At 36.6% G+C, this 72,089-nt stretch overlaps 1 long non-coding RNA gene across 2 annotated transcripts; it reads left to right on the top strand.

Annotated features, from left to right (window-relative positions):
• Positions 1-34,476: 34,476 nt before the first annotated feature.
• LOC148789893 (uncharacterized) lies at positions 34,477-70,349 on the top strand. Of its 2 annotated transcripts, XR_016079693.1 has the most exons (4): positions 34,477-35,428; positions 35,683-35,739; positions 54,567-55,407; positions 68,524-70,349. It is a non-coding gene; the product is annotated as an uncharacterized LOC148789893 (long non-coding RNA). The 2 variants fall into 2 exon arrangements; XR_016079692.1 differs by lacking the exon at positions 68,524-70,349 and having other exon boundaries at positions 34,485-35,428; positions 54,567-55,458.
• The last annotated feature ends 1,740 nt before the right edge of the window (positions 70,350-72,089 follow it).

Here is a 72,089-nt window from a genome sequence, read left to right as displayed (position 1 = left end):
TGCTCCATCAAAAACTGAAACCTTACCTACTAAAATCAAAACAATGCAAATAAACAACGACCAATCCAAACAAATTCATTTAAACAACGTAAAAAAAGCATAGAGATATAACTTGACATAAACCACATCAACCAACAAATACAGAGCTCATTACCCCCCCTAAAGTCACCATTTTCTCTTATAAACTTTATATCTCCCTAAATAAGCTAAATCCACTCACTCAGACTTATAAGTGCCAAACAAAACCTATAGGATCCGATTCAAACTAATCCACTCTGACGATGTAAACGTCCTTGTGCTAAACCAACTAACTTACGCTTCTAAGGATCAAAAAAGATGTTTTGTTATTTCATTGCCAAAAATTTCAAAACACTAACAATTTCATAGCTAGAAAAATCTTCAAAAACCCAAACGAATAACACATAAAGTTATTAGGGCCAAACTACGAACAACAATCACTCTCAGCATCTTACAACAATCCACCCAATAGAGTCTGTTAGAACAGAGCTCTAACAAAAGCCAAACTGCCAACCCAAATTGGAACCCACACAACCATTTCATATCGGCCGAAACGATCATTTCGTAACTGATAAAGCCATTAGGAAGAAATAATCCACTTTATTTAAAAAATCCAACCGAAACTATCGATAGCATCCCAGAATGATGCCATCAAAGAAAATCGTTGCTGAAATCAGTCCAAACAATCTAATACTATCCAAACCGACCTAATTTATCAAGTCAAAAATTAAAATAGAGTCAACCCACTCGAAATACGATGCGCACAATTTTAGATTATTCCCTTTCTAACAAACCAACCCTAATGCAAATGAATCAAACTCAACATAGAGAAAAACCATCTGGTAGAAATCGAATATAGTTTAAGCTTAATCAAACATATTCTTCCAACTCCTATGAAACTGATTTTGTCCATACCTAAGTAGAAGCAATTATAGATTATCCAAAACTAACCAAACTGTGGCAAACCAATAAAAAATCAATCAAATCAAAACTGACAGAAATGAACCATGCATACCCAAATAAAGTAGGAAATCAAGTCGTCTCCTCTCTAAAATATAAGTAGACCAAGTCGTAGAAAAACAAAACAAATAAATGTTGATCAATCCATACAGTCCTGTCTAAACAATCTAAAACAAAACAAAGAAGAAACTTGTCTTAATCAATTTAAGCCACAAGAATAGAGCTTATTACAACTCTAATCACACTATTCTTAATTAAACAAACCCATTATAACTTATACCACAGGCTGCATAATCTCCCAAATCTAAGTTAAACAAAACCAACATATTTAGAGAAGTTGGGAAATCAACTTCGCTCCATCAAAAACTGAAACCTTACCTAATAAATTTAAAACAATGCAAATAAACAACGACCAATCCAAACAAACCCATTTAAAGAACGTAAAAAAGCATAGATCAATAACTTGACATAAATCACATCAACCAACAAGTACCGAGCTCATTACACCCCCTAAAGGCAACATTTTCTCTTTTACCCTTTTTATCTCCCTAAATAAGCTAAATCCACTCACTCAGACTTATAAGTGCCAAACAGAACCTATAGGATCCGATTCAAGCTAATCCACTCTGGCGATGTAAACGTCCTTGTGCTAAACCAACTAACTTAAGCTTCTAAGAATCAAAAAAGATCTGTTGCTATTTCATTGCCAAATATTTCAAAGCACTAACAATTTCATAACGAGAAAAGTCTTTGAAAACCCTAACGAATAACACATTAAACTATTAGGGCCAAACTACAAACAATGATCACACTCAGCATTTTACAACAATCCACCCAATAGAGTTTGTTAGAACAAAGCTCTAACAAAAGCCAACCTGGCCAACCCAAATTGGAACCCACACAACCATTTCATGTCGGCCGAAATGATCATTCTGAAACTGACAAAGCCAAAGCTTAGGAAAAAATAATCCACTTTATTTAAAAAATCCAACCAAAGCTATCGATAGCATCCCAGAATGATGCCATCAAAGAAAATCGTTGCTGAAATCAGTCAAAACAATCCAATATTATCCAAACCGACCTAATTTATCAAATCAAAAACTAAAATAGAGTCAACCCACTTGAAATAAGATGCGCACAATTTTAGATTATTCCCTTTCTAACCAACCAACCCTGATGCAAATCAATTAAATTCAACATAGAAAAACCATCTAGTAGAGATCGAATATAGCTAAGCTTAATCAAACCTATTCTTCCAACTCCTATGAAGCTGAGTCTATCCATACCTAAGTAGAAGCAATTACAGATTATCCAAACCTAACTAAGCCGTGGCAAACTAATCAAAAATCAATCAAATCAAAACTGACAGAAATGAACCATGCATACCCAAATAAAGTAGGAAATCAAGTCAACTCCTCTCTAAAATATAAGTAGACCAACTCGTAGGTAAACAAAACAAATAAATGTTGATCAATCCATACAATCCTGTCTAATCTACTCTAACGATGTAAACGTCCTTGTGCTAAAACAACTAACTTAAGCTTCTAAGTATCAAAAAAGATGTTTTGATATTTCATTGTCAAATATTTCAAAGCACTAACAATTTCATAGCCAGAGAAATCTTCGAAAATCCTAACGAATTACACATTAAGCTATTAGGACCAAACTACGAACAACAATCACTCTTAGCATTTTACAACTATCCACCCAATAGAGTCTATTAGAACAGAGCTCTAACAAAAGCCAACCTGGCCAACCCAAATTGGAACCCACACAACCATTTCATCTCGGCCGAAACGATCATTCCGTAACTGATAAAGCAAAATCATACGAAAAAATAATTCACTTTATTTAAAAAATCCAACCAAAACTATCGATAGCAAACCGGAATGATGTCATCAAAGAAAATCGTTGCTGAAATCAGTCCAAACAATCCAATACATCCAAACCGACCTAATTTATCAAGTTAAAAAATAAAATAGAGTCAACCCACACGAAATAAGATACGGACAATTTTAGATTATTCCCTTTCTAACCAACCAACCCTGATGCAAATGAATTAAACGCAACATAGAGAAAACAATTTAATAGAAATCGAATATAGTTAAGCTTAATCAAACCTATTTTTCCAACTCCTATGAAACTGAGTCTATCCATTCCTAAGTAGAAGCAATTACAGATTATCCAAATCTAACCAAACCGTGGAAACCAATCAAATCAAAACTGACAGAAACGATCCAGGCATACCCAAATAAAGTAGGAAATCAAGTCAACTCTTCTCTAAAATATAAGTAGACCCAGTCGTAGGTAAACAAAACAAATAAACGTTGATCAATCCATACAGTCCCGTCTAAACAATCAAAAACAAAACAAAAAAGAAACTTGTCTTAATCAATTTAAGCCACAAGAATAGAGCTTATTACAACTCTAATCACACTATTCTTAATTAAACAAATCCATTATACCTTATACCACAGGCTGCATAATCTCCCAAATCTAAGTTAAACAAAACCAACATAATTAGAGAAGTTGGGAAATCAACTCCGCTCCATCAAAAACTGAAACCTTACCTACTAAGATCAAAACAAAGCAAACAAACAACGACCAATCCAAACAAACCCATTTAAATAATGTAAAAAAGCATAGAGAAATAACTTGACATAAATCACATCAACCAACAAGTACCGAGCTCATTACCCCCGCCCCTCTAAAGGCACCATTTTCTCTAATAAGCTAAATCCATTCACTCAGAATTATAAGTGCCAAACAGAACCTATAGGATCCGATTCAAGCTAATCCACTCTGACGATGTAAACGTCCTTGTGCTAAACCAACTAACTTAAGCTTCTAAGGATCAAAAAAGATGTTTTGGTATTTCATTGCCAAATATTTCAAAGCACTAACAATTTCATAGCCAGAAAAGTCTTCGAAAACACTAACGAATAACACATTAAGTTATTAGGGCCAAACTACGAACAACGATCACTCTCATCATCTTACAACAATCCACCCAATAGAGTCTGTTAGAACAGAACTCTAACAAAAGCCAACCTGGCCAACCCAAATTGGAACCCACACAACCATTTCATGTCGGCCGTAACGATCATTCTGTAACTGATAAAGTAAAATCATAGGAAGAAATAATCCACTTTATTTAAAAAATCCAACTAAAACTATCAAAAGCATCCCAGAATGATGCCATCAAAGAAAATTGTTGCTGAAATCAGTCCAAACAATCCAATATTATCCAAACTGACCTAATTTATCAAGTCAAAAACTAAAATAGAGTCAACCCACACGAAATAAGATGTAGACAATTTTAGATTATTCCCTTTCTAACCAACCAACTCTGATGCAAATGAATCAAACTCATAAAGATAAAACCATCTGATAGAAATCGAATATAGTTAAGCTTAATCAAACCTATTCTTCCAACTCCTATGAAACTGAGTCTATCCATACCTAAGTAGAAGCAATTACAGATTATCCAAAACTTACCAAGTCGTGGCAAACCAATCAAAATTCAATCATATCAAAACTGACAGAAACGAACCAGGCATACCCAAACAAAGTAGGAAATCAAATCAACTCCTCTCTAAAATATAAGTAGACCAAGTCGTAGGTAAATAAAAAAAAATAAACGCTGATCAATCCAAACATCCCTGTCTAAACAATCTAAAACAAAACAAAAAAGGAACTTGTCTTAATCAATTTAACCCATGAGAATAGAGCTTATTACAATTCTAGTCACACTTGTTGTATTTTGTCATGGCACATGTAACGAGATGGTTGTAGGAAGAACCGAAAGCGCCATTGGATGGTTGTTGCAATTGTTGACTGAAAAGATGGGAGGAAGAGAGAGTTCCACCAGGCATGCCAGAAATTTGTTGACACAAATTTTATGTTTTTCAATTAACACAAAATTTGGAGACTAATTACAAAAACAAATTTTGTAATAAAGGAAAATACAATGGATATGAACTCTCTTTGATTTCTGTTCGATAACGTGAGCAACCTCTGATTAACATGGTCGAATTTGGTGAAGACGAGGGCCGTCAGCATGTTTTTCGTACTTCTTGAAGTGTTGATGTAGATTTCCTTAATTTTGGTGTTTTTAGAGATTTGATGTAGATTTCTTCACTTCGAACTTCGCGCTTGATCGGTTGTGAAGGATGCTTCTTTAAGAATGGTCCTTTTGTGGTGGCTTGATCTTCTTGGGAGAGCATGAATCCAAATGTGTTGTAGAGAATGAAAAAGCTTTTTCCTTCTTTCTTCTCTCTTGATCTTGTAGTTATTGGAGTTTGCAGGAACTTGTGGTTGTTTGCAATCTTCAGTGTTGGTGTCTAAGAGCTTCTTGCAATGTGTTTTTGGAAAAAAGGAAAAAGACCCTTTCTCTTCTTAGTTAAGGCTATTTACAACCAAGGATTAGGACTGCCACCTCAACCCATTTTGCTAACCAATACCATGTGAGTGGGGTGTTGAGTTAGGGTTAACTCCATGCACCATGATGTAGGAGTTAGTGGTCTTGCCAATGGGACCACCCTAGTACAATAGGAGATGGGCCAAATTGGACTTAATATACTTGGATCCTTAGGCCACCAAGACATATTTATGTAGACTTGAGCCTTGGGCCCATGGAGGCCCATATTAATTCAAAGGTTGTCATGTAAATTAAGCCCATTTATTTGGCTTAAAAATTCAGATATCTACAATGTTCTTTTTGGCAAACACCCCGTTTCAATAACTTAGTAGTAAAGAAAATTGTTGATTCAATCCCAAGTTGGATTGAGTTAGATCAATTGGAAATAGCTAATTTACACAAAGAAAAATAATGTGTAAAAAACATTTATGGGAGATTTTCCTTTGCGATGCATGATTTGATATTTTTAGGGAAAAATCACTTCCCATGTTATTTTTGATAATTTTATTCCTTCTAGCACTATCATTGATGATTCCTAGTCACAATTATCAACATTTAGGGCTGCAATTTGAGACATTATGTTTCTATTTCTAGTCAATTTTCTTCTTTAGTCCTTGTAATGGAGAAAGAGATTTTATATTTTATTTTTTTTATAAGATTAAAAAAACTTTAATAATTTGTTTATTTAAATAATAACTTAAATCTTAAATTTTGATAATATAACCTTCATAAAAACTATAGAAAAATACTAAATTATTTATATGTTAACAATTTGAGACAACGACCATTGTTGGTGCCTACTAATGAAAACGATACTCCTGTGGACTGTCCAAAATTTTCTGAAAGGGTTTAAGGTGAGGAGCCCTACCCCACCCCTCATCATGAAGATCACCATATCGTAGAACTGCCAGGAGGAGACTTGGTAGTGCAACATCTAAAAGCCATCCGTGGGGTCTCCAGTCCAAATATCACCTTTTATCTCTAAGACTAAGGCTTCAGAGTCAAAATCTATCAAGATTATAGAATCATTGGGTCTAGTTAAAAGCGACGTGATTTCGGTAGATGGAAAATCTGGTGACCTTTGGCTAATTTGATAAACTTTCGTCAACTTGGAGATCATCTCGTCCTCTAATAATGTCGTCGTAACTTCAATTTCTTCTTTTCCTCTAACAGAGGTCTGGCATATTGATGAACCTTCTATGATGAATAAAGAATACTTTTGGAAACATCTTAAAATGATTGCTAGCTCAATCTCTTCCCCTTGGTGTTTGTTTGGTCAGAGAACTCAAATGTCATTTGCACTGCGAAAGATATAAAGATGAAGCTGCCACTTGCTCTTTGGAATACACTAGACTAGACTACTCATGGATATTGTTAATTAACTATGCTAGACCAGCCTAAACTTGGTCTAACAAGAGGGAACCACCCTAGCTTATCAGAGAAAGACTAAATAGAGCCATGGCTTCAAACTATTGGAGAGTTTTTCTTTCCCAAATGCTATGATGAAACATCTCCCCTCTGTGGGAAGAAAACACACTCCCATCTTATTAATTTTGACAAGAATTATCAAGAGGACTTAAAACTTCTTCACCTAGAAGCTTATTGGTTGAAAGAAGGTTTTCTCAAAGAAATAGAACACAACTAGGGCTCTATTCCTTAGGGTCCTTTACATTCCAAGTGCAACAAGGAATGCAAATTTCAGTTCACAAATTGGGGGAGATCCACCACAAGAAATTGGGTGTAGAAATTGAAAACCATTACTGAAAGAGTTGAATAGTTAGTCCTTAATTCTCCTACTAAGAATACCTTTGAAGAAGAGAAAAGATTGGTGGCTAAATATAAAGATTGTTTACCCAATGCGAAACTTTATTAGAGACAGAGAGCGAAGGGTGCCCAAAATTAGCTGGCTTAGGTGTAAAGATGGAGAGTGGAGCTTAGATCCTGGTGATCCAGAATTCACTGGTGAATTTTATAAAGAGATCTTATCCTCTTATTATCTTCTTACTTCAGATATGGATAACATTTTCCTTCCCCATGTGGTTACACGGGGGGAAAATAAATTAGTTTCAATGGTTCCAAGCTACGAGGAAGTAAAAAAAAAAAAGAGCATATTTAATATAGTTCCATTAAAAGCCTTAAGACCTAATGACTTATTAGCTACTTTTTACCAAAAATCTTAGGAGGTAATTGGTAATGAGTTGGTGGATTTTATCCAACCTGTGTTCAAATAGAAGAAGATGTCTTATGTTGTCAGTGCTATATATATTTCTTTAATTCATAAGAAAGAAGCTCTGAAAATAGTAAATGATTTTTGTCCGGTTGGATTATGCAATATTACTCATTTTCTAGTCAGAAACAATTAATATTCATTAGATTTGAAGGGCTAAAAGTCCCTTTTACCCTTAAAGAGAGCAAAGAGGAAACGTCCTCGACCAAAACCCTATATTCACCAAATGCACTAGAAAACATATGGGTTCTATGGTACCAATGTGTCGATAATGGCTCCATGAAACCAACACTTCTATATTTAGCTAACTCCCTAATGTAATCAACAACAAACAATCCTGCCACACTTATCAGCACCAATTTTTCTCGGTCCCTTTACCTTACCTTTTTCGTACCTTCCTCTTAGACCCCAGAAACCTGGAAACATAATCAGATCAACTTGAGACTTTTCAAAACTCAAAATAATCTTGAGATCAATATCAACGTCCGATCAGACATCATCCCTAGATTTGGAAACCTATAACTTAGTTACACATTTGCTTTCATGACTAAACTGCAAAGATCTACCATTCATTACACCAACTTCCTTTCTAATGGCCCCGATCTATGCGATATTCAAACTCCAACTCCTCAAAATCAAATCCAATACACCCATCATCTCAAGATCACCAGGAATCAATTAACCAACAAATCCCACCACAAATCTACGAAGATCAACCACAAAAACACCAACATCCCATTTTGATGGCCCTAAATGATTTCCAAGATCGACCATATCTTTCTCAAATCAGAACTATCCACTTGACTCCTCACCCTAATCCATGCCTACCACCAAATTATTGCTCAAAATTCTCCCGTTTGACCCCCCCCCCCCCATCAAGCCTAGATTCTATTTTAGCAAATCTCATTAATTAGAGCTTATCATCCATCGTCCCAATTTCATGATTAATCAGACCTTATTCAAAGACCAATAAAACCCCAACACATCAAATTTCATGACCAAACACCTCCATTTGACTTTTGAGAAAATAAGATTCCATTTTGGGCTTTCTCGTTGATTGGAAAACCGTAAGTTAAGACCATAATCTGAACTAAATCAATCAATATACACCTCTATTCAAAGAATCATCACTTTCATCAAATTCAAGATGATAAAAATTGCCTACCCACCAAATTTCATCTCAAAATTCCCCTGTTTGACCCTTCATCAAATAAAGATTCTATTTCAACAAATATTGTTGATCCGAACTTGTCAACCATAGATCTTAATCATCGTGACCCTATTTGTCCGCTTAGACCTCACCACTGTGTTTAAAGATGCAAAAAACTCCAACATGCCAAGTTTCATGATCAGATTTAGACCTGTTCATGGACCGGGTAGCTTAGCGGCCCCACCCAGCCTAGTCCACACCCCAGTCAGGCTTGGACATGTAATTAGGCCCGCGAACCTGACCACGAGCCCAAAACACCAAGCATGATTATATGTCGAGCCGGGCTTGGGATTTGTCAAAAAAGCCCAACCTAACTCATTTATATAACATAAAATATACAATATTTATTATAATATATTATTCATTTAATATATACATATTTTATTTTTTCTTTATAATTTCTCTCTCTTTATTCAGCCGCTTTAGTAGTGGCATGAGCTATATACTTCGAGCTTGGGCCCAAGCCCGGGCTTTAGGCTTTTTATGAGGGCCAGGCTTGGGCCCAAGTTATAGGCCCGATGGTCGGGCCAGGCTCGAGCTCGGGCCTTAAAAAAATCTGTTAATGCAGATTGAAAGCCCAACCCGACCTGACCCATGAACAGGTCTAATCAGATTCATCCGTTTGACCATTAAACTATAAAGATACCATTTTGACATACCAAATTAAATTGCTGCATTATTCATTCCAACTTAAAGCCTTAAAAGGGTGATCTGATGTCAGACCCATTCTTGACTCATTAGAACACTTGGACCAATGAATTTGAGCCTAATAGACCCAAAAAACCCAAAGATACCCCCACTTAAAACAAAAATAAAAAAGACAAAATCACATTAAAAAGTTTATCAATTTTACATTTTCTACCACTAACAGCCCCAAATACGAGACTGTCGTGATAGGCACGCCCCAAGCTCCCATTGGATGCACAAAACCTATAAAAACCACCCCCAAATCAAAGACAATCTTTCACCAAAGAGGAAAAGTTTACTGATCACCATTTTCTTTGAAAAATTCTTGCATATTCTCTTGTAAAAGTTTTCTTGAAGCCCAAACTTTGTGATTGGATGAATTTTAAACCTCTTCCTCTCATTTCCTCTATAAATACAAACCCAACTCAAGCTTTGAGAAAGGAGGAAACCGAAGGGAGACCCCTAGAGAGAAAGAGAGAGAGAGAGAGAGAGAGAGAGAGAGAGAAAGAAAGAAAAGGGGGAGAAACTAGAAAGAAAGAGATCTAAAAGAGAAGAAGATGAGAAAAGAGCATTTTTCCCAACCTCTATAATCCCAAAGTCCTTGGAAGATCAAACTTCAAATCCATCCATTTGCTTTTAGCTACAAGACTTGAAACTGAAAAGCGTACCATCCATTCAAGTATCTCATTCAGGATTCTTTGAACTTCTTCTCATTGCTAGAAAACTCTAGTCAAGGTACATATGAAAGGTAAGTCTTTCATTTTAGCTTTTAAATATGATTTCATAATCTCTATTTTTTTTTAGTTTTTCTAGATTGCTTGAGGTTTTAAAATGTTGGAAAACTATCATTTGCAATTTCTTCCTGACTAAGAATAGAGGTAGGGAGGCGAGGGCCTTAGGGAAATCAATGCCTAAGACCGATAACATCTCCTCAAAATCGGTCTTAGGAGAAGTTGAAAGCATGTTCCTCTAGATTTAAGAAATTCCTACAACCATTTCTTTTTTCTTTTTCTTCATTTGGAAATTGAGCTTAAACAACTCTCATATTGGGTTGCTACAACAGTTTGGAGAGAGGGGTGCCTAATACTTTCCCTCTCCCAATTCTTGGGGACCCGAAATCTCTCAATTTTGTGCCTTTTCCCATGGAGAACGGAGTCACTATTGAAGGCAAATCAATTTTTTTCGAATCTGAAAATGAGAGCCCATTTCCTCTAAAAATATGTGGCAACTCCATCTTTTTGAGCCAGCCATGAGCTTCCCAGAGCTCACAACACTCATTGTTGTAGACCAGTGTGTGCTCCGAGAAGATCATGGCCACCTCAAACAAAAAGAACCGCCACCCATTTTTTAGAGGAAATGGGCCATTATTTTCAGCTTTGGAAGTTTATTTTGTTTCTTTGATAGTGACTCCATTCTCTGGGAAAAGCATTTAACTAAGAAATTTTAGATTTTAAGGATTGGGAGAGGGAAGGTTTTAGACACCCCTCTCTAAGCTATTGTATCAACCCAATACAGGAGTTATTTAGGCTCAATTTATGACAAGATAACTAACAAAATGATTATTAGAATATTTTAAATCTGGAGAAAAGCATTCCCACCTTCTCCTAAAATTGATTTTGGGGTGAAGTTATTAGGTCTTTGGTACTAATTTCCCTAAGACTCTCGCCTCTTTGTCCATTTATCTTAGTCCAAAAGAAGTTGTGAACACTAGTTCTCCAAGATCCTAAAACTTTTAGAAATCATCACCTAAAAATTACAAATTTGAGCTAAAGATGCAATGAGAGGCTTACCTCTCATGTGTAATCTTGTTACTGAGGTTTCAACAATTAGAATAAGTTGGAGTGGAGCTTGGATGAAATGATGAGTTGGGAGTGCTTCTGGTTGCTAATCTTCAATCAAGAAACCGGGGAAGCAAATTTAAAATTTAAGGCTCGAGTTGGGTCTTTATTTATATAGAAAATGAAGGAAAATAGGTCTTACTCTTGCTAGGTGTGTCAACAGTATTCGAAAATCCGGTTTCGAATTCAAGATTTGACATAATCAAATTGAATTCGGATAATTTGAATATCTAATTGGTCGAATTCAAGTATCCTATTCATACCGAATAACTAATCATATTCGAATTCGGATATGATCTGATTCGATTCAATAAATATCTAAATTCGACCAATTAATTAATTCTTATATATTATATATAAAACGTTTAATTATTTTATATAATTTATATATATAAATAATTTATATATGTATATACTTTATATAAATAAAATTTGTATTAATTACCGAAAATAATTAAATGGTCCAGTTAAAATCAAATCAAATTCGAATATTGATTTTCAATATTTGTCATATATCAAATCAAATTCAAATATCAAATTTTCTAATCTAATTCAAATTCGGATATTTCTTTATTCATTTCGAATTTGATCTATTTACACCCCTAACTCTCACCCAATCACAAAGCGTAAGCTTTAAGAGAGTTTTTTCATGAAAATGGCCAAAGATTTTGTTAGAAAAAGGTGCTCAATCAAGCTTTCCTCTTTGGTGAAATGATTCTCCTTGATTTGGGGTTGATTTTCTCATATGTTTTGTACATCCATTGAGGTTTTGGGGCATGTATATAATTGTCATTTTGTATTTAAGGCAGTTTAGCAGCATAAAATGTAAATTTGGCACTTTAATTATAACAATTTTGTCTTTTCTTATCTTTAAGTGGAGGTATCTTTGGGTTTTTGAGTTTTTTAAGCCTAATTGGCTTAATTTTATTAGTCCAACTGTTTTAATAAGTCAATTAATGGGCTGATATCAACCTCAAACCTGTTGAGTTCTTAGGTTGGGACAACAGATATATTGATTTAATCTAATATATTGAAATGGAATCTATTTAGTTTAACAGTTAAATGGACGAATTAGGCTATTAAATTTGAAGTACAAGGGGTTTTTTGGGTTTTTGAATATTGTGGTGAAGTTTGATTGGTCAAATAATGTTGGGATGATGGAGATCCACGGCTACATGCTCCAATCAACGAGATTTGTTGAAATATTATATTAACTTGATGGTAGATTAAACGGGGGAATTTTAATATGAAATTTGGTGGGTGAACATTTTTGTACATCTTAAATACGATGAAAGTGATGGATCTTTGATTGGAGATGTGGATTAAAGGATTTGGTTCAAATCAAGGATTTGGCTTATGGCTCATAAGCTGATAGATCTTTGTGTTGGGGTTGTTTTAGTTTTAAAAGCAGTGGTAAGTTCTGTTTGGTCAAATAAGACTTGGATGATAGGGATCTATGGTTGTTACACTATATTCAATGAGATTTGCTAAAATGAAATATTGGGTTGATGAAGGTCAAAAGATGGAATTTTTTTATGAAATTTGGTGGGTAGGAATTTTTAACATCCAAAATCTAATGGAAAGGACAGATATATGGTTAGAGATGTGGATTGAAGGATTTGGTTCATATTAAGGTTTTAGCTTATGGTTTGTCAACTAGTGAGAAGGGTTGAGTTGAAATCTTTCTCGTTTTGGAAGGAATTTGGGGATCTAGACAAGAGAGGGTTTTAGATTTAATGAGAATTGCTTGGTTGTTTGGGGCTACATTTTCTTATGTAATTTAATCGTAACCATCATATTGGAATCTTTATTAATCGGACGGTTAAATAAGGGAATCTTGAGTTGAAATTTGGCATGTGTGCAAGGATTAAGATAAGAAGTTAGGTGAATGATTCAGATTTGAGAAAGAATTTGTTGATTGAACATCACATAGATAGAGACCATCAGAGAGGAGGCTATTTTGATGAACTGTGGATTTTTGTAGTTTGGTCATAAAATGCATCATGCGATTAACCTTTAGTTTCTTAAGTCTAGGGGTCGTGTCTAATTGGATGTTTGATGTTGATCTCAATGTTCTCATTTGTTGTATGGGTTCCATCAAAAGTAGAAATTTTGGGTTTTGACAAAGTCTCAAATTAATCTGGTAGTGTTTTCAAGTTTTAGGTTTTAAAGTTAGGTATAAAGAGGTAGAGTGAAGGAAGCAAGCAAAAATTAGGTATTGACAACCAACATATCATACCCTCGAATAACGTTAAAATGTTCCTTTGTGATCTACAGATCCCATAACCAATGGCCTGAATGCTTGTCTGATTTCTTATGCCTCCAATGACGATATTTCAGAGTCCAAATAGGCGAGGTTAATATGCTTCAAGTAAGATTTGAATGGTGATTCAGTGATGGCATCATAGGAAGAGGAATATGCATTAAAAGAGGACTATGATATTTTCATACAAGCAACATCAATAAGAGCAAAAGCAATATCAATAGACAAAAGATAAGAACGCAGAGAATTGGGAAGAAGAAGATGAATAATATCCTAGAATGAAGCTTGACACTTTCATACTTAGGTGCAATTTAATGTTATAACATGACGCTTCCCTTCCATTGTATATGCTTGTTTTGTTGACAAAAATACTTTTGTCAATAAGTAGAGGGGCTATCTTTGGACTAGAAAAAAAAAAAGACAAGGCCCATTTCACCAGCGTAGAAACAAATTTTGTTTATGTAGATACATGGATTTAGAACCTATGGAGACTATGTTGTAAATACCCAAATAAGTGACTACAACACAATCACATTGTACTGTAAACCCAAAACCCCACACTCAATCTAAAGTAGCCCCTACTTATTGATGGAAGTATTGTGTTTAAACTGTGTAAAGAAGGAACAACTTTTGAATGTAGTAATGGATTTGAGCTAATTCCTAGTTGTAATTTCCATATATGTAAGGTAATAAGTTCCACAACTTTTCTTAGTTAGAAAAATGATGGATCCATACATCATGAGCAATTGAAGCGCAAGGAATTTTTTCCATTGTTGCTTAGATGAAAATTAATTTGAAGTTTGCCTACTTCTTAATTACATCCCAACTCATTAGAGAATTATGATGGAATAATGAGATTTTGACAACAAAAAAAAAATTCTTTGAGAAGAAGGTAAAATCATTGTAGTGATAGTGATAATATCTGAGTTTCTTATATTGCAACAAAGAGAGAGAGAGAGAGAGAGAGTTTGAATTATTGGAAATAGAGAATTCAAAAGGGAATCGCAAGTTATGATGGAGGCAGAAAATACATATTCGTTTGGGTCTGAAATAGACGTAATTCCCTCTTATCTTTAGTATGGGCATTGATATTCATGTTTTGAAGTTTGTGCTTAGTAATACATTTTGTTTAGATTTAAAACTCTTTTGTATGTATTCGTATATGTAGTTATGTTCTCTAGTCAACGAAATTATTCTGTTTCAAAAATTCAAAGAATTTGTTGGGCAAAAATGACCGGTGATTTTGATATTCATAGTTGTGACAAGGGAGGTCTTTGTCTAATTTAAAAGGGTAAAATACAAAAACCTCCCTTGAAGTTTCTGACAATCATAAAAATCTCCCCTATAGTTTCATTTTAGCAAAAATATCCCCTTTATTTTTGAAAAATTCATCAAATACCTCGCTTCTGTCAATGACCAAGACGGAAAACGTTAAAGAGATGATCATTTTTTTTTCAAAATACCTATTTTACCTTTTCACGAATTAATGTGCATCTGGAACACTGTTCATCTTCTTCCTCACCACGCACAATGATGATAGAATGGCGGCGCACTCCCCCCTCCAACCTTCCCTCTTCTTGAATTTTTCTCTGATTCTCTCTCTCTCTCCACCATCACTCCCCTCTCTCTCCACCATCACTCCCCTCTCTCTATCATTCTTCAATATTCATCAATGGCATCTCTATGTCTCCTCTTGCTCTCCTTATTCTTCTTTTTTTTATCTGAGGCTTCCCCACGAGCCACCTTGTTTCCTCCTCATCACGAAAAATGGTGCAACCTATTGATATTTGACAACGTCCTGCTACCAGTAGTGGAGATGGTTCGAGGAGATGATATGGGACTATCGCTAAAACTCAATGGTTTCTTGGATGAAATAAGTTCTGGTGGAGTAGTCATCCTTGAACTAGTGTTTAATGGAGATCGAGGTGCTGGCCAAATGGGTCAAGCTAATATTCCCAAATATTCTCAAGATCCTTTATAAGGAATCGGTGGACCAATGACTAGGGCAAGAACAAAGAGGATGAAAGAGGCTTTACAAGCCTTAATCATGAAAGTGCATGACAAAGAGGCTATTTTAGAAGATTCTAAGACTGTTCTGGAAGTGTCCAAAGCTTCACCAAGGATAATCACCTATCTTTATGTGTAAGACGATGAGCAAGGCTTTGATCTTGAAGAACAAGCTGGGAATCCATGACATAAGATGTATTGATGAGCTTGGCGCATGGGCATGATAAGAAAAGGCCCAGTTCGCATGCTAAGATGTATTGATGGGCTTGATGGGCTTATTGGGCTTGTTTTGTCTTGTTTTGGTTTACTTTGACTTTTCTATGCTTAGTTGTCATTAGTTGTAGTCTTTTAGAAGGATTTCTATTTCAAAGCATATTCGCTTTCCTAAATTAAAGGGATCATCATTAGTTAGGAGTTTCCTTATAAGATTAGGAGTTTCTTTATAAGATAATGATGTTTACATGCCTATATAAAGGCCACAACTATGTAACACGAAAATTAATCAATAATATAGAGGTATTTTCAGCAAGCTTAGCTTTGCCTTCTTGTGTTCTTGGTAGAATACAATATCTTGACTTACCAAGGGAGTGATCAACCTTTGTGGCAACTTCAAGATTGGGGTCTTTAAGGACTTAGTTTCCTTAAGGTTCTAATATGATCAACTACAGCTTGTTTTCTAGCTTCTAGGTGCGTATAACAACTTGATTCAAGATGTTCCTAGAGCAGGTCGTCTAGTGGGTTCTTATTAGTGTTCGTCGATTGTAAATGTCGCAACCGGCTATTTGTTTCCTGCCAAAACCTAGTAGGGACACTTATTCCATGAGGCCCAATCCGAGCTTGAGAAACCCCATTGTGCTCCTGTACTCCAGAAGTTCTACCAGAGGAGCCACTCTCAGTATCAAATGCAGTGAGATCGGAGGGAACTGATGACCCATTTTTTGAATTGGCATCCATTGCAAATGGTTCGTGTAAGCCAAAGCAATGGTAAGGAGATCAACAGAAGGTTTGAATCGGCAAAGAGAAATGAAGGAATAGAGAGCGACCTGAAGAACTACGGAAATGGCGAGAGCGAGATCGAACACTATTACTGTCTTCAATTTTTCTTACGTTCTTTCCCTGAGGACTCGTACAAGAAAAGCAACTCATCTGTATAATACAAACTTTGCAAGGGAAAAAAGGGGGATGCAAGGACCCTAGACCAAATTCTTAAAAAAACAAATTTTTGCCAGACAAATCAAAAGAGAAAATTCAAGACCGAGAATGCACCTATGTTCTCCTCCCAGAAAAAGAAATCAACTCAAGGTCTTAAAGGACCGGATTTAGTTGGAAATAGAATATTGGAATGAAAACAAAAGGAGAGTTAGAGAAAGATTGCCGAGAAAAGAATGAACTATGAATTTAATTTAACAAACCCCCATGTAATTTTGGAAAAAAAACTGCGGTTACAAACCTCAACAGGAGGTTTGTGGAATTGGCATCCATTGCATGCTGAATAGTCTTTACAAAGTCGACAATGCTTGAATCCCGATGTAATCTACCATCAAACGATGCCCTCCTACCTTCATCAATCATTGATTGTTGATGTAGCGCGATCCGGTCACTCCTAGTTGGCGCTCACGTGGCTCCTGGAAGATACCTGAGAAGAAGAAAATTCCCAGAGGGAGTTACTCGGCGGGAACACTCCGATGATTAAGTTAGTACTTGATAGGAGAAGCAAGGAGAAAGATGAAGGCTAAGAGTGAAGCTAGCGCGCATACCGAAGATGAATATCCCCCCCCCCCCTTGATGCTAAACTCCTTATAGCATAAATCTGTTACCTCTCCCCATCGGCCTCTGATAGGGCGGGTATAACCGCCACTGCCAACCTGCTGTAGCCGTTATTGGAAGGGCTGAGGTGGCACGCGTGGGGCCGTCACTGCTGGGCACGTGTCTGTCAGGTGTAGGACACCTTCTAAAGGTGGCAGGCACGACGCTGCTTGACGAGGGACACGACTGCTGTCACCATATTTGTCGGGTACAGCAGTCGGGCAGGAGATCTTCCTGCCTTCCCTCATGCGGCTCGCCGAGCTGCCACAAACTAGGGTGCTTCAGGGCAGATGGGTCCCTACCTCGAAGCACCGAGGTGCTCCCTCCCAGGTAGGTAAAAGCTTGGCGTCCCTTAGGGGAGAGCCCGGGCTCTCCGAGCTAGGTAGGGGACTGACCCACCGAGGTATTAGACCTCGGCGAGTTGACTGTCTTTGACTTGGCGTTTCCTTCCCGTCGAGTCGAGATCGTGCTGCTAGGCTGGACTATTCACCAAGCCAGGTCATGTGCACGTGTTCTGGGTTCATAGGGTTCAGCCAAATCGTCCTCCATCAATTGCCCCCCACTCCCCGTATTGGGGACGGGGCCCCCAATGCGAGGAGTTCACGGTTCGTCAGGCGGATTTGGCTCGATTACTCACACTGCCATGCTAGGCGGTTCAATGGCTGGACCGACTGGGCATTCGGTTCTTTACGGGAAAAAACCCACGTCTTGTGCAACTCACGCACGGACGTCAAGCACTTTATGCTGCGCGGACGCCAAAAAACGCGCTAAATTAAATTCGCGTTGGGAGTACCGCAGCCGGTTTCTTTGAGGTCCGTTGGATTGATCCAATCTTGACTGTTGGTCGCCGGGCCCCGCGTCTATAAATAGCGGGGTTCTGGCATTCTCTTCGCTGCTAAGTATTTTTCGCCTTGAGCTCGCACCTAAGGTCTCCAGCTCAGGTCTTTCAGCTCGTTTTCGCCTATTTCAGGTGAGTCTCTGAGTCTTTCCTTTCTTTTCTTTCTTCTTTCCTCAGTCCGTTCCTCCTTATGTCTAGCGAGAATAGCTTTTCGAATGAGCCCGGGGTGGGCACTTCGGGTCATGGTGACCCTTCCCTGGCCCGACCTGCCCGCGAAGCACGGGCAGCTTCGGGTAAGTTGGCGTCCACCTCCCATCGAGGTCGGGTGCCGGACCAGTTCGGTCCCTCTACCCTGACACCGGAGAGGCTTCGAGACCTCGTCTAGCAGTTCAACCTTCCTTCTGAGTACAGCTATAGCCTTCCCACCGGTAATTTCCCCTGGGAGCACGGTCTGGATGAGGTCGTGATTTTCAGGGAACAGCTCATCGGCGGGCTTCGTCTCCCTCTTCACCCCCTTATCCCTGAGGTGTTAGGGCGTTTTAATATCATGCTGGATCAGCTCCACCCCAACTCCATTCGGAATTTAGTGGGGACCATTTCCCTCTGCCACGAAAAGCAGTTTTCTTTGGACGCGGACATACTCTGCTCCATACTGCTGATAAAAAAGAGCGCCTCTAGCGCTCCCCTCGAGCACAGGCAGGTCTACTACTTATCTCCTCGCCCAGACTTTAAGCTACTGCATAAGTTCCCGAGCAAGGTCCCGTCTTGGAAGCGGGACTACTTTGTGGTCCGGGCCAGCACAAGGTGGCCCTTCCTTACCAGTTGGAGGGTGGCTACCCAGGCGACCAGCATCACCCTCAACCAGCAGACGTGGGAGGCCTTCCACTCGTGGGCTCAGGCTGAGCTCGATCATCGGGAATACATCACCGAAGAGAAGCTCGCTCAAGCCGGTTTGAGCTCGGGTAGGTTTATTTCTGTCTTTTGGCGCTATGTTTTTATCTGCTTGCCGTTTTTGGATTTACTGACGCCAACTTTGTTGTAGGCCCCATGGACGAAGAAGAGAGAATCACGACTACCAGGCTCCTTAACCAAACGAAGAGGAGGAAGAAGCTGACTGCCAAGAAGGCCGCCAAAAGGGCTCGTGTGGAGTCATCGAGGGCTCCCTCCCCCGAACCCGATCATTCCCGGGCTCCTGCCCCTGAGACTGGGTTCAATAGTGCCCCTCTAGTGATAGATCTGGAGGGTGACTTTCCACCCCAAAGACCTGAGGCTGCGAGGGGGTTGGAAAATGAGCCAGTCGGGATTACTACTGAGGCTCCGAGCTCTGCTGGGGCGGCCACTGAGGCTACAGAGGAAACCCCTGAAGAAACCCCGAGTAAGGCCGATGAGCCTCCCAAGTAGTCAGGCGCTCCTTGTATTCTAGGCCTGCGAGCTCGATTTCCCTCTCTTTTGTATTGAATGTATTTATGTAGTGTAATGGAGCTTATATAATGAAGAACATTTTTTGCCAAATACTTGCGCAATTTTCTTTTACTTGTCGAACTGGTTGTCTTACTCTGAACTGTTAGGCTACTAGGCCGATTACCCGGAGTGTGGGTTCCTCAACTATCGTGGTCCTGAACTGTATTCTGACACTTAGTAGGGGTAGCCTTGCGTACACCGAGGTGAGTGACATAGTAGGGTACATGCCCGACCTGTCTGCACCCGGGTCAAGTTGGCATTGGTTATCTCTTACGGGTTTAACTTGTTGCATGCCAGGGCGGGCTATCCGTCACAGGGTTCCTGGCCGAACTGCTTGTGCCTTAGGTATTGCAAGCATTTAGCCTATGCTGATGAGACAACTAGATATTGTATGATGTCGAGGTCTTTTCATTAGCTCGGCGTTCTAGCCCCTGTCGAAGTGCTTTCTGGACGAGGGCCCTGCCCCCCAAGTGCCCACCACACAACTCCTCATGAGTGTCATGGAGTACGAGCTCGGCTTCGGTAGGTCGCAAGCAACGCAGGTATGGGAGCGTGTAGGATCTCTGGTACAGCCGTTCGTCTATCATGACGTATTTGGCTGCCTGGTGCTGCACCCTTCTGGTTGCATTGCGATCTGCAGGGAGGGTTCCGTGTAGCAGGAAGCTCGCGAGCGGGTCAATCCAGCTCGGCTCTGCTTGAATGACAGGAGCGACCTCCTCTACCCCTCGAGAATGCTAAGCCGAGGCAAGTCCTCTATGTACACGGTTCTCATGGTGATGTCGCTGGCGCTGGCTAATCTGGATAGGGCGTCGGCCTCAGCGTTCTCCAACCTTGAGATTTGCCTTATAAAGTGTGACTGGAAGTTGAGCAGCACCTCTCTGACTTTGGCTAAGTAGGCGATCATGGTTGGCTCGCGAGCTTCCTACTCACCGGTGACCTGGTTGACCACGAGTTGGGAGTTGCTGCAGATAACGATGTGCTTGGCTTTTACTTCTCTGGCTAGAGCTAGTTCTGCTATCAACGCTTTGTACTCCGCTTCGTTGTTGGATGCCGCAAACTCAAAGCGTAGCGCATACTCCAATTTAGTGTCACTTGGGCCGTGCAGAACCATTCCGGCTCGACTGCCTTGTTGGTTCAAGGAGCTATCCATGTGAAGGATCCAGGGCTCCTCATCCCAGCTCGCGTTTGGCCGAACTTCGACCGTTCTGGGAGCTTCGGGCTCACCCGAGCTGGGAGCCTCTTGCTCAATAGGCCTGGGAACTTGGGAGCCGAGCGTGCACTCGGCGATGAAATCTGCTAAGGCTTGGGCCTTAATTGCAGTTCGTGGCTTGTACTAGAGGTCGTATTCGCTGAGTTCGACGGCCCACTTTGTCAACCGATCAGAGACCTCGGGCTTGAGTAAGACTTGCCTCGGAGGTTTGTCAGTGAGGACAATAACAGTGTGAGACTAGAAGTACGGGCGGAGCTTTCGAGCTACAATTACCAGTGCGTACGCTAGCTTTTCTATCTCTGGGTATCTGGTCTGCGCTCCCTGCAATACTTTACTAGCGTAATAGATGGGTCGTTGAACCCGATCTACTTCTTTTATTAGTACCGAACTGACCACTTCGTCGCTTGCCGAGAGGTACAGTTCTAGAATATCACCCTCCTTGGGCCGAGTTAAGATCGGCACACTAGCGAGGTATTTCTTGAGCTCGTCAAACGCGAGCTAACAGTCTTGGGTCCATTCGAACCCTTTGCTTTTGATTGCATTAAAGAACGGCAGACAGCGGTCCGCCGATTTGGACATGAAGCGGCTCAGGGCGGCTATGCGGCCATTTAACCTCTGAACCTCCTTCAACTTCTGGGGTGGTCTCATATCTAAGATGGCCTTAATCTTATCTGGGTTGGCCTCAATGCCGCGCCGGTTAATGATGTATCCTAGGAACTTGCCCGAGGTCACGCCGAAAACACACTTGTTTGGGTTCAGTCTCATATTAAACTTGCGCAAAATTTCAAAAACAGAATGCAAGTCTTGTATTAATTCGTGTGAAAATTGAGTTTTGACGACCATGTCGTCTACATAGCATTCTACCTTTCTACCAATTAACAGTGCAAACAACTTATTTACAAGTCTTTGAAAGGTTGCCCCTACGTTTTTCAACCCGAAGGGCATAACCTTGTAACAGTATAGACCGAACTCTATGATGAAGGCAGTCTTTTCTTCGTCCGCCGGGTCCATCTTGATTTGGTTATAGCCCGAATAGGTGTCTAAGAAACTCAGCAACTCGTGCCCTGAGGTCACATCCACCAAACGGTCAATTCTGGGGAGCGGGAAGCAGTCTTTCGGGCAGGCTCGGTTTAGGTCGGTGTAGTCGACGTACATGCGCCACTTGCCGTTAGCCTTCTTTACCAGAACGGGGTTGGCTACCCAGCTCGAGTAATGGACTTCTCTTATGAAGTTAGCTGCGTGGAGCTTCTCGACCTCCTCGTTGACCGCTTTCCGCCGCTCCGGGGCTAGGTTGCGTTTCTTCTGTCTAACGGGCCTAACAGAATCAGTATTCAGCTTGTAAGTTATAAGGTTGGGGTCTATACTGGGCATCTCTGCCGTGGACCATGCAAAAATATCTAAATTTTGAAGTAAGAAACTTACCAGTTCGGATCGTAGAGGTTCCTGGACGGAAGCACCGATCTGAAGCGTCCGAGCTGGGTCTGCTGCCGAGGTCGGGACTGCGACTGTCTCTTCCGTGGACGTGGCTCGTTCTTCGCCTTGCTCCGTAGGCCGCTCCAGTTTGAGGTTGTCGGCCACCTTGGTCTTTCCCTTCAGGGCAGCAACATAGTGCTTGCGAGACTCGAGCTGGTCGCCCCGCGCTACCCCCACACCGAAGTCTATAGGGAACTTCATCGCCAAATGGTAAGTGGAGACCACCGCCCGTAGGATATGTGTGATCGGGCCGACCTATTATGGCATTGTATGGGGAGAGGGTCGCGACCACCAGGAAGTCGTGGCTAAGTTTGACTACGTAGAGCCATGTGCCAACTTCCACAAGTACCATTATTTTCCCAAGGGGCCGGACTTCTTCTCCGCTGAAGCCTACCAAAGGAGTGTCTGCAGATTTCAGGTCACTTTTCTGCAACTGAAGCTGGTCGAGCGCAACTTTGAAGAGGATATCTGCTGAGCTGCCCGAGTCGACGAGTACGCGCCTGACCTCGAAGTCGTTGATCCTCAGCTTTATCACAAGTGCGTCATCATGGGGGTAGTGGACCCCTCGTGCGTCATCTTCTGTGAAGAAAATTGGCTCTTTTGTCCTCGGCCGCTTCGGAGGATTTCGTTCTTCCTGGGCGGCTTCACAAACTGACGTCCGAGCTGCTGCTAAAGTGCAACCCGCGATGATCGATCCTCCCACTATAACGTGGATTGTGCCCCGGACCGGCCTCTCTTCCGGAGGCTGCCTCTGTGACTGCTCGGTCGGCCTGTTGCGGGACACGGGAGCATCCTTACCATGCTCCCCTTGCCGACCTGTTTTATTATTATTACTGTTGTTTTGTACAAAGTTCCTTAAATATCCGCGACGGATGAGTTCTTCAATCTCGTCGTGAAGATTTTTACAATTTTTTGTACTATGACCGTGATCTTTGTGAAAACTACAATATGAATTCTTGTTTCTCTCGTTGGGATTTCCCCTCAAACGGGGTGGCCATTTCACATACGGAGCGTCCTTGATCGCCATCAGGATTTCGGCCCGCTTCGTGTTCTGTGGGGTGTAATCAGTTCGGTCCGCTGCAGGAGCTCGGAACAACTAACCTGGCTTTGCCCCCCGAGCTGCATCCTTTTTTTTTCGGCTGTCCCCTTGACTGGAAGGCTCTCCTTCCCTCTTCCTCTTTCCGAGCGCGCTTTCTCCCTTCTGGTTGATCTCTTCCTCGGTGGCTATAAACCTGTCTGCGAGCTTAAGGAATTCACTTATGGTCGTTGGTTGGTTGACGACCATGTGCCACTTGAACTCCTTATGCATCACGCCTTCCTTGGCAGCTGCAAGGCGCACGGCGGGGTCCAGGCGCGGTATCTACATACAAGCATCGTTGAACCGCTTGATGTAACTTTGGATGGACTCTCCCTCTCTCTGCACTATGCTGAGGAGACTTTCTTCAGTTCGTGGGCATCGCTTGCTAGTAACGAAGTGGGATGCGAAGGCTTGCGCGAACTGCACCCAACTTCTTATCAATCCAAGTGCCAAGTTCCGGTACCATGTACGGGCTTCTCCTCTAAAAGTGGTGGAAAAGGCCACGCACATGCATGACTCACTAGCTCTCGTCAGGTGCATCTACGACTGAAAAGTGTTCACGTGATCATTTGGGTCGAACAAGCCATCGTACTTGTCAAGAGGGGGGAGCTTGAAGTCTTTAGGCATTGGGACTGCTAGGAGCTTGGGAGATAGGGGAGACTGGACTGAAAGGAGGGGTGCCTTGGCTTCGCCCGAGCTTACCTCTTCTTTGCCCCTGAGCTCGGGCAGGTCATGGGTGGCCTTCTCCACCACTTTTAGAGGTGGTGGCGTCACTGCTTCTTAGCGGGCTCGGCGTTGGTGCTGCTCACCTCCGTGCTGTCAGGAATGGTGTGTGTAGGAAGTAGCTCAGGCTGTTGGTGCTGGCTGCGGACAAAGGGATCCTGCTTGGAGCCTGCAGCCAAGATCTCGAACCGGTTCTCTAGGAATGGGGTATCAGGCTTCGAGGGCTGAGGAGACGTGGACCTGGCAAGCTGGGGTCCTCCCGACCTGACTGCCCGCGGTGAGGCCGGAGTGGCTGGTCTTCCTTGTCTGCTGCGGGAGGAGGCCTGGCTCCTAGGAGGGTTCTGGGGGACCTCTCCTTGGCGAGAAAGGTGCTCCTCCTGGCGGCGAGACCTGGCTTGCTACGAGGCCGGGTGCCGAGGAGGGAGCTGCGGCTGCTGATGCTGAGGTTGGGGCAGCTGAGGGAATTGCTGCTGATACTGGTACTGGGAGACCTGGTGTAGCACGTGCTGTTGATAGATCTGAAACTGTTGAAACTGTTGCATTTGAGCTTGCATGGTCCGCATGCACTGCACCAAATCTTCTAGCTGGTTCGGGCTGGCCGCTAGGGGCACAGCCAAGGGTTCAGTGAAGGTTATTCTGACTGTGGTAGGGAGTGGAGCAATGACGGGTGCCCCTGCAAGAGGCACGTTCAAACTAGGGATCCCGTCCGCTGAGAGGGGGACGGTGAACTGTCCGATGCAGACAGTAGGAAGCTGGGGCTGTTCCCTGGAGTTATTCATCTCCGTGCTTCGTCTGATATTACTTGAGGACGCCATGAGCGTTGAGTTTTTGGAGAGTAAAAAGATGTGAAAGTTTAGAGAAAGGCTTTCCAAAGCGATTGACACAGACGGCGCCAAATGATGTAGCGCGATCCGATCACTCCTAGCTGGCGCTCATGTGGCTCCTGGAAGATACCTGAGAAGAAGAAAATTCCCGGAGGGAGTTACCCGGCGGGAACATTCCGATGATTAAGTTAGTACTTGATAGGAGAAGCAAGGAGAAAGATGAAGGCTAAGAGTGAAGATAGCGTGCGTACCGAAGATGAATATCCCTCCCCCTTGATGCTAAACTCCTTATAGCAGAAATCTGTTACCTCTCCCCATCGGCCTCTAACAGGGCGGGTATAACCGCCACTGTCAACCTACCGCAGCCGTTATTGGCAGGGCTGAGGTGGCATGCGCGGGCCGTCACTGCTGGGTACGTATCTGTCAGGTGTAGGATACCTTCTAAAGGTGGCAGGCACGACGCTGCCTAACGAGGGACACAGCTGCTGTCACCAGATTTGTCGGGTACGGCGGTCAGGCAGGAGATCTTCCTGCCTTCCCTAACCAACATTGCTGATCAATGGGTTTTGAGTTCTCCATCTAATCTATTCCTCCAGGATCATCAATCTTCCCTCTCAATGGCATTGTCCTCCTCCGCTCTGGTGTAGCCTTTCTCGTACTACTCAAATTGGGCATCGGAGCGACCTTCATCTTATTAATCGGAAGTGAAAATGATTCCCCATGAAACGAAACTGATAAACTCCATGTAGAAGTGAACAACATTTTTGAAGCTACTGAAACTTCAGCAGCATTGCTCGTCCTCGTTGAATCAGGCAAGTGGCGTGGTGGGTCGAGGAGCGATTGGACACCTTACTCGGCAGTCTGAGACCATTTGATCAAAGACGACAATGGTGTTGAAGCAGTTGTCGAGGTAGTGGGCCTCGAAACAAGAGGAGGTGGGCATCGTCTAGAAGAAGAGGAGGAAATATAAGAGGTGGAAGTGGAAGGGGACATGTACCTAGAAGTGATTTCTTTGGATTTCGGTCACCGAGAACCAACAATGCCATTGTCCTTTTCAAAAAGGTAATAGGGGAAGCCTTTTTGGATTTCGATGAATCTATTCTTGTTGTGAGGAGGTAAGCGGAGTGCCTTGATGGAGAGGTCTATTGCAATCTTCTGGAGGGGGGAGTGCACCGCTATTCTACTGCAATGCATGTGAGGAAGAAGATGAATAGTGTTCGAGCGGATCATAGAGAGATGGGTAAAATAGGTATTTTGAAAAAAATGATAATCTCTTTAACGTTTTCCTTCTTTGGTCATTGATGTAAGGGATGTATTTGTTGATTTTTTTCAAAAATATAGAGGTTTTTGTTAAAATGAAACTGTAGAGGAGGTTTTTATGATTGCCAGAAACTTCAGGGGAGATTTTTGTATTTTACCCAATTTAAAAAGTGAAAGAATGTTTCAATATTTAAGAGAAACATTGGAAGAGTTTTAATTCTTTTACCCTGTGTTTTGAAATGAAAGATATTAATGATGTGGCAAAATATGATTGGATGGTCCAATAAATTTCTTATACTAAGGGTTAGAGGATATGAGCCTATAGAACTCAGGATCGGTTTGGACTGATCGACCTAATTTGTAACGATTGGCATGGTATCACCCCTTAACCCAGTTACTGGTTAGCTTGTTTCTATTATTCCTCTTATTCGAAAAGAAGGCTCCTTTTGACGATAGATAAAAAAAGCCTATTTCACTATTTCATAGAATCTCAAATGGGGAAAAATGTTAAGCTCCATTTGGATTGTGGGATGGCAAGGGGAATTATGAAATATTTTGGAAAATTCCTCTCTTCCTATGTTTATCTTGTGGGATGTCATGAGGTGGGATGGGAAATATCAATTTTTGGTATGTGGAGTCCCACCATTTTTTTTTTTTTTTGGGGGGGGGGGGGGGGACAAGTGGGGAATGTAGGATTAATTTAGGAGAAGAAAAACACCTTTCTTGTAGTATTTGAAAGAGTTAATACTAGAACCATGACCCATAAATAAATTATTAATTATTTAATTTAATTAAAATAGATAATTTATCAATGAAAAATAATTTCATGATTTAAAATTACCAATTAAATCATGGGTATTAATAAAATGTAATATTAATAACAACTTATAAACTAATAAAATGTAACGTGTTAATTCATTAACTAATAATGGATTTTAAACAATTAATATCTATAAAATAATAAATGATTAAAAAGTATTATTAACTAATTAATAATTAATTCTTAATTAATAATTGGGTAAAATATAAAAAACATATCCTGAAGTTTTTTGACAATCATAAAAACCTCCCCGGGGTTTCACTTTAATAAAATCCTTCCCTGAACTTTTGGAAAACCAAACACATACCTCCCTTTTGTCACTGACCAGATGGAAAATTGTCAAGTTACAAAATTGCCCCTAACTAATTATGAGGACATAAGCATTATATTTTTAAAATGTCAAAAATGTCCTTTCACTTGATTCACTCAACTTTAGATAAACATTTGTTACACCAGCCACAACTGATGATAAAGGAAAGAAATAGAGCATCAAATATAGTTGGCGATAAAGAATGGAGTAATGAGAAAGAACAACCTACAGCTGAGGACATGGGAAATTACCCAACAATAGCACAATAGTCTTTTGCTAAGGCCAGAGAGAATGGAAAAGCTAAATGAGAAGGCCAAGGAGTTGGTTTCCACGACACCCGAACATGGAGTTCAAAGGAAAACTGAGCATGGAATGGAGAAAGGCCCCACTACCGGGGCCACCCGCCTAGAAGAGTCCATTTTAATTAGTAATCTCTCTCTGGGCCTTCCAATTTTTCACTTCTTAAGCTGTTGATGCTGACATGGTGTGTTAATTTTTTCTAAAATATATTTTTTTACCCTTGAAATGAATCAATTTTGATTACTTTGATTTCTGTTTTGGTTGGTTGTTTGGTGGTGGTGATGGAATTCACCTCAGCCCCCACATGCCACAAGGAGGTGCCCCACAACTAGAAGTGTAAAATCGGCCTTGGACCTGCCCGAACGGCTTGGCACAATGGTTCATGGGCTGTGCTAGGTTTGGCATGATCATGTGGGTCGTGTTGGGCCTGGGGTTTTAGGTCAACGAGCCAGCATGGCACGACCCAACCCGTAGGCTGGCCCAGCATGGCCCATATATATTATTTATATATATTTAATTTATATTATATATATTTTATATAAATTATAATTATATAATAATATATTAATAAAATAAATAATTTTTTTAATTTTACTATACTAATTTATTTAATTATTGTACATATAAGCAATTGTATACACAAAATTCGTATAAAATTAAAATTTTAACTTTTTTGTCAATTTTTTTTAAATAAATAGCTTTGGCCCGATGCACGGCCCAGCCTAGCCCAAGAACCCACGGGCCTGGGCTATGGGCCGTGCTGGACTGACCCCCAAAATTTTCATTGGGGAGGGTAGCACGGCCCGTAACGGCTCGCGGGCTAGTACGGCACGACCCACACTTTGTACGGACCACCTGCGGGTCATGCCGTGCTAGCCCAACACGACTCACTTTACACCTCTACCCACAACATCACACAACACATCCTAGCTGCCATGTATTGGGAACATCTCTTGATGATAGTACAAGAAATGACAAGGAATCATCAGGAGATGTTCCGGTTGGGATGTGCTGTGAGACATTGTGGGGCACTGATTTGAACTAGTGGCGGCATGAGTTCTACTTGTGCTTCCATGATTCCATCTCACGTCTGAAGAGAAGAAAAGAATTGATGTGATAAAAATAGTCAAAGTGAACAAATACCTCATTGATCTATTCACTTCGTAGAAATCTTGTACTTTGCCTCTTTATGTTCTGATAATTGATAAGAATCTGTTCATTCTCATTAAACTGAGTAATTAGCTTTTAGAAACGGTTACAAAACCAAAACTCACTCACAACCTCTTTTCTTATGAGTCATGGCAGACATGACCTCCTATATGTTTTTGTATTTCAAGTCCACCTTCAATAGGTGATCTTGTCTTCTAGGGTTCCAGAAATGAGCTAGATACCCATCTCAGGTTCCTCTATGAAAAACTCAATTGTTAGATTGCGTAAGTGGTTACTACCTTCAACTGTGTGATTGATTCAAGTCTCAGACCTTACAGAGTAACCTTTAAATGATCTATAATTTCTTCTTGTGCTCTCATGAAAGTCTATGGTTTGTTGAATGTTGCCTCTCTTATTGATTCAATGGAGTTTCAGGGGAAAGTCTACGGTGGTTGAATATTGCTTCTCTTCTTGACTCAATGGAGTTTCAGGGGTGGGAGATTGAAAGAGAAGAAAGAGGATGACAAATGGTGATTTAGGTTAAAGTTTCTTTTAGGCTAATCTATATCTTTCCCTTCCTCTCCCTACTTTTTTCTTCAAACCAAACAAAGCCTTAGTATTATTTTAGTAAAGGGTTTGACTATGATATGGAAAAGATATGGTATCGAAAAATTATATCCAAAAAACTATCATATCTTATGTGAAATCATATACAAAAGGGAGGTATGTATTGGGTTTTTTAAAAGTTCAGGGAGGTTTTTGTTGAAGTGACAGTTCATGGGAGGTTTTATATTCTACCCTTAGTAATTAATTATATATTTATCAATATTATTTAATTATAAAATTATTTTATTAAAATATTATTGATTAATCTATATATATATATATATATATTAAAACAAAGCGGTCAAGAAATTTTCTCCTTTTTTTGAAATTTTTATTTTTTTATTCCATGTCATTTTTTAAAGAACTAATGAGATGCTCTCCTTCCCAAACAATCTATTCTCCTAAAATTTATCCTAAATTACCTCCCCAGTTTCTACTAAATCATCTCCAATTCCTATTTATCTCCTAACTTATCTCCACTATTTTCAAAACCAGACTAGATTGGACGGTCGGACCGGAAAAATCAGGAACCGGTCACCTGACTGGTTCCGTTTTCCTCCAAAACCGCTTTTCCCCCCCAAAACCGTTGATTTTGGTTAGCAAACCGCTAAACCGACTGGTTAACCGTTCGAATGGTTTTGATCGTTTTCCAATTTTTTAAATTTTTTTATTTTTTTGTCAGAACAGGCCGACCATTTGAGTCAAACGGTTAGACCGTTCAAACCGGTAATCGATCCCCTGACCAGTTCGGTCACCGGTTCATTTTAAAAAACCATGCTTATCTCTAATTTACAAGAGAACTACCGGGGACCCATGCGATGCACAGGATTTTATATTTCTAAAACACATAAGAGTATACAATTGTTTTATATTTCTAATTTTTTAAATAATGATTAATTATTTATATTTTATAATACTTTTTATAACTTTTTAAAATACAAAAATAGCAATAGTTTATTTCAGCTAAGCTTGTTCATCGAACTGATTTAACCAACCAGCCCGACCAACTCGATCCGAATTGCTTAGTTTCTAATATTTTTGGTTGAAATTGGGATCGGTTTCATTATGGCCATTTGTAAATTGACCAAAATCGAATGACCTAATCAGAAATATATATTAATATTTTTATATTTTAAATATAATTTTTAATATGGAAAAGGGGTGAAATTCCCATATTTATTAGTCTCAAATATGTTATATTATAAATTTATTTTTTAATAATGTTAATATAATTTTTAAAATTTAAAATTAAGTTTTCAATATAATATTTTAAACCAATTGAGCAAACTAAAAATTAACCCAAACCAATACAACTCGATTTAGTTGATTTTCACTAATGGTCAGTAGATTTTGGGTAACCAACTCCCCAACCTGACCATGTCAATTTGGTTGGCCAAATAGCCTACAACCGAACTAAACCAGGTTGTGATTAACACTCATAATTTCATCTAAATTAATATTTTAATCTCTAATAAATAAAAGTAATTTAATCAACATTAATAATTAAAAATTTATAGTGAAAATGCATAATAATTGAAAATATATTGATAATGAAAATAAAATAGATAACTAATAAAAATAAAATAATTACAAAAATAATAAAAATACTAAAAATATATTAAGTTATTCGTGAATATTGTAATCTCAAAAATACAATAAATATAATAAGTATAATATATTAAATTTAAAATGTTAAATAACAGTAGTTTAATATCCAGTAATTATTAAAAAATTTTCTGTTAAATAACAAAACAAATATAGATTTATACATAATTATTGACAATATATTTATTAAAACTATAAATAATTGCTGAAAATACAAAAAATTATTAATTTTAGTATATTAAATATATAATAATTATAGATTAAGATCTTAAAATCATTATTAATGAATATTATTTTTTCAAAGTTATTTTTCTAGAATTATTAATTGATATAAGTGAAATTGGTTATTTAAAATATTATCTAGTTATTTAAATAATATCCTTATTTAAATTTTGTAATTTTAATTATTAATTTAATTTAATAATCTATAAAACTATTATTTATTCTATTATTACATAATTTCATTATTAATTTTGTAAAAATTATAAATTATTATTAATTATAATATTATGTTATGATTTTTTATTTTAATTTTTAAATTTATTACATAATTTCGTTATCTTAACTATTTAAAATATAGTTAGGTTAAAGTTTTTGTTCTTTAAAATATTTAGTTATTTAAATATTTAAATAGTATATAAAATATTTAAAAATACTCATTATTTGATATTTAAGATATTTAGTTATTGAAACATTTAAATAATATTTTATTATTTTAATGTTAAATTTCTGTTATTTAAATAAAAATTTATGCACTAACAATATAAATTATGATTTTCCATATTATTCAAATAACAGAAATTTAACATTAAAATTATTTAAATATTTAAATATTTCAATAACTAAATATCTTAAATATCAAATAATGAGTATTTTTAAATATTTTATATACTACTTAAATTTTTTAAAGAATGAAAAATTTAACATAACTATATTTTAAATAGTTAAGATAACGAAATTATGTAATAAATTAAAAAAATTAAAATAAAAAATCATAACATAATATTATAATTAATAATAATTTAAAGTGTTTACAAAATTAATAATGAAATTATGTAATAATAGAATAAATTGTTTTTTTATAGATTATTAAATTTAATTAATAATTAAAATTACAAAATTTATATAAGGATATTATTTAAATAACTAAATAATATTTCAAATAACCAATTTCACTTATATAAATTAATAATTCTAGAAAAATAACTTTCAAAAAATAATATTCATTAATAATTATATTAAGATCTTTATCTATATTTATTATATATTTAATATACTAAAATTAATACTTTTTGTATTTTCGGAAATTATTTATAGTTTTTAAAAATTTATTGTCAATAATTATGTATAAATCCACTCCTACTTACCGGATATTAAACTACTGTTATTTAACTATTAAATTAAATATATTATACTTATTGTATTTATTGTATTTTTGATATTACAATATTTATGACCAACTTAATATATTTTCAGTATTTTTAGTATTTTTGTAATTATTTTATTTTTATTAGTTATCTATTTTATTTTCATTACCAATATATTTTCAATTATTATGCATTTTTGCTATAAATTTTTAATAATTTTTGTTGATTAAACTAATTTTATTTATTAGAGATTAAAATATTAATTTAGATGAAATTAGGAGTGCTGATCATAACCTGGTTTAATTCAGTTGTAGGCTATTTGGTCAACCAAATCGACATGGTCAGGTTGGGGATTTGGTTACCCAAAATCTATTGACCATTAGTGATAACCAACTAAATTGGGTTGTATTGGTTTGGGTTAATTTTTGGTTTGCTCAATTGGTTTAAAAGATTATATTGAAAATTTAATTTTAAATTTTAAAAATTACATTAACATTATTAAAAAATAAACTTATAATATAACATATTTGAGACTAATAAATATGGGAATTTCACCCCTTTTTCATATTAAAAAATTATATTTAAAAAATAAAAATATGAATATATATCTATGATTGGGTCATTCAATTTTGGTCAATTTACAAATGGCCACAACAAAACCGATCCCAATTTCAATCTAAAATATTAGATTCTGGGCAATTCGGGTGTTGGTTGGTTAAATCAGTTCAATGAACAAGCTTAGCTGGAATAAATTATTTCTATTTTTGTATTTTAAAATGTTATTAAAAGTTCTAAATATAAATAATTAATCATTATTTTAAAAAGTTAGAAATATAAAACAATTGTATACTCTTATGTGTTTTATTGTTTAGCTTTCCTTAACAAATTCCGTGCATTGCACGGGTCCTCGCTAGTTAATTAATTAATAAATGTTATTAGAATTGATTCTCCCACTATCTTTCCTTTTTAATAAAAACTGGAAGTCTAGAACATAAAAAATATCTACTCATTTTTTCTTTTTTTTTCCATCCCTTTCTAACCTTTCCCATTTCGTCAAAATCTTCCCACAAATCAAACATAGCCTAAGGTATGAATGGCAACGGGGCGGGTTCGAGGTGGGAATTACACTCCCCATCCTCGATCACGACCCCCAAATCACCCTCTGTCCCCATCCTTGATCCCTGACGGGAAAGGAATCTCCCCTCCATCCCCGACCCCGATGGGGATGAATTCCTCGTCGGAGACCCAAATCCCTGACGGAGTGAGAGGTTGAGACAAAGAGATTGAGATTGAGAGAGAGAGAAAGAGAGAGAGAGGACCATTGGGATAGTTAAGATCGGCGAGGAGAGAGAGTTCGATGGGTGACGACGTCACGACGACGACGATCAGCGACGATAGGCGAAAGTTAGAAGGACTGACGACTGAAACTCTTCTTTATCTATTCTCTATCACTCGAGAAGGCACAGAGCTAGGGTTTTGAGTCTTCTGCGGCGACGACGGGCGACAGTGACGGCGGTCAACGAATCGGTGATGAAGAGTCGAAGACGAAGGTAAGCATGAAGCTAGGGTTCACGGGTTTAGTTGTTCTAAATGCAGAGTTGAGAGTTCTTGACTTCTCTCTTCTCTCTGACGTGGGTTTTAGTTTAGTGTTTTACACATTTACTATTTTTCAAGTTTTAATAATTAATATTTAAAAAACAAATAATATTATATAAATTTATAATATATTGTATATATTATATTTGATTATATATAAATATTAATCGGAGACGGGTTGGGGTGGGGATTGCATTCTCCGTCCCCGTCCCCGTTCGGGGATTCAGGGTAGCCTCATCCCAACCCCGACCCGAACCCTGCCAAGGTAACCCCATATGGGTCGGGGAGCCCAATACCGTCAGGGACGGGAAAATTGCCACCCCTATCCTAAGGTTTTAAAAATGACATATTCCTAAACGGTGGATAATCTGTTTGTATTTGATGTGGCAACCAAATCTTTGATTTTGGTTGGGTTTCTTCGCAAAAATCTAATTGCCAAAACTTGTCCGTTGCTTTTCAAACACCTCATTAATTATGAACACTTGCCCGCTCTTCTTGACTTCACGAAGTACCATAACTTCGATTTAGCACAGACCTCATTGGTCGTCCATAGCTTCATACTGTAGATCTTAGAATGCTCATCTATGTCGCAGGGAAAAGCCCTCTCCACCACCTGATATTGGTGAAACCTAAAAGTCACAATTTCTACGAGAGGAGAGGAAATATTAAAACCCTAGAAGCTTCTTTTTCTCTCCCTAGTAGTTTAGTGAGTCTTGTTGAGATGACTCTCAAGTCTCAATGGCAACTTAGAGATTGTAACGGCGACCATCAACTCTTCCGATCTCTTATCTCTTTGCACCGACAATGTCTAAGTGCTATTTGAACCGACAACCACCACTACGCGATTCTGCAATACTCCATATCTCTTGTAACCGCGACCTTAGGCTTGCAGCGGCAACTTCCACCCACCTGAGCGGCAGCTGAATCGGGGTAGGCTCTCTTGGATCTTGCAAATTCCATTGAAACCGAATATGTATTAGTGAGGTTTCTGTTTTGAGTCTCAGTGGATAGCGCAATCCCTTGCCCGTGGAAGTTATGCCGCATGAAATCTCTTGGGGTTTCACTCAAGCAAGCCTGGAGTTAGGGTTTTTCTACATAAACATCTTTTAAATTCTGAGTCTAGAAATTTGAAAGTAGAGAGTAGATGTACGATATGGACTGTTAAAGAAATCAGAAGGAGATCCAAAGACATTACTTGGAGAAAATTAGTTTTGTTTTTGTGTAGCACTGAAGGCATCAAGGGAAAGAACCGTTGGTTATCTCCTGGAAACGATTCTGATTGTGTGAGAGTGCAGAAGAATGGGGCGAGACTTCTTCTACAAAGAAACTGAAGAGCTTTGGGACGAAGAAGGGCGTCGCTCTTAAGCCTGGGGTACATTATAAATCCTTACTCTATCTTTTTCTCTTTCCTACTAAACCCTAGTTTCTACTTTCTATTTCGCCCTCTTTTGGTGTTATTGTTTCATTTTCTTGGGTACTAGTAATCTAAATCTGTTGTTTGAATGTGGTAGATATCATTGTGGGAATGTGCAATTTGTTAGGAAAAATATCTTGAGCTTCAGTGTTCTTCTTCGATCTCTTTTCGTGATTTGTTTTGTGATTATTTTTTTGGTTTTGCTTGATCAGGCAGCGAGCGCCAGGTGAAACAAGCAGGCGCATTGATAGAGTGTACCCTTGCTTGAGGTATGTATGAATATGTCAATGTCTATTTCTTTGATTTCTATAACCATAGATCGCAAGGAAAAAACCACAAAAACAAAATAACGAACAAAATATTCACACAAGGCGGCATTCAGTGAGTTTTTTTTTTCTTTTTTTTTTTTATTGGCAACACAAAATAAATCTTTCATAATTTTAATCCAGAATGTATGATTTTAAAGAAAATATTTGGATGGTGGTCAATAGTTCTGTTTGAACTCTCTAAAAAAATGATCCATGGATGGAATGGTCTAAAGACATTGGATCATGCAAGCTTTTGCTGTAAGCCCTCTTATGTAGGAGCCATCAAATTATGGGTACTGATATTTTAGTATTTGCTATATGGTAAATATTCAAGGTCCCAGTCAACAACTTTGGGTCCCTTGTCTCCATATACGAGCCAATCTGTTCATCCTAATCTTCTTTAATGGAAAACGAGGATGATGTGCCTAAAGGAGATAAGCTTCTTGTAGGCTCCTGTTATTGCAAGGTGCCTCTCCACCTGCCAAGTATCTCTCTCACCAATTAGGCTTCCATGCATTGCCTCATTGGATTTGTTGGCTTTTGTGGAAGTTGTTACCATGGGGTTCTTATATGTGGTGCATAATTCATTTAGGGAAGGTTTCCCCCAAGTCAATTATATGGTTAATGTAATCCTTTCCCCCTTTTGGTGTCTGATCATAAACTACTTTGTAGCAAGCTAAGTGGATTAAACTAGATTTTCAAGGATCAGAGATTCAGTGTGCTTGGGTTGGTGGGGTTGTCTTCCTAGGGAATTAAACATTGGTCTTAGGATTGTTAACTTTTCAATTGCTTGACCCTCATCAACCTGGCTCTTTTAGAAGAAATGGATGAAAAAGAAAACAAAATTGATGCTACTTATGAGTTATGGCTTAGAATATTACTGGTTGATTTTATCTTCCCCCAAGAACTCCATTTCTATTTCCATAGATGCTTAAGAGAGGGATGATATTCAGATCCCGCACTAATATCACAATATATATATATATATATATATATATATATATATATATAATATAGATATATATAGAAAAATAGGAGAACGAGAGATAGTTGATTCCTAACTCCTAAGTTTTATTCAAAACTAATTTGTAAGCTTTTATTAATGGCTTAGTTGCTTACCCCTGCATAAAGACACGAATATGACTAACAACAACAAAGAAACTTGTACTTCTTTCTATATATGGATAGAACCCACAACTCCTTTTATGTGGTAGTAAAAGAAGCTTGCCTTGGAGTTTTAAAGAACACGAGGATCAAAGGCTGATTTTTTCTAATACTAAACAAACCACAATCAATGGAATTCCTAAAGTTGTTTTTTGAAGATAAATAAAAGGGAAAATTCCCGATTAGTACCTTGTACTTTGGGCCTAGTGACACTTTGGTCCCTGAACTTTAAAATGCGACAATTTAGTACTCAAACTTTCAAAATGTGCCAATCCAGTACTTGTCGTTGGTCAGCTGTTAAGTGGCATGCAAAAGGACACAAATGCCCTTCGAGTGTCATTCAGTTTTCTTTATCAACCATTAAAACTAGTTTTCCTCCTTCTCCCACCACTCCAACAACCACCGATAAATCTAACTCATTCAACCATATCCACCATCCCCACATGCTTAGGAAATGCACCTAACGTTTTCTCATCTCCATTAGAGCCACTCAATTCCAGCCCTTTCATAATGAGCAGGATACTTATTTCTGTAGAAGAAGATGATGAACAGCGTTTTGAAGGGTAATTTTATCATTTTCAAAATATTTAATACACACATGCCATCACGTGATACACATAGTTGACGGTCTGTTAACAATAGGATTGGCACATTTTAAAGTTCGGGGACCAAAGTGGCACTAGACCCAAAGTACAGGGTACTAATCGAGAATCCTAAATAAAATATAAAATTTATTCAAAGAAGAAGAATAAGGTATAGAAAAGGTGATGAGAAATCACCTATACCCAAAAATTATCCATAGATTTATATTTCTATTTACTTAATTATTATCCATTGATTTATCGAGATCTTGTGTCTAGCCCAAGTTCAACGGCGGATTTCAATGGAAAGCTAATGGAAGGAGGTCTTTGTCTCATGGTCATAGTACAAGGGGTCTTTGTCGCAAAATAAAGTACAGGGGGGTCTTTGTCATAGACCCCATAATATAGGGGGGTCTTTGTAATTTACCCAAAAAATAATTTAAGCACCAATAATTTAACAATGATATGATTTTAAAAATGATGAAATAAAATCACGCAGTTTACTCATATAGTTGGGATGAGCTTGAATCTCTGCCTGAAGAAGATTTTGGGACTTAAACAAATATTTTGTGCCTTACCACAAAAATAATTAAATATAAACTAACAATATTTCTTCTACACAAAGTACATACATATATCCATGGATGGATAAGTGATTAAAGGTAAAGTGGGCTTGGGTTTAGTTAATCTGGGCTAGGTTTAAGCTGAAGCCTCAGTAAAGGCCTAATCACAAGTAAATTGGGTCAAGTTCTTATTTTATTGTTAAATCCAAGCCCAGCCCAAAGCTGGAAGATACAACAAGTCTAATCGGTGCCAAGGCAATGAAGTAGAAACTAGAAAGTAGAAACCAACGGTTTTATTGAATTTTTTTTGAGCGGTTTTATTGAATTTTACTTCCCTGTAATATGAGAAATCAAAGTGAACCTGTGAACCACCGTTTTATCGTAAACTTGCTACCTGATATCATAAGAAAGAGGGAATCGATTTACCTTCAAAACAGGGGATCTCTTCCCTACCCTAAATTGTGAATTATGACCGTTAAGAGTGTCTCGTTGTTCTTTTCCCAACGGCACTGAATTGAGAAGGATTCGCCGACAGAGATATTATCCTAGGGCACAGAACGACGAGGCCTTATTCACAATTCCAGTTCTTGACATATCCCTGTTTCACTGATGATCGCCGGATGAAGTTATTAGTTCTTTCTCTTTGGGTCTTCTTCAAGATCTGGTTTCTTCATCACAGTCTTTTTGCGGCACTGAACAACAGGTTTAGACAGATCTAGTTCTTAAGAGAGTCTTGTTTCACAATCTCGCTGGGTAAGGTTATTGGCTCGATAATGCTCGCTCTTCTTAAGATCTGGTTCCATTGATCTATTTTCTTTCTAATTTCTTATACAACGAAAAATGCATTGATCTGTTCCATTGGTTCTGGTTTTTTGTGGTTTCCGTTTTTTGTCTTTGAATGGAGATTCGAACGGCTTCACTTCTGATTTTAGTTAGGTTACCCTCGTTTTTTTTTTTTTTGTTTGGAGAACTTGCTTAGTTTGATTTCAACTTGCTTACTCTCTGCCTCAAAAGAAAATCTCTAGTTCTTTTGATTGGCTAATCGGTAGGACTATTTACCTTTGCTTTCTTCTTTTTTCTTCCTTCTATTCCGAAGTCTATGCTTATGTTCTGGTTTAATTTCATATAAGTATAGTTATAGATGTATAATGCTTATCAGTGGCATCGGGTTTAGTGTTCACAGTAACTATTTAGAAGACCTTCCAGTGTACCTTTTTGTTCAATTCAGGTTTCACAAAACTCTGTCAAGATAATTTCATTATGTCTCATATTGTGATCTTTCTTTCTCGTTTTATCTATTGCTTGAATTTCTGGGTTAAGCAGTGTTTCAGAGGATTCTATTAAGAATTATTTTAATTGTGTTATTAATATTTGATTCCCGCAATTTTTCCTTGTGGAATTATGGTGGACTAATCCAAAATAGTTAACACGAGATACCCTTTCCCATGGCAATAAAATAGGTGGATCTTTCAATTCCAGCAGTCTCTCCACCTCTTCAGCTCTTCCAACTCCCAGTTGTTTGCATTCCTTCTGAATTTGGTAGCCCCAACTACATTATTTCCAATCTGTTCATAACAGTCCTTGATGAAACAATGCTCCTTGGAAGGCTTTACCAAGAATAACTTTTGATCGTTGGCCAATCTCTTTGTCCAAGGACGATTTAAGGGGAAGGGGTCCATCTCCTTTCCAGTTTGAGAATATGTGGCTTTATCACCCAGGATTCAAAGAAAAAGTTAGGGAGTGCTGGACAAAGAATAACCCAAGGGTTAACTGGGAGGGTACGAAGTTCCATCTGAAGATAAGACAGTTGAGAACAAAAATCAAGGATTGGAACATACAATAGTTTGGGAGACTAGAGGAAAAAAAGCAAGAGCCAAGAGGTAATTGATCAAATTGAGATCTTGGACATTAAAGAAGTTGAAGGAACCTTTGGAAAAAGGGAAAAGCAGGAGAGAGGGACCTTAAGGAAGGCATTGGAAGACATCTTGTTTAAAGAAGAAATAAGTTAAGGATAGAAGTCCATACAGAATTGGATAAAAGGAAGGGGATATTAATACAAAGTTCTTCCATGCTCTAGCAAATGATAGGAGGAAAAACTTCATTTCTAAGTTAGAGATTGAAGGTGAAACAACTAAACAACTAAAGCACCAGGTCTAGATGGGTTTACGATGGCTTTTTTCAATTCTTTAGTAGGGGGGGGTGTAATTAATCTAGGGTTGAACTCAACATTCATTGCATTGATTCCGAAAAAAGTTGGGGTAAGTCATCCTAAGGAGTTTAGATCCATCAGCTTGGTTAGTAGCTTGTATAAATTCATCATTAAGGAGTTATCACAAAGACCTAAATCTGTTCTCCCTTCTATTAACTCCCCAAATCAAGGAGCTTTTGTTATGGATAAGCAGATCGTTGATCAAATTCTAATTGCCAATGAGAGTGCGGAGGAGGTGAAAAGAAATGAAAAAAAGGGCTTGGTTTGTAAACTTGATTTGGAGAAAGCTTATGATTTGGTGGGTTGGGAATTTCTAGTGGAGGTAGTGAGAAATTATGGATTTAGAGATAAGTGGTGTAAGTGGGTTCAAAGTTGTGTAAGTACTTGTCACTATTCAATTTTGGTAAATGGTATAGTTGTGGACCACTTCCTAGTTATCAAGGGAATTAGACAAGGGGACCCCTATCCCCTTCTTATTCACCTTAGTAGATGATGTGCTTGGTATCCTAATCCAAAGAGCAAATAGTAGGGGTCTGGTGAGAGGTTGGAGAGTGGGAAGGGAAAGAGTGCTTATCACTTACCTGCAATTTGCTGATGAAACCATATTATTTTGTGAGGGAGATGATAGAAGATGGGTGGGAAATCTGAAAGTGGTGATCCAAGTTTTTGAGAAGATGTCAAATTTGAGAATTAACTTCAAGAAGAGCTGAGTGGTGGGGATCAATATGGATGAAAGAGAGGTGTCAGAGTGTGCAACTATTTTGGGCTGTGAGGTATCTCAGTGGCCAAAGAATTACTTGGGGTTACCCTTGGGAGGAAACTCAAGAAATGCAAGTTTTTGGAGCCTAGTGGTGGATAGGTTTAAAAAAAGATTAGCCTCTTGGAAGAAGAATTATCTTTCTTTGGGTGGAAGAATTACTTTGATCAAACCAACTTTGGCCAATTTGCTTGTCTACCTTCTTTCAGTGTTCAAGATTCTTGTTGGGATTTGTAGAAGCCTTGGGAAGTTAATGAGGGATTCCTTGTGGGAACATGGGGAAGAAAGGAAGGATCATAGGGTTGGATAGGAAGTGGTAAGTAGAAGTAGAAAGTTTGGTGACTTGGGGATTGGGAACATCTAGAAGAGGAATATGGCTTTGCTAGGAAAATGGTTGTTGAGGCTACTAATGGACAAGAATATTAAGCATCCATGGGCTAGCAGCTGATGGCTAGGATGCAAGAGTTTGGGCTTGAGAAACTAGTGTGGTGCCTTGGAAATCTATTCATGCCATCCTTCCGTATTTCCTACCCTTTGTGAGGTACAACCTTGTTCTGGGAATTTGGTAAGGTTTTGGGAACATTTGTGGGTGGGGGATTCTTTGTTTAAAGATCAATTTTCATCTTTCTTCTCCCTTTCCAATTACAAAAATGAACTTGTTTCTACTTTTCTATCCTCTCCTGGCATGGGCCCTTAGCTTGATTGGGATTTGAGGTTTAGATGGGGATTCAGAGAATTAGATGTTGATAGTGTCTTGGCTTTGTTTTAGATTCTAAAAAATGTTCTCTTGGACCTCTCTAAATTGGACTCTCGAATTTGGACCCTTTCCTCCTTTGGTTCATTTACTTGTGCTTCTTTTTTCAAAGCCTAAGTCAACCTTCTTCTAATCCTGGGCTCTCCTTCCTTGTTAAAGAAGTGTGAGGGAAACCAGTCCTGCCAAGGGTTGGGGCACTTTGCTGGGAAATATTCTTGGAAAGAATAAACACTTATGATCTACTTCAAAGAAAGAAGCCTTTTTGGTGCTTGTCTCCGAACTGGTTTACTCTTCGTAAAGCCAATGGTGAGTCTTGCTACCACTTATTAATCTCCTGTCCTTTTGTTTCTTCTATTTGGGATTGGTTTTTTTCTCCGTTTGGTTGTAGGTGGATTCCCTCTCCGAATCTATAAAGCCTCTTTGACTATTCTGCGGGTAGCAGGACAAAGAAGAGGGGAATATTGTGGAGATGTACAAGAGCGATGGTTTTCTAGGCAGTCTGGGAGGAAAGAAACCAAAGAATTTTTGCTGAAAAAGAGAAGCAGAGAGGCAATCACTACTAGAGTGGTTCATTGGGTAAAAATAGTGGAGATTTTTAATGACATTCACATAGAGTCCCTGCTGAATACCTGGATGGAAGTGGTGGTCTCAGCTCCAAGTAGAAGTGTTGCTCATCCGCTATGGATCTGCCTTGTGCAGGTTTTATCAAGTTAAACTTTATCACAGCAGTGAAGTTTACCCTGGACCATTAGGGATTAGTGGAGTCTTTAGGTCAGAGGAAGGTTAAGTCATAGCTTTGTTTTCAGGCCCAATTGGTGTTGGGGATTCACTGCAAGCAGAAATTATGGCATTGATGGAGGGTGTGAAAAGGGCTAAGGAGCTAAATGTCAACAACCTGATTATTGAAGGAGACTCTAAAGTGGTAATAGGCTGGTTAGGGAAGGAAGTTGATGGCGTGTGGACTTACCTGAATGAATGAAGACTTTGCAAGTGGCTGGCTCAGGGTTTGGAGGTGAGATTGCAGTGGGTGGGGAAGTGCCAATTCATTTTCCGATGCACTTTCCAAACAAGGGGTGGGAAGGAATCAGTTGCTTTGGGCTACATTGTAATGTTGTATCTTTTTGGGGGAGAGTTAAGACAGTCTACCTTTCCCCTCCTTGATTCATATTTTTAGTGAAAAATTTCTGTTATTGATCAAAAAAAAAAAAAACCAACAAATGCTCCTCAGCCAGAGAAAAAAAGACAAGGGAAAGAGCCTTTGGAGAGGCAAATGAGCACACCAGGTATCAGACCAAAACCTGCATTTACTGCCATCCCCAAGCTTGAAGCCAAGGCCAGCTGAAAATGTATCAAAACAACTTTCAATACCCTTCCAAAGTGAGCAACCATAAAACAAGAGTACGGTACCTGAGTTCCTATCACCATCCTGAAACCGAACTTAGCAGAAACTAAGGATCTTCACCAATTTTCCCTTTCAACTGAGAACCTCCAGAACCGCTTTATATAGGAAAAGCTGCGTTAATGTTCTCACCCTAGTAACAACCAAGTCCACCATATTTGGGCGAGAAAACAACATTGCAACTCACCAAGTGAATTTTATCCTTAGCCTTCCAACATCTCCAATGGAAATCCTGCTGCAACCTCGCAAGTTTTCTTGCCAAGGCACTTTCAATTGAAGTAACCTTACCACCTTTTGGAAGGTATTTGGCCTTCCAATTGGCTAGCTTTCTCTTAATGCTTTCAAGGATAGGCTCCCAAATAGCTTAGGAATTACATTTGGATCCTAAAGGCAAACCCAAGAATTTGACAGGCAACTGAGAGGCTTGGAAATTCAAGATTGCCACAAGCTGATTCAAGTGGTCCACCTGCCCCATTGGGATGATTGTACTCTTCTTGAGGTTGATGTTCAAACTGGACACCACTTCAAACCAGCTGAGGACTCCCAATACACTCGGTTAATATTAGCATGCTGATATTCATCAAAAACAAATGTCAGCATGCTGATTTGTAGTTGAGCTATATTAGAATTGCTGTTGATGGCTGTAATGGCTTCTTGAAGGAATAAGAGAGAAAATAGGAATAGAAAGAAGAGAAAATACCTGGAATCATTCACAGGGTGCCTATAACCACTCTAGGGCATGGGAATCACTCACCATAGTTGGCATAAGCTGAAGAAAACTCATAAACTTCGTTGCTTTTTGTGTAAAATGTCCATACATATTTATAGACTCTAAACTCATAATAATCCTAAGAAGTCCAAAAAGGGTCTTCAAAATATCTTATTTAATAATAGATAACCCAACACCCCTTATTCCACCCTGAAGTTGTGAAAATCTGGAACCTTATCCCCCTCCTCAATGGACTTGATAGCTTCTCAAACTTTTTCCTCCTCAAACAGTGCTTCCAGATATAAGCCTTTGAAGAGGAAGAATGGACATCCACAAAGACCTTCAAAATATCTTATTTAATAATAGATAGCCCAACACCTGTTAAAGAATTCCACCATGAAATTGTCATAATCTGGAGCCTTATCCCCCTATCCAATGGGTTTGAAGGCTTCTCAAACTTCTTCCTCCTCAAATAGCACTTCCAGCTATGAGCCTCTGACCTTGAGTATCTAATAGCTGGGCAAAAGAAAGGCCTTCTAGAGAGGTCTTCTCTTAAACTCTTCTTTATACAAAATGGAATTCTCTCTATATTTGGCATTGGCCATTTTGTGAAAGAAGTGAGAGTTGCTATTTCCTTCCATGAACCATTCCAATGGGCACTTTGTCTCCATCTAACTTCCTCCAGGAGTGCTACTTTATCAAACATTTGCTTCTCTTTTTCTATTCCCATCCTCTTCCCATGGCCCCATGGCTTCCTATTTTTTATCCACCTCTTTGATAATTTTCAAGTAGGCTTCCTTCATTGCCAAAGATTGCACATATTATTTTTTAATCCACACTTTTAAATCTCTTTACAGAAACCACAGTTTCTTAGCAATAATTGTAGAGAAGATGGGGGTTAATATTGTAATTTACTGCTGTATTTTATCATTATTGTAAGGACAAGATTGTCCATTTACACAATATATAAATATATCTCTTTCTGGGCGTGTGGCATAGTAACAAACACAACCAAATCATGTTTCTCTATTGTTTCATCTCTGTTTTGACTGGAACTGACAATAATAATGTGCATGCTTGAGCCCTCCAAATCATGTATCTCTTTCTGTTTTGACTGGAACTGACAACAGGTTTAGACAGATCTAGTTCTTAAGAGAGTCTTGTTTCACAATCTCATCAGGTAAGGTTATTGGCTCGATAATTCTCGCTCTTCTTAAGATCTGGTTCCATTGATCTATTTTCTTTCTAATTTCTTATACAACGAAAAATGCATTGATCTGTTCCATTGGTTCTGGTTTTTTGTGGTTTCCGTTTTTTGTCTTTGAATGGAGATTCGAACGGCTTCACTTTTGATTTTAGTTAGGTTACCCTCGTTTTTTTTTGGTTTGGAGAACTTGCTTAGTTTGATTTCAACTTGCTTACTCTCTGCCTCAAAAGAAAATCTCTAGTTCTTTTGATTGGCTAATCGGTAGGACTATTTACCTTTGCTTTCTTCTTTTTTCTTCCTTCTATTCCGAAGTCTATGCTTATGTTCTGGCTTAATTTCATATAAGTATTGTTATAGATGTATAATGCTTATCAGTGGCATCGGGTTTAGTGTTCACAGTAACTATTTAGAAGACCTTCCAGTGTACCTTTTTGTTCAAATCAGGTTTCACAGAACTCTATCAAGATAATTTCATTATGTCTCATATTGTGATCTTTCTTTCTCGTTTTATCTATTGCTTGAATTTCTGGGTTAAGTAGTGTTTCAGAGGATTCTATTAAGAATTATTTTAACTGTGTTATTTATATTTGATTCCCACAATTTTTCCTTGTGGAATTATGGTGGACTAATCCAAAATAGTTAACACGAGATACCCTTTCCCATGGCAATAAAATAGGTGGATCTTTCAATTCCAACAGTCTCTCCACCTCTTCAGCTCTTCCAACTCCCAGTTGTTTGCATTCCTTCTGAATTTGGTAGCCCCAACTACATTATTTCCAATTTGTTCATAACAGTCCTTGATGAAACAATGCTCCTTGGCAGGCTTTACCAAGAATAACTTTTGATCATTGGCCAATCTCTTTGTCCAAGGACGATTTAAGGGGAAGGGGTCCATCTCCTTTCCAGTTTGAGAATATGTGGCTTTATCACCCAAGATTCAAAGAAAAAGTTAGGGAGTGTTGGACAAAGAATAACCCAAGGGTTAATTGGGAGGGTATGAAGTTCCATCTGAAGATAAAACAGTTGATAACAAAAATCAAGGATTGGAACATACAATAGTTTGGGAGACTAGAGGAAAAAAAGCAAGAGCCAAGAGGTAATTGATCAAATTGAGATCTTGGACAATAAAGAAGTTGAAGGAACCTTTGGAAAAAGGGAAAAGCAGGAGAGAGGGACCTTAAGGAAGGCATTGGAAGACATCTTGTTTAAAGAAGAAATAAGTTAAGGATAGAAGTCCATACAGAATTGGATAAAAGGAAGGGGATATTAATACAAAGTTCTTCCATGCTCTAGCAAATGATAGGAGGAAAAACTTCATTTCTAAGTTAGAGATTGAAGGTGAAACAACTAAACAACTAAAGCACCAGGTCTAGATGGGTTTATGATGGCTTTTTTCAATTCTTTAGTGGGGGGGGGGTAATTAATCTAGGGTTGAACTCAACATTCATTGCATTGATTCCGAAAAAAGTTGGGGTAAGTCATCCTAAGGAGTTTAGATCCATCAACTTGGTTAGTAGCTTGTATAAATTCATCATTAAGGTGTTATCTCAAAGACCTAAATCTGTGCTCCCTTCTATTAACTCCCCAAATCAAGGAGCTTTTGTTATGGATAAGCAGATCGTTGATCAAATTCTAATTGCCAATGAGAGTGCAGAGGAGGTGAAAAGAAATGAAAAAAAGGGCTTGGTTTGTAAACTTGATTTGGAGAAAGCTTATGATTTGGTGGGTTGAGACTTTCTATTGGAGGTAATGAGAAATTATGGGTTTAGAGATAAGTGGTGTAAGTGGGTTGAAAGTTGTGTAAGTACTTGTCACTATTCAATTTTGGTAAATGGTATAGTTGTGGACCACTTCCTAGTTATCAAGGGAATTAGACAAGGGGACCCCTATCCCCTTCTTATTCACCTTAGTAGATGATGTGCTTGGTATCCTAATCCAAAGAGCAAATAGTAGGGGTCTGGTGAGAGGTTGGAGAGTGGGAAGGGAAAGAGTGCTTATCACTTACCTGCAATTTGCTGATGAAACCATATTATTTTGTGAGGGAGATGATAGAAGATGGGTGGGAAATCTGAAAGTGGTGATCCAAGTTTTTGAGAAGATGTCAAATTTGAGAATTAACTTCAATAAGAGCTGAGTGGTGGGGATCAATATGGATGAAAGAGAGGTGTCAGAGTGTGTAACTATTTTGGGCTGTGAAGTATCTCGGTGTACATTGGCCTTCATTGCTGAAATCAGAAGTCTTCTTTCTTCTTGCCGATTGTCTCTATCTTAGGCTGATGTTCTTGTTTCGGTAGTGTGCAGTTTTCTTGATCTGTGTATATTAGCTTTCAGCTTGCTTATTGTTCTTTTTCTTGAGGCTTTTCTTTTTAGGTAGATTGTTGTTTCCTTTGTTTTGTAGATTGCTGCTATATTAGTATTTAACAGTCCCTATTTCTTAGGATTGCTGATTGTTTGATAGATTGCTTTCTTTGATTAGTGTACATTAGTTTCTTTAGTACTTTGATAGAGGAGATGGCAACAACCAACCATCAATGGCATTCCGAAAGAGCACAAGTTAGAAGGCAGCAAGGTCTTCACAATGTGGACACATATACAGCTCTACCTACGCAAATAGGTGCTATCAGCAAGAAAATAGATGAGATGCAGATGGCAGCCATGCATGTGCAGTCCATGACTTGTGATTGGTGTGGGGGAGAGGCCCTATTAGTACTGAATGCCAAGTTGGCAATCAGTCTATGCAGCCTCCAGAACAGGTAGACTTTGTTGGCCACTTTCCAAGGCAGCAATACAGTGAGTACCCTTGTGCCTTTAACCCCGGATGGGGGGGATACCCGAATTAGTCATGGCCAAATCAGCATGTGCCGAATCCCTTCCCCCAAAACTTCTATTAGCCGGAAAATAAATCTAACCTAGAGGAGCTGATGACCAAGTTCATAGCTAGTGCTGAAACAAGATTTTAGATCCAAGAAGCAGCAATAAAGAACTTGGAGAAGCAAGTCGGGCAGTTGGCACAAATGATTTCAGCAAGAATACCGGGCACTCTATCAGGTAATACTGAATTGAATCCAAGAGGTGGTGAGGAGCTGCCAGAGGTGGAGAAGAAGGCAAGGGCTGAAAACAAGGTTAGCATGTTGGCCGACACCCGTGAGCTTTGCATACAAGAGGGAGGAGCTGCAAGGGAAGAGAGTGAAAAGATGCAAGGCATGGCAGCATACCTGAATGCCAATCCACAGTTTCAAGGGAAAGAGTGTCTCAAGTTGGATGGCTTGGATACCCCGCCAATACCAACAAGCAAGCTTTCAACCCAAGAGCCGCCCCCCTTGAGCTGAAGCAACCCCCTCCACATCTGGAGTATGCTTTCTTAGAGGCACCATCAGCCTTATCGGTAATCATATCAGCAGCCTTAACCCAATTTCGGAAAGACAAATTGTTGCGGGTGTCTCAGGAACACACGACAGCTTTAGCTCGGAAGATGTCATTGATGATGAGGTTAGTGGATGTTTTCAAGCCAACGGTCAGTACCTCACTAGAAGGTTGAGCTTCAGACAAAAAACAAGCGCTTGTTGGGAGGCAAACCAATATTGATGAGCAGTCATAAACTCTCTTAATTGTTTTCTGCTTTTCTTATTCGTAGCATTTGAGTTCAGTTTTGTTGCTTAGGCTGTTAATTGGGTAGATTGCTGCTTTCTATGTGTTTTTGTTTGTCTCATTCATATCGTTTGAGTTGAGTTTAGTTTTGTTGTTGTCTCAGGATGTTAATTGAATAAGTTGCTGATCTCTCTTTCTAGTTTTATGTGATTCTTAGTAGCTAGAGGCTTCCTATCAAAAGAGCTATTGCAGAATTCAGAATAATCTTTTGGGAAATCCTCTAAACCCCTCTCCTTACTTGATAATGTTCTTCATGCAATTACCTCTCATTGCTGGATTTATTGTTGCTCTCTAACACTAGGAACATTGAGGACAATGTTCATCTTAAGTGTGGGGGAGTTAGACTGTGGCTATGCACTTTAATCAGCCCAACACTTATATACATGCATTGACAGGCCAAATAGACTGAAAATCCCCTCGAGATCATTGCTGTTTATTAGGTGAATTCAAAGAGGGAATACAATGAGTTGAGGGAGACCACTGTATGTGTCAGTTTTTATTCTTGTGAATGATCCAACTGAGCACAATGCATGAAGTTAAGGGAGTTGAATATAACTTTCATCATGACCAGCCCTAACTACCTTCATGTGTATGATGCACTTGATTGAATTATTAATGATCACTCAAGCTAGTCCATATCTGAATTGCAAATGCATGAGGTTCAACAATTGAAAAAGGCAAAAGAAAAAAAAAGAAAAAGGACAAAGTCCAATTGACTCCGCTGTCATGAACTGAATAGTAAAACTAGCGGTTTATGATACGAGTTTAGTCCCAACTCCGCTATTCCGAGCTGAATAGTAAAACTAGTAACTTGGAATACGAGTATTGTTATTTGCCTCAAGCCTGTGACCAGTGTGAGATGGAGCATAAAATGCACTCACACCAAAAAAAAAAAGAGAAAAAGAAAATGAAGAAAATACCAGTGTGAGATGGAGCATAAAATGCACTCACACCAAAAGAAAAAAAAAGAGAGAAAAAGAAAAAGAAGAAAGAAGAAAATACCCCATGTGAGATGGAGCATAAAATGCACTCACACAAAAAAAACGGGGAAAGAAGAAAAAAAAAAGAAAGAAAAAGAAAAAGAAGAAAGAAGAAAATACCCCGTGTGAGATGGAGCATAAAATGCACTCACACAAAAAAAAAATAGGGGAAAGAAAAGAAAAAAAATTCGGTGACGGCTGAGGTTCAAAGGGACAAAAGTTAGTTGAACATTCAATGAGGTGCAGTGATAGATTTGAGACCTAGCAAAGTGATGGTTAATTTTGGTAGTCAAGGAGCTCATTTACATATTGAATGGAAGTGAATGTTGGAACTTGAAGAATCTCATATTCTCCCCTTCCTTGGCTCTTATGTATGTGATAAGAATGGTAGTTCATAGGAATGGATCAGAATACTTACACAAGTTTCCCGACTACTCAATGCATTATCCTCCTAAAAATTCATCCGGTAAATGGTGAGAATAAGGGGGGATGATCAGTTTATGGCTGATGTCTTTGCTTGAGGACAAGAAAGCTTAAGTGTGGGGGTGTTTGATGTGTGCACAATTTACATATAAATTATGATGTTTTATGCATGGTTTTGGTGCTGATTTGTGTAAAGTTTTACCCCAATTCAGCTTAATTTCAGGAAATTAGCAAGGGAGACCAGCTTAGAGAAAAGAAAGCACAAAACCAAGAAAAAGGAGCTAAATTGGAGGTGATTCAGCCTAGTTGGATCAAAAGCCCAACTGAGAGATCAAAGGAGGGCCATTCGGCCCATGAAGCCCACGCTGCACTCTTTGGGAGAACCCAAAGAGAGAGCCCAACCGCAGCCTTCCAAGGGAGCTTATTCGGCCCAGCAAGGAGGAGGCCCTTTTGCAGCTCAAGAGCAACCCAAAGTGCAGCCCAAGGAGGCTAGAGGCGCAGCTTCTAGAGGATTCAAGAGAGGCTAAGGGTGGCAACTTCTAGAAGATTCAAGAGAGGGCTGAGGGGAAAACTATATACAGTTTTTTGATGAGGTTGAAAGGTGTTCCATCACAGAGGGATGCGACAAGTTGGTACTGGATTTTTTGTAAGGGGTTGCGACAGGTAGAAATGTTGAAGACATCGAGTGTGAAGAGGAAATGATTGTGATGGGTAGAAGCGCCACAAGAGGTTGAGAGAGGTTGCGATGGGTAGAGTAACTTGGTCCTCAAGAGGCAATGGGTTGATGGTTATGGACTAGTCTGGATTTCAGCTAGGGTTTCTAAAGTTGTGATTGAGATAGTGTCTAAGGCTTTGTTGGTTATGGGGAGCGATATAAGGTTGGCGCTATGGAGCAACCTCCAGTTAGTGTTGTGATCTCGAGTTTGGTTTCTGAGGGAGGTTAGGGGGTGGTTTGATGGGTTGGATTCCATTAGGAATTCAAGTGTTCATTGGTGTATTCCCATCCTTTACCGCAACTCCATCATTTCTTTTTGAGTACCGAAACTTGACCCACTTGTGAAGGGTTCCCTGACAATGTTTTCCTGAAGGTTGCAATGTTTACCTTCATCTCATGGGCACCATCGCCCTATGGAAGACACTCAGCATAAGCGAACTATGCTTGGGTGACAGTGCCCCTTATGTGCAATGATAAGAGAGAGGACAATCCCAATCTCCCCAAAACTTTGGTAACTAGGTAATTCTTTTGGTTCTCAATTTTATTTTGATAGGCAAGTGTCTTTCTTTTTTTATCGATTGTTTAGAGATTAGTGATTTCAGTCTGAGTTGGTTCGGAATGATGTGCTTTGCTTAAATTTTCTAACTCAGTTATAATACATTTTTTCCTAGTTACACTAAGAACAGTTGTTTGTGGTATTTTGCAACAATTTATAGAGGTTTGAGATAGTTTTAGGGACTTGTTAGATGCTTGGATTTCGTGGATTTTATTCTATTTTCGTTTAGAGCTTTGGCTCAATCGTGCAATCTCTCTCCTATCTCTCTCCCCGGGTGAAGTGCTTGTTATTTTTGCTTTTTGAGTACCAAAACTTTACCCACTTGTGAAGGGGTACCTTTCCCCTATGCCCAGTCCTTGCCAATGTTCCCCTGAAGGGTGCAATGCCTACCTTCATCTCATCATACAAAGGCACCATCGCTCTATGGAAACTCTGCATTGGCCAACTATTCTTGGGTGATGGTGCCCCTCATGTGCATTGAAAACAGAGAGGACACATGCTCTGTTGATATCCAAAACTCCCCGAAAGACCCCAAAAATGTGTGTATAACAGCAATCACCCAGTACAATTTTTAGTCTTTTTTTCCTAGTTACACTAAGAACAATTGTTTGTGGTAATTTGCAATAATTTATAGAGGTTTAAGATAGTTTTAGGGACTTGTTAAATGCTTGGATTTTGTGATTTTTATTCTATTTTCCTTTAGAGTTGTGGTTCAATCGTGCAATCTCTCTCCTCTCTCTCCCCGGGTGAAGTGCTTGTTATTTTTGCTTTTTGAGTACCAGAACTTAATCCACTTGTGCCACCTTTCCCCTATGCCCAGTCCCTACCAATATTTCACTGAAGGTTGCAATGCCTACCTTCATCTCATCATACAAGGGCATCATCGCTTTATGGAAGACACTCTGCATTGGCTAACTATGCTTGGCTGATGGTGCCCCACATTCCTCTACTGATACCCCAAATGTGTATATAACAGCAGTGAGCCAGTATTGGGTGCATACCTTTTTGTTGGGCTTAGACCTTGAGTTGAGCCTGGCCAGGAAATTATTATTTATTACTCTCTCTCTCTCTCCCCCTCCCCGACTTCAGTATTTAGGGTTGTCAACAGATTGGGTTTGGATATAGATAGATTGGATATTTATTTATTTTATCAAAATTAAGTAAATTATTATCCATAAATTTTATTTGTTTACTAGGAAAGGGGTTGATGGTTACGGACTAGGCTGGATTGCAGCCAAGGTTTCTAAAGATGTAATTGAGATAATGGCTACTACGGCTTTGTTGGTTCAGTGGGGAGCGATCTAAGATTGGCACTATGGAGCAATCTCAAGTTACTGTTGTGATCTCTTGAGTTTGATTTTTGAGGGAGGTTAAGGGGTGGTGAGATGGTTTGGATTCCATTGGAAGAGTAATGAAATTTTCTAACTCGGTTATAATTCCTTTTTGTAGTATTTTTTTTCCTAGTTAGACAAAGAACAGTTGTTGGTTGTGTTGTTTTTTGCAATATTTAATTGAGGTTTGAGATAGTTTAGGGACTTGTTAGATGCAATATTTTGTGCTTGGATTTTGAGATAGTTTTGGTTCAATCATTTGATTCTGTCCCTGGGCAACTTTTTAGCTTTCTAGCTCCCTTTTGAGTTCAAATCAGTATGTCGAATTTTCTCACCGGTGCTTGTTGGATGTTAGCATGTAAAAGACCCAGAAAATGCATTACCAATTGAAACAGAAATCTTTTCTATTGGGTTTTTGGATGAGATTGAATGCAATTAGTTATTAATTGGAGATATGCTCAGCTTGGTTGTTAGCCTGTAAAAGACTAAGAAAATGCAATCTGTCATGAATTTGTGCCCACGGACTTTGACGAAGTACTAGTATTTTAATCATACCAAAACATTTGAAAGTTTACCACATGCTTTGAAATGGATTTATTCTTGTTTAATGTTGTGTGAATATCTTCTTGTCAATATGGGCACTCAATTTGTTGTTGCAAGTGTAAGTATCTTCTAATGCTGTTATTATTTGATTACCTTAAATGGATTTATTTCGTTTAAGACTCATCTTTATAATGAAACATCAGGCGTAGTATGCATTGCTTTTCTTGTCAATATGGGTGCCCAATCTGTTGCAAGTGTGAATTTTGATAGCAATTCATATACTTTACCCATATGATCTACAAGCATCTTTTCAGATTGCAAGAATGTGGTGTATCTTTATTATAAAAATTTGATTCAACAACTTATGGTTGTCTGTACTCACTAGATGATTTTCCTAATGAATAGATTTGTAATAACCAATTACATGGACGTCATAGATACCATGGATATTTCTTTATTTTTTTATTTTACTAAATTAACTAAATTACTATCTACAGATTTTATTCATTTAGTTTAATAAATTATTCAATTAATTAATAATTTATTTTACTAACAAATTTTTTTGGGCTATCAACAAGTTAGGTCTAGAGTGGGATGGCATGTACCTGTCCCGTCCCAATAATAAATGAAAACTTATTTATTTATTTATTTTACTAAACTAAATTATTCATTTATATATTTAAATACACTAGATAAACTATTATGTATAAATTTTTATTTATTTGATTCAACCCGACACCCTTTTGTGTTTAAGTTGATAATCCCATTAGAGGATTCAAGGAACTGCAGCTTAGGAACTTAGGATCATCCAACCTTTTGTAAGAGGTCCTGTTAACTGGGTATTGTGCCCCTTAATATATGCACCCTGTTCATTTGTATGCTGTTTCTATATCATCATTGCAGCGTAATTCTTACAAAATCTTCTGGTGAACTGGGGGATGTGAGCATTTTATTAACTAAAATTATTATTATGGAGATTTTCCAACTGGTTTTATTTGGACAGGGCTTGACTTTTGAACTAAACGGTTTTCATGTTTTCTTGGTTTACCTCAACTTGGGGATAACTAGGTAACAACAATTTTTTGGAATATGGACAATGCATATAGCAGTTGGTTACTTGGTTTTCATAGGAACATGGAAAAATGGTTCAACTGTCACATTCGTTTTGTTGTGTTGGAACTGAAGGTTGAAGTTTTTTCCTTCTTATTTTCTTCAATTTAATTTTTCTGGGCTTGGAATCTCCTGACAGGATATCTGAAGAGGTCAGTGATCTTCAAAACGAGGCTAAACCAGCTTTTGTTGGAAAATTAGACCTTAATCTTGCAGTGAGTAGAGAAGCAGTTGAAGGTTATGGTCATGAAAACGAAGCATCGGGTAATAAATCCCAAGTGGATTAGTAGAATCACCAGGGGCAACATGGATCCCCTTCATTGCCTACTGATGTTAGATTGGAAGAGCCAGAATCTCCTTGTACAAACTCTAGGTTGCCATTGAAGACTGAATTAGATCTGGCTGACGTGAGCACAAGAAACATTGCCTATGATCAAGAAAGGTCTCCATCTTTGCCTTCATCAAGGGACAAGGGTTATGAGGAAAGGGAGGTGGTATCTGGTAGTTCTAATAAATCTTCCTCCCCAATAGAGGTAGAAGCTTTTAGTAATGAAATGAGGAAAGGAGATTCTAATCATTGTTTGTGGAAGTCTCCTTCAGAAGTTGATATCCCTCATCAAGGAGAACTTATGGAACAGGAAAATTCTGATATATGTAGGGCAAACACCTCTCCATGATGAAAAGTTGAAGGAAAAATTTTCAGGAAGCTTGCATTATGAGAAAACTGAATCTACCTATGAAGGAATGGAAGCAGGTAGTGCAGATCACCACATGGTAAAGTCCTCATCCTGATGAACCTGAGAAGGAGGAATCCTATCATGCAAAGAGAGCACCTTCTGAGAATGAAAAGATGGATCTGCATTGCTCAGATCTGCACTCCCCACATAACCCTGAAGATCTTCACCTGTGAGGCAGATGTTCACCTCTCCTGAAAGGTCTCCTTATGTGCAACAATCTCCAGGTCAAAAACTCCTCCACAGGTATTTACATAACTAAATTATTCATATAATTAATGATTTAATTTATGAACAACGAGTTCTGGTGTCAAATAGGCTATACATGTCTTGTCCCAATAATAACTGAAAATTTATTTATTTATTTTACTAAATTAAATTATTCATTTATTTGTTTTAATATATTAAATAAATTATTCTCCATAAAGTTTTACTTATTTAATTCAACCCGTGACCAATCACAAGTGATTGGTGCGGGTTTGGTTCGGGATAGCTTGGACTAGTCTTGCACCAATCACAAGTGAATATTTATTTATTTATTTTTGTTAAAGTTAATTATTGATTTATCTATTTTACAAAATTAAGTAAATTATTACCCATAGATTTCTATTTATTTAATTTATTGAATTCTTTAATTAACTAATTAATTAATTATTTTCCTAACAAATTATTTTTCTCTCTCGCCCGGAGCCTATTTTTAGGGTAATTAATATGTTTAGTGAGGTGTGGGGTATAGGATGTACTTGTCTTGTCCCAATAATAAATCTAATTTTATTTATTTATTTTACTAAACCAAATTAATCATTAATTAATTTACAAAATTAACTAAATTGGTATCCATAGGTTCCTTTTTATTTAATTTATTAAATTATTCAAGTAGTTAATAATCCATAGATTCCCCCCCCCCCAACCCGAGCAAAAAGGTTTATAAATTGGATAGGTTTCGGTTGGGTTAAACCTTTTCATTGGTGCCTTTATATCAACAAAACTTATTTAGGCCCAAGTCTAAGCCTAGGCCAACCATCAAGCCAAGATTTTGAGCCTGTACCAGACCATCATATAAAGCTCGGATTGCGGTAAGGAAATTTTTGTTCTTTGTCTCTTTCTCATTTTCTAGAAATCCCTCTTCCATATTTGTTGCTAACGTGTAACTATTTACAATGATGCCATTAATAGAGAGCTAATTACTTTCTCTTTTTCTTGCCTAATTATTTATATACTTATTTTAAAAAGTTAAAAGATTTTATTGATTTAATTTACTAGATTATTTAATTAAACCCCTCTTTATCTTACTACTCGGTGTCCAATATTTAAGGGTTGTCAACAGGTGGGGATTGGTTTAGGTAGCTTGGATATTTATTTATTTTATTAAATTAAATTATTCAATTATATATTTTACAAAATTAAGAAAATTATTATCCATAGATTTCTATTTATTCAATTAACTTATTGACTTCATTAATTAATAATTTATTAACAAGTTAAGCAGGTTGGGATTAAACTTGTTCACAGGCAGTGCCAAGTTTGGGTTGGGCTTCGTCTTTATTCAATAGAATATATTGAACCCCAACTTTAAGCCCGACCCAACCATTAGACCTACCTCTTGAGTCGAGCTCGGCGAGGAAAGTGTTATTGTATCTTATTTCCTTACCAATTTATTTATATATTTAATTTAGTAAGTTAAAAATTTTTATTTATTTTACGATTTAATTTTATCAACAAATTATTTCACTATATCTCTCCCTCCCCGAGTCTAATATTTTGGGTTATCAATGGGCCGGGCTTGGTTTTAGATAGATTGGATATTTATTTATTATTTTACTAAATGAATTGAGTCATTATATATAGATTCTATTATTTAGTTTAATAAATTAATTAATAATTTATTTTTCTCTCTTGATCCTTATTTTTTGGGTTATCAACGAGTTAGGTCTAGTGTGGTATAGCATGTACCTGTCCCGTCCTAATAATTAATGAAATTTTATTAGATACATTATATATTTTAATACATTAGATACACTATTATGTATAAACTTTTATTTATTTGATTCAACCCGACACCAATAATAAATGAATATTTAGTTATTTTATAAATTCAATTATTGTTTTGTTTATTTTACAAAATTAAGGTATTATCCATATATTTATATTTATAGTATTTACCAAATTATTCATGTAATTAATAATTTATTTAACTATGAAGTTATTTCAATCTCTCTCCCTGAGCCAAATATTTAGGGCTCTCAAGATTTTATTTATTTACTTAACAAAATTATTAATGATTTAATTTATTAACCAAGTATTTCTCTTTCCCTCTCCCTTTTTAAGACTATCAACAGATTAGTTCTTATGTCGGATAGGCTATACATGTCTTGTTCCAATAATAACTGAAATTTTATTTATTTATTTTACTAAATTAAATTATTCATTATTTGTGTTAATAGATTAAATAAATTATTCTCCTTAATTTTTTTATTTAATTCAATCCATTATCAATATTTACGGTTGTCAATGGTGCGGGTTTGGATTTGGATAGCTTGGACCAGTCTTGCACCAATCACAAGTGAATATTTATTTGTTTTTTGCTAAAGTTAATTATTGATTTATCTATTTTACAATATTAAGTAAACTATTATCCATAGATTTATATTTACTTAATTTACTAAATTCTTAATTAATGAATTATTTTCCTAACAAATTATTTTTCTCTCATCCCAGAGCCTATTTTTAGGGCAATCAATATGTTTGGTCTGGTGTGTGATAGGTTGTACCTGTCCCGTCCCAATAATAAATGAAATTTTAATAATTTATTTTACTAAAACAAATTAATCATTAATTTTTGTACAAAATTAAGTAAATTGATATCCATAGATTCCTATTTATTTAATATATTAAAGTGTTCAAGTAATTAATAATTCGTTGAACTAATAAGTTATTTCTCTCTTTCTCTCTCTCTCTCTCCCCCCTAGCCTGAGCCTAATATTTAGGGTTATCAATAGGATAGGTATCGGTTGGTCGGGCCACGTTTAGTTTGGGCTCTGCCTTTATATCAACATAAGTTATTAAAACCCAAGTCTAATCATAGGCCAACCATTAAGTTGAGATTTTGAGCATGCCAGATCATATAAAGCATGGATTGCGATAAGGAAAGTTTTATTTTTGTTTCTCTCATTTCCTAGAAATCTCTTTTCCATATTTGTTGCTAACTTGTAACTATTTACAATGATGCCATTAATGAAGAGCTAACTATTCTCTCTTATTTTCTTGCCTAATTATTTATATACTTATTTTAAAAAGTTAAAAGATTTTGTTAATTTAATTTACTAGATTATTTAATTATTTCCCTCTCTTTTTTATCGCTCTGTGTCCAACATTTAAAGACTCCCAATGGGTGGGGTTTGTTCTATGTAGTTTGGATATTTTGTTTATTTATTAAATTAAATTATTCATTTATATATTTTACAAAATTATGTAAATCATTATCCATAGATTTCTATTTATTTAATTTACTAATTTATTCCATTAATTAATAATTTATGAACATCTGAGTTGGGATTAAACCTATTCACAGGTAGTGGCATGTTTGGGAAGGGCTTTGTCTTTATATCAATAGAATATATTGAAGCCCAACTTCAAGCCCAACCCAACCATCAGGTCTATCTCTTGAGTCGAACCCAGCGAGGAAATTGTTATTCTTTAGTACTCTCTCATTTCCTCACCAATTAATTTATATATTTAATTTAGTAAGTTAAAAATTTTATTTATTTAATTTGCTAAACGATTTAATTTTATCAGCAAATTATTTCACTATATCTCTCCCTCCCCGAGTCTAATATTTTGGGTTATCAATGGGTCGGGCTTGGTTTTAGATAGATTGAATATTTATTTATTATTCTACTAAATGAATTGAGTCATTATATATAGATTTTATTATTTAGTTTAATAAATTAATTAATAATTTATTTTTCTCACTCTTGATCCTTATTTTTTGGGTTATCAATGAGTTAGGTCTAGTGTGGTATAGCATGTACCTGTCCCGTCCCAATAATTAATGAAATTTTATTTATTTATTTATTTTACTAAACCAAATTATTCATTTATACATTAGATACACTATTATGTATAAACTTTTATTTATTTGATTCAACCCAGCACCAATAATAAATGAATATTTAGTTATTTTATTAAATTCAATTACTGATTTGTTAATTTTACAAAATAAAGTAAGGTATATCCATATATTTATATTTATTGAATTTACCAAATTATTCATGTAATTAATAATTTATTTAACTATGAATTTATTTCAATCTCTCTCCCTGAGCCAAATATTTAGGGCTCTCAATAGGTTAGGTCTCATTTGGGATTAAATTTATTAACTGGTCGGGCTACGGTTGAATTGGGATTTGTGTTTATATCAATACAACATATTTATGCCCAAGTCTGAGTCCGGATCGAACTTCTGGCCTAGATCTTGAGCATGAGCCCGACGTTCATATGGAGCCCAAAGCAAGGTGAGGAAATTCTATCTTTCTTTATCAACAAATTTTCTCTCTCTCTCTCTCTCTCTCTCCCTATGAGAGTTACATATTTAGGGTTCTCAATGGATTGGGTTTAGATCTTAGATAGTTTGGATATTTATTTATTTTACTAAAAGTTAGTAAATTATGGATTTTATTTATTAATTAACTAATTATAAAACTAATTAATGAATTAATTTATGAACAAAGTATTTCTCTTTCTCTCTCCCTTTTTAAGACTATCAACGGATTAGTTCTTGTGTCAGATAAGTACATGTCTAGTCCCAATAATAACTGAAATTTTATTTATTTATCTTACTAAATAAAATTATTCATTATTTGTTTTAATAGATTAAATAAATTATTCTCCATAATTTTTTTATTTAATTCAATCCGTGACTATTATTTATGGTTGTCAATGGTGCGGGTTTGGATTTGGATGGCTTGGACCAGTCTTGCACCAATCACATGTGAATATTTATTTATTTTTTGCTAAAGTTAATTATTAATTTATCTATTTTAAAAAATTAAGTAAATTATTATTCATAGAATTCTATTTACTTAATTTACTATATTCTTAATTAATGAATTATTTTCCTAACAAATTATTTTTCTCTCATCCTGGAGCCTATTTTTAGGGCAATCAATATGTTTGGTCAGGTGTGTGATAAGGTTGTACCTATCCTGTCCCAATAATAAATGAAATTTTAATAATTTATTTTACTAAAACATATTAATCATTAATTTTTGTACAAAATTAAGTAAATTGTTATCCATAGATTCCTATTTATTTCATTTATTAAACTATTCAAGTAATTAATAATTCATTGAACTAATAAGTTATTTCTCTCTTTCTCTCTCTCTCTCTCTCGCCCCCAACGTGATGAGCCTAATATTTAGGGTTATCAATAGGATAGGTATCGGTTCGTCGGGCCACGTTTAGTTTGGGCTCTGCCTTTATATCAACATAACTTATTAAGTCCCAAGTCTAAGCCTAGGCAACCATCAAGTTGAGATTTTGAGCGTGCTTGATCATATAAAGCTCGGATTGCGATAAGGAAAGTTTTATTCTTTGTTTCTCTCATTTCCTAGAAATCTCTCTTCCATATTTGTTGCTAACTTGTAACTATTTACAATGATGCCATTAATGAAGAGCTAACTATTCTCTCTTATTTTTTGGCCTAATTATTTATATATTTATTTTCAAAAGTTAAAAGATTTTGTTAATTTAATTTACTAGATTATTTAATTATTTCCCTCTCTTTTTTACCGCTCTGTGTCCAACATTTAAAAACTCCCAATGGGTGGGGTTTGTTCTATGTAGTTTGGATATTTTATTTATTTATTAAATTAAATTATTCATTTATATATTTTACAAAATTATGTAAATTATTATCCATAGATTTCTATTTATTTAATTTACTAATTTATTCCATTAATTAATAATTTATCAACAGCTTAGTGTCTGAGTTGGGATTAAACATATTAACAGGTAGTGGCATGTTCGGGAAGGGCTTTGTCTTTATATCAATAGAATATATTCAAGCCTGATTTCAAGCCCAACCCAACCATAAGGTCTATCCCTTGAATTGAGGCCAGCGAGGAAATTGTTACTCTTTAGTACTCTCTCATTTCCTCACCAGTTAATTTATATATTTAATTTAGTAAGTTAAAAATTTTATTTATTTAATTTGCTAAACGATTTAATTTTATCAACAAATTATTTCACTATATCTCTCCCTCCCCGTGTCTAATATTTTGGGTTATCAATGGGTCGGGCTTGGTTTTAGATAGATTGGATATTTATTTATTATTTTATTAAATGAATTGAGTCATTATATTTAGATTTTATTATTTAGTTTAATAAATTAATTAATAATTTATTTTTCTCTCTCTTGATCCTTATTTTTTGGGTTATCAACGAGTTAGGTCTAGTGTGGTATAGCATGTACCTGTCTTGTCCCAATAATTAATGAAATTTTATTTATTTATTTATTTTACTAAACCAAATTATTCATTTTTACATTAGATACACTATTATGTATAAACTTTTAATTATTTGATTCAAACCGGCACCAATAATAAATGAATATTTAGTTATTTTATTAAATTCAATTATTGATTTGTTTATTTTACAAAATTAAGTAAGGTATTATCCATATATTTATATTTATTGAATTTACCAAATTATTCATGTAATTAATAATTTATTTAACTATGATGTTATTTCAATCTCTCCCCCAGAGCCAAATATTTAGAGCTCTCAATAGGTTAGGTCTCATTTGGGATTAAAATTATTAACTGGTCGGGCTACGGTTGTATAGGGATTTGCATTTATATCAATATAACATATTTATGCCCAAGTTTGAGTTCGGATCGAACTTCGGGCCTAGATCTTGAGCATGAGCTCGTCGTTCATATAGACCCCAAAGCATGGTGAGGAAATTCTTTGTTTCTCTCTCATTTTGTCACATAATTATTTATATTGTTATTCTATAAGTTAAAAAAATTATTTATTGAATTTACTAAATTATTTACTTTATAAACAAATTCTCTCTCTCTCTCTCTCTACCTTTGCGAGTTACATATTTAGGGTTGTCAATGGATTGGGTTAAGATCTAGATAGTTTGGATATTTATTTATTTCACCAAAAGTTAGTAAATTATTATCCATAGATTTTATTTATTTTTTTAACAAAATTATTAAACTAATTAATGATTTAATTTATTAACAAAGTATTTCTCTTTCCCTCTCCCTTTTTAAGACTATCAACAGATTTGTTCTTATGTCGGATAGGCTATATATGTCTTGTCCCAATAATAACTGAAATTTTATTTATTTATTTTACTAAATTAAATTATTCATTATTTGTGTTAATAGATTAAATAAATTATTCTCCTTAATTTTTTTATTTAATTCAATCCATGATCAATATTTACATTTGTCAATGGTGCGGGTTTGGATTTGGATAGCTTGGACCAGTCTTGCACCAATCACAAGTGAATATTTATTTATTTTTTGGTAAAGTTAACTATTGATTTATCTATTTTACAATATTAAGTTAATTATTATCCATAGATTTATATTTACTTAATTTACTAAATTCTTAATTAGTGAATTATTTTCCTAACAAATTATTTTTCTCTCATCCCGGAGCCTATTTTTAGGGCAATCAATATGTTTGGTCAGGTGTGTGATATGTTGTACCTGTCCTGTCCCAATAATAAATGAAATTTTAATAATTTATTTTACTAAAACAAATTAATCATTAATTTTTGTACAAAATTAAGTAAATTGTTATCCATAGATTCCTATTTATTTAATATATTAAAGTATTCAAGTAATTAATAATTCGTTGAACTAATAAGTTATTTCTCTCTTTCTCTCTCTCTCTCTCTCTCTCTCTCTCCCCCCTAGCCTGAGCCTAATATTTAGGGTTATCAATAGGATAGGTATCGGTTGGTTGGGCCACGTTTAGTTTGGGCTTTACCTTTATATCAACATAAGTTATTAAAGCCCAAGTCTAATCATAGGCTAACCATTAAGCTGAGATTTTGAGCGTGCCAGATCATATAAAGCACGGATTGCGATAAGGAAAGTTTTATTCTTTGTTTCTCTCATTTCCTAGAAATCTCTTTTCCATATTTGTTGCTAACTAGTAACTATTTACGATGATGTCATTAATGAAGAACTAACTATTCTCTCTTATTTTCTTGCCTAATTATTTATATACTTATTTTAAAAAGTTAAAAGATTTTGTTGATTTAATTTACTAGATTATTTAATTATTTCCCTCTCTTTTTTACCGCTCTGTGTCCAACATTTAAAGGCTGTCAATGGGTGGGGTTTGTTCTATGTAGTTTGGATATTTTATTTATTTTATTAAATTAAATTATTCATTTATATATTTTACAAAATTATGTAAATTATTATCCATAGATTTCTATTTATTTAATTTACTAATTTATTCCATTAAATAATAATTTATGAACATGTTAGGGTCTGAGTTGGGATTAAACCTATTCACAGGTAGTGGCATGTTCGGGAAGGGCTTTGTCTTTATATCAATAGAATATATTGAAGCCCAACCCAACCATGAGGTCTATCTCTTGAGTCGAGCCCAACGATAAAATTGTTATTCTTTAGTACTCTTTCATTTCCTCACCAGTTAATTTATATATTTAATTTAGTAAGTTAAAAATTGTATTTATTTAATTCGTTAAACTATTTAACTTTATCAACAAATTATTTCACTATATCTCTCTCTCCCTCCCCGAATCTAATATTTTGGGTTATCAATGGGCCAGGCTTGGTTTTAGATAGATTGAATATTTATTTATTATTCTACTAAATGAATTTAGTCATTATATTTAGATTTTATTATTTAGTTTAATAAATTAATTAATAATTTATTTTTCTCTCTCTTGATCCTTATTTTTTGGGTTATTAACGAGTTAGGTCTAGTGTGGTATAGCATGTACCTGTCCTGTCCCAATAATTAATGAAATTTTCTTTATTTTTTTTATTTTACTAAACCATATTATTTATTTATATATTTTAATACATTAGATACACTATTATGTATAAACTTTTATTTATTTGATTCAACCCAGCACCAATAATAAATGAATATTTAGTTACTTTATTAAATTTAATTATTGAATTGTTTATTTTACAAAATTAAGTTATTATCCATATATTTATATTTATTGAATTTATCAAATTATTCATGTAATTAATAATTTATTTAACTATGAAGTTATTTCAAACTCTCTCCCTGAGCCAAATATTTAGGGCTCTCAATAGGTTAGGTCTTATTTGGGATTAAAATTATTAACTGGTCGGGCTACGGTTGGATTGGGATTTGCGTTTATATCAATATGACATATTTATGCCCAAGTCTGAGTTCGGATCGAACTTCGGGCCTAGATCTTGAGCATGAGCTTGATGTTCATATAGAGCCCAAAGCACATTGAGGAAATTCTTTGTTTCTCTCTCATTTTGTCACCTAATTGTTTATATTGTTATTCTATTAAGTTAAAAAAAAATTTATTGAATTTACTAAATTATTACTTTATAAAAATATCTCTCTCTCTCCCCCTTTGCAAGTTATATATTTAGGGTTGTCAATGGATTGGGTTTATATCTAGATAGCTTGGATATTTATATATTTTACCAAAAGTTAGCAAATTATTATCCATAAAATTTATTTTTTTACTTAACTAAATTATTAAACTAATTAATGATTTAATTTATGAACAAAGTATTTCTCTTTCTATCTCTCTTTTTAAGACTATCAATGGATTAGTTCTTGTGTCGGATAGGCTATACATGTCTTGTCCCAATAATAACTGAAATTTTATTTATTTATTTTACTAAATAAAATTATTTATTGTTTTTATAGATTAAATAAATTATTCTCCATAATTTTTTTATTTAATTCAATCCGTGACCAATATTTATGGTTGTTAATGGTGCGGTTTTGGATTTGGATAGCTTGGACCAGTCTTGCACCAATCACAAGTGAATATTTATTTATTTTTTGCTAAAGTTAATTATTAATTTATCTATTTTACAAAATTAAGTAAATTATCATTCATAGATTTCTATTTACTTAATTTACTAAATTCTTAATTAATGAATTATTTTCCTAACAAATTATTTTTCTCTCATCCTGGAGCCTATTTTTAGGGCAATCAATATGTTTGGTCAGGTGTGTGATAGGTTGTAGTTGTCCTGTCCCAATAATAAATGAAATTTTATTAATTTATTTTACTAAAACAAATTAATCATTAATTTTTGTACAAAATTAAGTAAATTGTTATCCATAGATTCCTATTTATTTAATTTATTAAACTATTCAAATAATTAATAATTAATTGAATTAATAAGTTATTATTCTCTTTCTCTCTCTCTCTCTCTCTCTCTCTCTCTTTCGCCCCCAACATGATGAGCCTAATATTTAGGGTTATCAATAGGATAGGTGATGTTGGTCGGGGCACGTTTAGTTTGGGCTCTGCCTTTATATCAACATAATTTATTAAATCCTAAGTCTAAGCCTAGGCCAACCTTCAAGTTGAGATTTTGAGTGTGCCTGATCATATAAAGCTCGGATTGCGATAAGGAAAGTTTTATTCTTTGTTTCTCTCATTTCCTAAAAATCTCTCTTCCATATTTGTTGCTACCTTGTAACTATTTACAATGATTCCATTAATGAAGAGCTCTATTCTCTCTTATTTTCTTGCCTAATTATTTATATACCCATTTTAAAATGTTAAAAGATTTTGTTGATTTAATTTACTAGATTATTTAATTATTTCCTCGCTTTATTACAGCTCTGTGTCCAACATTTAAAGGCTGTCAATGGGTGGGGTTTGTTCTACGTATTTTGGATATTGTATTTATTTTATTAAATTAAATTATTCATTTATATATTTTACAAAATTATGTAAATTATTATCCATAGATTTCTATTTATTTAATTTATTAATTTATTCCATTAATTAATAATTTATGAACAGGTTGGGGTCTGAGTTGGGATTAAACCTATTCACAGGTAGTGGCATGTTCGGGAAGGGCTTTGTCTTTATATCAATAGAATATATTGAAGCCCAACTTCAAGCCCAACCCAACCATCAGGTCTATCTCTTGAGTCGAGCCCAGCAAGGAAATTGTTATTCTTTAGTACTCTCTCATTTCCTCACCAGTTAATTTATATATTTAATTTAGTAAGTTAAAAATTGTATTTATTTAATTTGCTAAATGATTTAATTTTATCAGCAAATTATTTCACTAAATCTCTCCCTCCTCGAGTCTAATATTTTGGGTTATCAATGGTTCGGGCTTGGTTTTAGATAGATTGGATATTTATTTATTATTTTACTAAATGAATTGAGTCATTATATTTAGATTTTATTATTTAGTTTAATAAATTAATTAATAAATTATTTTTCTCTCTTGATCCTTATTTTTTGGGTTATCAACGAGTTAGGTCTAGTGTGGTATAGCATGTACCTATCCCGTCCCAATAATTAATGAAATTCTATTTATTTATTTATTTTCCTAAACCAAATTATTCATTTATACATTAGATACGCTATTATGTATAAACCTTTATTTATTTGATTCAACCCGACACCAATAACAAATGAATATTTAGTTATTTTATTAAATTCAATTATTGATTTATTTATTTTACAAAATTAAGTAAGGTATTATCCATATATTTATATTTATTGAATTTACCAAATTATTCATGTAATTAATAATTTATTTAACTATGATGTTATTTCAATCTCTCCCCCAGAGCCAAATATTTAGGGCTCTCAATAGGCTAGGTCTCATTTGGTATTAAAATTATTAACTGGTCGGACTACAGTTGGATTGGGATTTGCGTTTATATCAATATAACATATTTATGCCCACGTCTGAGTTCGGATCAAACTTCGGGCCTAGACCTTGAGCATGAGCCTGTCGTTCATATAGAGCCCAAAGCACGGTGAGGAAATTTTTTGTTTCTCTCTCATTTTGTCACCTAATTATTTATATTGTTATTCTATTAAGTTAAAAAAAATATTTATTGATTTTACTAAATTATTTTCTTTATCAACAAATTTTTTTTTTCTCTCTCTCTCTCTCCCTATGCGAGTTACATATTTAGGGTTGTCAATGGATTGGGTTTAGATCTAGATAGTTTGGATATTTATTTATTTTACCAAAAGTTAGAAAATTATTATCAATGGATTTTATTTATTTACTTAACTAAATTATTAAACTAATTAATGAATTAATTTATTAACAATGTATTTCTCTTTCTCTCTCCCTTTTTAAGACTATCAACAGATTAGTTCTTGTGTCGGATAGGTACATGTCTTGTCCTAATAATAACTGAAATTTCATTTATTTATTTTACTAAATAAAGTTATTCATTTGTTTTAATTCATTAAATAAATTATTCTCCATAATTTTTTTATTTAATTCAATCTGTGACCATTATTTATGGTTGTCAATGGTTCGGGTTTGGATTTGGATAGCTTGGACTAGTCTTGCACCAATCACAAGTGAATATTTATTTATTTATTGCTAAAGTTAATTATTGATTTTTCTATTTTACAAAATTAAGTAAATTATCATTCATAGATTTCTATTTACTTAATTTACTAAATTCTTAATCAATGAATTATTTTCCTAACAAATTATTTTTCTCTCATCCTGGAGCCTATTTTTAGGGCAATCAATATGTTTGGTCAGGTGTGTGATAGGTTGTAGTTGTCCTGTCCTAATAATAAATGAAATTTTATTAATTTATTTTACTAAAACAAATTAATCATTAATTTTTGTACAAAATAAGTAAATTGTTATCCATAGATTCCTATTTATTTAATATATTAAAGTATTCAAGTAATTAATAATTTGTTGAACTAATAAGTTATTTCTCTCTTTCTCTCTCTCTCTTGCCCCCAACATGAGCCTAATATTTAGGGTTATCAATAGGATAGCTTGGATATTTATTTATTTTACCAAAAGTTAGCAAATTATTATCCATAGAATTTATTTTTTTACTTAACTAAATTAATAAACTAATTAATGATTTAATTTATGAACAAAGTATCCTTTTCTCTGTCCCTTTTTAAGACTATCAATGGATTAGTTCTTGTGTCGGATAGAATATACATCTCTTGTCCCAATAATAACTGAAATTTTATTTATTTATTTTACTAAATTAAATTATTCATTATTTGTTTTAATAGATTAAATAAATTATTCTCCGTAATTTTTTTATTTAATTCAATCCGTGACCAATATTTACGGTTGTTAATGGTGCGGGTTTGCATTTGGATAGTGATGAAGGATGATTTGACATGATCTATGAAACGGCGACACGTGGACACTGACTCGACGTAGTGACAACTCAGCATTGCGGTCCAGTATAGATAAGTAACGGGCCCATAAAGTAGCTCGCTACATCGTAGCGCGCAAAAGGAGGAGCTCGCTACGACGCAAGCTCCGGGTTCCCCGAGCTACCTCCAAAGGGATATTCCGAGGCAACTTTAGCTCGCAAGCTAAGAAAACCAGCTCGCCCGAGCTCCCAAGCAAAAAAGTTATCCCGAGGACCAATTCTACTAAGGGCACTCCTGAAGTATTCCGAGCTCGCTGAAAAGTAGCTCTCGAATGAGCCGCACGAGCATTCCTCAGGAAGCTTCTATCCAACAGACCGTACCAATTAGACTACGCCTAGTCTCTACTAATGACGCAGTCCCTGTCTTTTCGGCAGTCTGCACCCACGTCTCTCAGTAGGCGAAGGCATGCCTGTCACTTTGGAGACGTGTCACTTACCCCCGCAAGGAGTACGTCACAACGGCCACCTACGCAGCCCTGGCAGGTAATGACTGTGGCAGGGGCCCAGTGGCTATTATGCCTGATCTCACAAAAACGCCTCTATAAAAGCCCTCAGGGCAGAGGATAAACTTCTTCTGGAAAAACCTCTACTCGCTCGAATATAGTGATAAGCGTGACCTCCACTCTTAGCCTTCGTTTTCTCATTACTTCCCAGACACAATACTAACTTAAGCATCGGAGTATTCCCATTGGGTAAACCCCCGGGAATCCTTCCTTTCATCTTCTTAGGTGCCGTTTGTTGCCAACAAGGAGCTAGTCTGCAGCCAACTAGGAGTGCTTGGATCGCGCTACATCAATTGGCGCTGTCTGTGGGAAACGCTTCAAAAATCCTCTCTCTAAACTCTTTCAGTTCCTTCTAGTAACGTCGGACGAAGCACGGAAATGGATAACTCCAGGGAACAGCCCCAGCTTTCTACTGTTTGTATCGGGCAGTTCACCGTCCCCCTCTCAGCGGACGGAATCCCCAGCTTGAATGTGCCTCTCACAATGGCACCTGTCATCGCCCCACTCCCAGCTACAGTCAGAACGACGTTCACCGAACCTTCGGTCGTGCCCCCAGCGGCCAGCTCGAACCAGCTAGAGGACCTGATGCAGTGCATGAGAGCCATGCAGGCCCAAATGCAACAGTTCCAACAACTTCAGCTCTATCAACAGCACGTGCTGCACCAGGTCTTCCAGTACCAGTATCAGTAGCAGCTCCCCTAGCTGCCCCAACCTCAGCTTCAACAGCCTCAGCTCCAGCCTCATCACCTGGCCTCGCAGCAAGCCAAGCCTGGCCGCCAGAGCGAACACTCCGACCGAGGAGAGGCCCACCAAAATCTCTCAAAAAACCAAGCCTCCCCCCACGACAGACGGGAGAGACCGGCTACCCCTATCCTTGAGAACCGGTTCGAGATCCTGGCAACAGACTCCAAGCCGGCCCCTTCTGTCCGTAGCCATCACCAGTAGAATGGGCTACCCCCGGCGCAAACCATTCTGGATAGCGCGGAGGTGAGCAGCACGAACGCCGAGCCCGTCAAGAAGCAGAGACGCCGAGCCCGTCATTATATTTAGATTTTATTATTTAGTTTAATAAATTAATTAATAATTTGTTTTTCTCTCTCTTGATCCTTATTTTTTGGGTTATCAACGAGTTAGGTCTAGTGTGGTATAGCATGTACCTGTCCTGTCCCAATAATTAATGAAATTCTATTTATTTATTTATTTTACTAAACCAAATTATTCATTTATACATTAGATACACTATTATGTATAAACTTTTATTTATTTGATTCAACACGGCACCAATAATAAATGAATATTTAGTTATTTTATTAAATTCAATTATTGATTTGTTTATTTTACAAAATTAAGTAAGGTATTATCCATATATTTATATTTATTGAATTTACCAAATTATTCATGTAATTAATAATTTATTTAACTATGATGTTATTTCAATCTCTCCCCCAGAGCCAAATATTTAGGGCTCTCAATAGGTTAAGTCTCATTTGGGATCGGCCAAATATTTAGGGCTCTCAATAGGTTCCGTAACTGATAAAGCAAAAGCATTGGAAGAAATAATCCACTTTATTTAAAAAATCCAAACAAAGCTATCGATAGCATCCCAGAATGATGCCATCAAAGAAAATCGTTGCTGAAATCAGTCCAAACAATCCAATACTATCGAAACTGACCTAATTTATCAAGACAAAAACTAAAATAGAGTCAACCCACACGAAATAAGATCTGGACAATTTTAGATTATTCCCTTTCTAACCAACCAACCCAGATGCAAATGAATCAAACTCAACATAGAGAAAATCAACTGGTAGAGATCGAATATATCTAAGCTTAATCAAACCTATTCTTCCAACTCCTATGAAACTGAGTATATTCATACCTAAGTAGAAGCAATTACAGATTATCCAAAACTAACCAAGCCGTGGAAAACCAATAAAAAATAAATCAAATCAAAACTGACAGAAACGAACCAGGCATACCCAAATAAAGTAGGAAGTCAAGTCAACTCCTCTCTAAAATATAAGTAGACCAAGTCGTAGGTAAATAAAACAAATATCCCATCTAAACAATCTAAAACAAAACAAAAAAGGAACTTGTCTTAATCAATTTAACCCACGAGAATAGAGCTTATTACAACTCTAATCACACTATTCTTAATTAAACAAACCCATTATAACTTATACCACAGGCTGCATAATCTCCAAAATCTAAGTTAAACAAAATCAACATATTTAGAGAAGTTGGGAAATCAACTCCGCTCCATCAAAAACTGAAACCTTACCCACTAAAATCAAAACAATGCAAATAAACAATGACCAATCCAAACAAACCCATTTAAACAACGTAAAAAAGCATAGAGATATAACTTGACATAAATCACATCAACCAACAAGTACCGAGCTCAGTACCCCCCTCCCCCTAAAAGCACCATTTTCTCTTATACCCTTTATTATCTCCCTAAATAAGCTAAATCCACTCACTAAGACTTATTATAAGTGCCAAACATAACCTATAGGATCCGATTCAAACTAATCCAATCTCGCGATGTAAACGTCCTTGTGCTAAACCAAATAACTTAAGCTTCTAAAGAACAAAAAAGATGTTTTGGTATTTTATTGCCAAATATTTCAAAGCACTAACAACTTCATAGCCAGAAAAGTCTTCGAAAACCCTAACGAATAACACATTAAACTAATAGGGCCAAACTACGAATAGCGATCATTCTCAGCATTTTACAACAATCCACCCAATAGAATCTGTTAGAACAGAGCTCTAACAAAAACCAACCTGGCCAACCCAAATTGGAACCCACAAAACCATTTCATGTCGGCCGAAACGATCATTCCGTAACTGATAAAGCAAAAGCATTGGAAAAATAATCCACTTTATTTAAAAAATCCAACCAAAGCTATCGATAGCATCCCAGAATGATGCCATCAAAGAAAATCGTTGCTGAAATCAGTCCAAACAATCCAATACTATCCAAACCGACCTAAGTTATCAAGT

The sequence above is a fragment of the Nelumbo nucifera genome, chromosome 8 (assembly GCF_055504915.1).
Source record: "Nelumbo nucifera cultivar China Antique chromosome 8, China Antique-T2T, whole genome shotgun sequence".
Lineage (NCBI taxonomy): Eukaryota > Viridiplantae > Streptophyta > Magnoliopsida > Proteales > Nelumbonaceae > Nelumbo > Nelumbo nucifera.
Note: the sequence above shows the minus strand (reverse complement) of the source record. Positions and strands in the feature narration are given on the sequence as shown.